Source organism: Mercenaria mercenaria, chromosome 5 (assembly GCF_021730395.1).
Source record: "Mercenaria mercenaria strain notata chromosome 5, MADL_Memer_1, whole genome shotgun sequence".
Classification (NCBI taxonomy): Eukaryota; Metazoa; Mollusca; class Bivalvia; order Venerida; family Veneridae; genus Mercenaria; species Mercenaria mercenaria.
In genome coordinates, this window is record NC_069365.1 from 20,248,094 (window position 1) to 20,320,182 (window position 72,089).

Here is a 72,089-nt window from a genome sequence, read left to right on the forward strand (position 1 = left end):
AGGCCTGTAGTTTTAGAGAAACCTACTTACATGCAAACTTTTGTGATGCTGATGCTGACACCAACAAACTAAAGTTCTACTATTTGAAAAAATTCAAACAGTCCAGTCAAATGCACCCAAGTTCTAAGTAAAAATGGGCACAATTCATGAAATATTGGTGCAAGAGTAATGGTCCTTGTGTCATATGATTTGGATGATAATGAAGAATAACTATTGTTTGAAGCAAATCCATCAAGTAATTACAGAGATAAAGTGAAAGTGCCAACAGTAGGATAGCTCTTCATATATATTTCGTAAAGTTGAGCTAAAAACAGTATTGTTGTGCTACAAGGTTTGCTATGCAGCTCTTACCCAAGCAGAGCTTGAACCAAGCACCTTCTAGTTTTGTGGTCAACATCGTAAACTTTCAAACAAGAAATTTTATAATATATGGACATGCTATCAATAAATTAACATCAAATATCACAAAATGAGTCATTTCCATCTATATAAAAATATATAATGGTCACTTTTTTTCGAAAGCAGACCAGCCAACATGACTTTTCAGGAACATCAAGCATACTGTTTGGCTTTAAGTAAGAAGAGAAATACAAACAAAAAAAGATTCATTATATAAATTAAATTTATTGGAAATTTTCTTTTGATAATCTAAATATTGTATAATCAACATGACAAAAACAAACACAAATATCACAACTTCTTTTACACATATGCTAGACAACACACAATGTATACCATCCCTGGTATCCCTGGTATACATATATGTGTGTTGATTACTGCAAACGCGTACTTCAGCAGTATATTGTAAAATATGATCAAGTGTAGCTGCAAAATATCTTATGATACTCACAAACATCGTATAGGAAAACAAAAAAGCACAAAAAATGCAATTCTTATTCAAATAATTAGAAGAAAACGTTTTTAGAAATTTATTTCAACAATATGTGACACATCATATCCTTTCTCAATTTGTTAGAAGTAAAATTTGAAAGTAAAGTATGGTTGACAATTCAATGATAAGGTTTCCATATTGGTTTCATATTTAAAACCTAGTTAAAGCATGAGACTGCCATCATATTTTTAAGGAATACTGGGAAAAAGTTTTGAAAAGGTAGCAAATTTTTCTGTACAGATATAAACAACATAAACAACGAAGTTCAGAGAATAACAACAACTTTAATTGTTAGGATGAAAGTATATATCACAGGATTTATTCCATAATATATGTCCTACAGCACTGTGATTGGTGTTGTAACATTACACAATAAAACAGGAATTATAAATAAAATGGCTACATTCTTACAACTACACTATACAGATATAACCCACCCACTCATTCAAACATTGTATCTGAACTATTGCTTTATAAATGTATTCATAAAATACTGTTGTCCTTATTTTAAATTTGGCATGTATTTTCAAAGAAGTAGAAATTCAATACAAATCTAGACTGAAACACAGTAAGAAGTAGTTGTCCTATATTACGCTAAATTCAGGAACTTTCTGTCAGATTAAAATTATTATATATATATTCATGTTAAATTATTTTAGTCTCGATTTTTGGAATCTACTGAAGAAAAAGCTCTAAAACAATGGGGAAAAAACCCCATCTTCCTGTACGAGTGACCAAATTCAGTATAGATTGAAAGAATAAACTGACTTGCAGAAATACTGTGCATGTAATTCACACATGCATGAATATGACATAGGGTAGATGAAGGAATAAATGCTGTGTGTGTTGTGGTTGTGATGCTTGGATATATGAATGAATATCACTGAATGTTGTGACCATGTATATAACCGATGAAATATGAATATGTATGGAATAAAGGAAGAATAAGTATTGAATAAAGCAAAGTACATTATAAATTTCAATAGGAAATATTCAGCAAATTTAAAAGTTTAAATAACAGCAGTGGCACGACCAGCAAGTTGTACAAATGTACAGGGATTATCTCCCTTGATGTTTTTCCTATTTTCAGCAGTAGCAACAGTTTCAGCAGTATAATGTAATATAAAACATAACGATTTACTCTTGTGCTATTTTTCTCAACATTTCAGGCATTATAAAATAAGGATGCCAGTATTTTAACAAAAAAAAGTGTATAAATAGAATACTTCAAATGATACTGATATTATCATATTACTTGTATCAGAATGGTGGATATATATATATATATATATATATAATATGTGTATAAATTTTTCAAATAATTCCATATTAAGCAAGTTTAAATCAGATCCTTATGATTACAATAAGTATCAATTGTAACTGTTTTCAACAAATAAATGTACATAATATTCTGTCCTCCTTAATTTTCTCTGTAAGGCACAGCTGTGGCAGTAACTTCAAGTAGAACAGTGCATGGCTATGAGCTGAATATTAAAGATTTATAAGAACAAAAAATCTGCAAGTGAAGATGTAAGACACCTATGGGACTGTCAAAATATTTGATAAATGTTTGCAACTGTGCATTAGAGTATTTATAAACAATAAAAATAATACAAATTCTGCAAATCTATAAACTGCCTCATATTTCTTTCTTGGGTCAATGTCACTTATTTTCTCTGTATGTGCTTGTTATGACAAACAGTTAAAGAAGCAGTTTAGACTCTATTTTTTAAGCATCCAATAATGAACAAAATCACTGGTATATGAAATGCTGTCAGTATCAAAGTGTCTTTCTAATAAAATCAATCTTGTGCAGTGGTATCAGTTTCTGTGTCAGCCATAGAAGTCTCAGTTTGCTCCCTTGGTGCTGCTTCCTCCTGCTGTTCAGAGGTGGCGCTAACATCAGTTTTCTCTTCCCGTACAGGAGCGGGTGGGGTAGCAGGTTTAGGGCTTTCTGCCTCTGTAAATAGAAATCATATACACTGTTTGCATGACTTAAATTCAAGTAAATAATTTCAAAAGTACTTGAAGGTTCTGCCTTCAAACAGCTTACAGTGTCAGTTTGTCTAGTCTGTACAGCATATGTTCTCTCCCTCATACATGGACATCTTTCAGTTTGAGGTTTAATGTAGTTTCTGCCAATAAATTGTAAACTGTACTAATAAACTAATAAATTCATTATCATTATTATCAAATCTTTTAATCAGAAAACATCAATCATACCACAAGGTATATTTCATTTTTTTTGTCATATTCAACATTTTGTTTCATTCTACATCAAAATGAAAGTAAGATTTTAAAAACCTTCAAAACATTGTAACTACGCATGTACATATGCAAACAATCCTTAAGTAACCATGTATAACTGTTTATTATTTTTCACTGAAATCACAATATCTCTCTTCTTTGGAAGAAAATAATAAGACTGAGAGAGAAGTACTAGTATATGTAATGGTATTTGAAGCTTTTTTCTCATCAAATTATAATACTGTTTCTGAACTAAACACACCACTGATGACACTAAAAAGTTTAATGAAGAATGTCTCATAATGTTTTAAAAGAAATGTTATAAAAAGTAGGAACCATTTCATCATATTACTTACTTGGTTCTGGGAATGGTTTGTCAAAATCATCTACTCTAGAACTTTTCCATTCAATAAGTCTTTCAAGTGCTGGAAGATGGTTGGCTACAATGTGACCTCCGATCCCTTGTAACATTTTGTGTGCCATGGCTACACCAAACTGTACACGATTAACATTGATTGATGCTACTTCTCCCATTGAACGTGACAAGTTATATGCCTTGTCAAAATATTTTGTTGCTTCATCATATTTTCCCTGAAAATATACAAATCTTATTCTATATCTATCAATTTAGAACTAGAAATTGCTTTTGTAAAAAAGCACATGTCTCCTCCAATGCAAAGTCCTATAGGCAAGAAATCAATAGGGGTCAGGAGCGAAAGTCAAAGAGACACTGATGGTTGGCTGCAATAGGGATCATCTACTTGGCATGTCCAGTCATCTTGCTAAATTTCAACACTACTGGCCTAGCAGTTCTCAAGTCAATGTTCAAGCTCCTGTGACCTTGACCTTTGATCAAGTGACCTCAAAATAAACAGGGGTCATCTACTCTACATGTCCAATCATCCTATTAAGTTTCAACATTCCAGGTCAAGTGGTTCTCAAGTTATTCTCCAGAAATGATTTTACATGACCAGGCCCCTGTGACCTTGACCTTTAATAGACTGACCCCAAAATCAATAGGGATCATCTACTCTGCATGTTCAATCATCCTGTGTTTCAACATTCTGGGTCAAGTGGTTCTCAAGTCATTGATCGGAAATTGTTTTCCATGTTCAGGCTCCTGTGACCTTGACCTTTAACAGAGTGACCCCAAAATCGATAGGGGTCATCTATTCTTCATGACCAATCATCCTATGAAGTTTCAACATTCTGGATCAAGAGGTTCTGAAGTTATTGATCGAAATGGTTAGCAATGTTCAGGCTCCTGTGACCTTGACCTTTAATGGAGTGACCCCAAAAACAATAGGGGTCATTTATTCTGCATGAACAATCCTCATATTAAGTTTCAACATTCTGGGTTGAGTGGTTCTCAAGTTACTGACCGGAAATGGTTTTCAATGTTCAGGCCCCTGTGACCTTGACCTTTAACGGAGTGACTCCAAAATCTATAGGGGTCATCTACTTTGCATGTACAATCATCCTATGAAGTTTCAACATTCTGAGTCAAGTGGTACTCAAGTTATTGATCAGAAATGGTTTTCAATGTTCAGGCTCCTGTGACCTTGACCTTTGACGGAGTAACCACAAAAACAATAGGGGTCATCTGCTCTTCATGACCAATCATCCTATGAAGTTTCAACATTCTGAGTCAAGTGGTTCTCTAGTTATTGATCGGAAATGGTTTTCATTGTTCAGGCCCCTGTGACCTTGACCTTTGATGGAGTGACCCCAAAAACAATAGGGGTCATCTACTGTTCATGAACAATCGTCCTATGAAGTTTCAACATTCTGGGTCAAGTGGTTCTCTAGTTATTGATCGGAAATGGTTTTCAATGTTCAGGCCCCTGTGACCTTGACCTTTGATGGAGTGACCCCAAAAACAAAAGGGGTCATCTAGTCTTCATGACCAATCATTCTATGAAGTTTCAACATTCTGAGTCAAGTGGTTCTCTAGTTATTGATCGGAAATGGTTTTCAATGTTCAGGCCCCTGTGACCTTGACCTTTGACGGAGTGACCCCAAAATCAATAGGGGTCATCTACTCTTCATGATCAATCATCCTATTAAGTTTCAACATTCTGGGTCAAGTGGTTCTCTAGTTATTGATCGGAAATGGTTTTCAATGTTCAGGCCCCTGTGACCTTGACCTTTGACGGAGTGACCCCAAAAACAATAGGGGTCGTCTACTCCAGCAGCCCTACAATCCTATGAAGTTTGAAGGTTCTAGGTCAAATGGTTCTCCAGTTATTGCTCGGAAATGAAGTGTGATGTATGGACGGACGGACACGGCAAAAACAATATGTCTCCCCCAGAGGGGGGGGGGAAGACATAATTATATCTCTTTTTTTTAAGGTGTATAGTAAGAAACTAGATGTGTGTCCATAGAACACAGTTGCCCCCTCCCCCACCACTCCTGTCACTGTACATGGTTTTATGACACAAGGTGAAACATTTTTGGTTGCGGGTTTATCCCGCTACCAAAGTTACAAGTGTATTTCTGACAATCATATAGCATCTTTATTTGATTCCAAATCACATCCAAAGGATGTTCATGTGCTACACAAAGTAATCCCATTCATGAATAATGCGGATGAATTATCAGCAGTTCTTCTTCAACCTCTATCCATTCACACTGACCATTTAGATTATGCAAGATCTATCAATGGTAAGGTATTCTAGCCGATGGTTACATCACTGACTTCCAGCTGGCAATTTGCATAAGTTCATGTAAGGTCAGGCAGAGTTAATCTTATATATGAGGCACCTTTGTATTTGTTTCTTATACATGTATATTTATAGACTGGCTTTTAAACAGAAAATAAATCTAGCAAAACCCGCAACCATCAGACATCTCAAGATTTTGATTTAAGATGTTTGCAACACAAACTTTTAAGAACTTTATGTGCATTTTTCACTAAGTGAAGGACGATAACTCTGGCCTAGCTGATTAAAATCCCAAAGAGAACACCTGGTGCAAAACTTCATAGGCTATAAAACAATCCTCTACTGTTTTATGAATCTAGGTCAAGTACATTTTGTTTGACATACATGCGGCACAAACTTTTATTTTTTGACTAAGTCAAGGGCCATAACTCTGGTCTTGCAAAGTGAAAAAAAAACACAAAAAAAACAAAAACTCAGGTGCACAAATTAACATGCTGGATAATATTCCTAAATGGTTTCATGACCCTAGGTCATATACTTTTTGAGATACGTGCGACACAAATTGTATGCCTTTTCATGCCTGTTTTTTTACTAAGGCAAGGGCCATATCTCTGGTTTGACAGAGTGATATCTCTAACAAAACCCCAGATGCACAACTTCACATGCTGAATACATATTCCTGTAATGATTCATAAAACTGGGTTCAATACTTTTTGAGATACAAGCGACACAGACTTAGGCCCTTTTTATGCATATTTTTAACTAAGTCAAGGGCCATAACTCTGGTCTGACTGTGTGAGATCCAAATTAAAACCCCTGGTGCACAGCTTCCCTTGCTGAATAACAATCCTGTGAGGTTTGATGAATCTGGGTCACATACTGAAGGACACAAATTCTGATAGACAGACGGAAGGCTGGACAGACAGACGTTCCTACAAATGGGTATTTATGTGGCTACTCTTATGTTCTCCCTATTGTTCTTTTAGCCATGTAAAAGAAAAATAGCCACATAAAAGCTTACGGAATGAATGACATCAAAGAACAAGAGTTGTCACAGGAGACAGCGTGTTCTACTACTTTGATGCTGGATAGTGAAACTGGGCACATCTGAGGAAGCTGGAGCTGTCACTGAAGTGTTTAATTACTTCAATGTGGATGAAGATATTGGACAATAGCTTAAGTCTGTGTCAAACGTATTTAGTAACAACCGAGATAGAGAAGGGTATCAAAAAACATTAAATAAGTATAAAAGGGACCTTTCCCAGGTTATGATATGTTAACTTACAAATGTATCTTAGATATTTCCCATATTATGACAAGCTAACTGACCACTGTATTATGAAGATTCCCAAGGTAATGACAAGACAACCTACCGCTGTATTACAGATGTTTCCTATCTAAAGACAAGCTAATACACCAGAGTATTATAGAAAATTTACAGGTCTCACCAGTGTATTACAGCTATTTTCTATGTAATGACAAGCTAACTTACCAGTGTATTACAGACATTTCAAGCTAAAATGACAAGCTAACTCACCAGAGTATTATAGATATTTCCCAGGTTATGACAAGCCTTGCTGTAAGCATGTTCCTGACCGCTCTTCTCTGCTACAGTTACAAACTGCTTCAAATACTCTATGCTCTCCTCAACTCTCCCTTGTCTGTAAATGGAAAGAACATTCAAATAATGACCATATGTCACAAGAATTGTGTTATTTTATAGCACTCAGGCAGGGATATAAACTAGCTATTTTTATTTAGGGGCCCAGACTGTCAAAAATAAATGTTTAACATTAGGTATATGGGCATTTTCTCCAACAATTTATGCGCCCAGCCCAAAATCTAAGGGCCATGGGCTACTGGGCCCCTGCCAATTTATATCCCTGCGTGACTGTGTTATAAAATTTAACACAGATTTACAGGGATACCTTTACAATTTTTAAACTGACATATCAGAATACCTCTAGAGAAATAGTACATCACTGAAGTAAAAAAGAACAAGTCCAGCAAAAGTATCTATATATCAGTAGGTATCTATTCTAAGTCTTATATGAGCCGCGCCAAGAGAAAACCAACATAATGGCTTTGCGACCAGCATGGATCCAGACCAGCCTGCGCATCCGCGCAGTCTGGTCAGGATCCATGCTGTTCGCTAACAGTTTCTCCAATTCCAATAGGCTTTAAAAGCGAACAGTATGGAGCCTGACCAGACTGCGCAGATGCGCAGGCTGGACTGGATCCATGCTGGTCGCAAACACACTATGTTGGTTTTCTCATGGCATGGCTCATATTTTCTACTGTCAATTCCACCTGTTATCACAATGCTGGCAATTACTGATGTGAACTTTTTGTTATATCCTTTTTAAAACCATGAGCCTTCTTGAAAATTTTAAAAGTAATACATAAACAGTTTTATATTTTAGAAATCATTTCTTTATCTATAAAATGAAAATGAACAGCAAATTTTGATTATTTTATCTTAAACATCTTTTTTAAGAGGACATTCTGTCTTTAAACTGAAGAATATTAATAATCAATTAGAACTCAATTAAATATTTTTGTTTCACAACAAAAAGTAGAAAACATGCTTCAGTTGATAAAATTAAGATTCTGCTATAAATTTCACTTTTTTCTTGTGTCAGTGAACACAGTTTCATGCAAGGTGCAGACAAAAAAACTTAGTTTAGCACATTTTTACATAATGTTGCTTTAAAATACTGGAATTACATACAATCACAAATTCTCATATATTCAAAAGCATATATAAGGTGCTTTAAAAAAAAGCAATCTGGTTTTGCACTGTAGTGGTATATACTGAAAAAATAGTCCGAGCTAAAAACTCTAAAACATAAACTGGCACCCTTTAGCATTAGATCAAGACCTGAAATTTTTTGTAAATGTATATTAACCAGAAGATAAATTCTTGCAGCAGTAATAAAAAGACACAATATTATAAGAAGAACTTTATCCTGATGAGTAAACAACTGAAATTAATAAATAATTAAATATGTAACAAACTTTCTGAGATGTTTCTTATATAGTAAGCTGCTAGCTCAGAAAATTTCAATTTTCCATGTGTTTTTTTTTAAATATAGTGAACATCCAAGTGTGTATTTCACTATTTACAAAATCTAGATAAAGTAAGTGATCACTGCTAAACATAACATTTCTTTCAAAACATTTCCACAATATACAACAGACTACCTACCAAACAGTCTTTGAAAATATAATTTATAGATGAATATACAGACAAGTAAAGATGACAAAAGAAAATGAAAGCCTATAGTAATATATGTTTTTTTTAGAACATTATGACTGCGAGTAAAACTGCCTTATTGTAACTACAAACAAGAAAGCAGTAAGATATATGAATTCACTGATTAAAGAGTAAAAGAATAAGCTGAAGACATAATTCATAAGATGATTTTTGATTATTGTTTCAATTTAAAGATAAATCAACTTTAACCTTTAGCCTGCTGATGGCAAGTGATTCTGCCTTTGCGACCAGTGCAGACCAAGATCAGCCTGCACATCCGTGCAGTCTGATCATGGTCTGCACTGTTCGCTATTCAGTCAATAAATTTTCAGTGAACACCCCTTTGAATAATAAGTGGTACTGCCTAAACTGAATGATGGACTAGTCCATTTAAGAAATTTAGCAGGGTAAAGGTTTAAAAGAACAAATACAAAGGTTTTATGACTCATCACAGGAAGTATAACATGATTAGTATGAATAATTAAGCTATACAGTATATATATGTGTATAAGAAAGAGAAAAGTTTCAAGTTTTACCTGGCAAATGTTTTCGCTATTGCATCACAAGCTTTTCCGATGCCTTCCTTATCATCAGTGGATCGGCAAATATCCAAGTATGTGTTCAAATGCTGAAAAAATGTCAAAATTATTTATAAACACATTCTGGAGAAAAATAATCATATATTAAAATTTCATTTAGAACTTATCATCATGATTCAATATATATTTTTCTTTTGCTGTTGATCTTGTTCACTTTACCTTTCATCTTTATTTTTGTCGTTCTTATTTTTCAGAGGTTTGGTTAAGGTCGCTGACTTCAAATCACTTGCCCCTCATCAATGTGGGTTCGAGCCTCACTCGGGGCATTGAATTCTTCATGTGAGGAAGCCAAACAGCTGGCTTACGGAAGGTCGGTGGTTCTACCCAGGTACCGGTTCGGGATGAAATAATGCATGGAGGGGCACCTGGGGTCTTCCTCCACCATCAAAGCTGGAAAGTCGCCATATGACCTATAATTGTGTCAATGCGACGTTAAACCCAACAAAATAAAATAAAAATAAATTCAGAGGTTTGGCAAAGTTCTGAAAGCCAAGGATGTGAGAATAGGTTTTTTGTGTTTATTATGAAATGCCACTGTGTAACATAAATTATGTACCAGTTTCAGGTTTCTTGGGACATATAAAAAGTTGCCTTTAATCTATTTAATCTAAGCAGCAATGCCAATTAAATGAACCCTTTCAATGAAAGCTTTAAATAAATATAAAAGACTTAAGCAAAAAACCTGCAAAAACAGCTTTTTTTTCCAAATGTATTAGACTTACAACAAGTGCTGTATCACTGTCAGCAGCTGTGTCTGCTGCTAGACCCAGTCTGTATGCTGCCTCCCCTTCCAGCTTCTGCTGCTGACCTGTGGTCATAAATCATTTTCCGGTATGTGTTATGAAATTACACTAGATTTCACAGAATTCAGTGACTGCTTACAAAAAGAAAGACTATTTCAAAGATATTTATTCTGTACAACACCCTGAAATTCAATTGCATTATATTTGTGGACATGATATTTTTACATTTATAAATATGTTGTCTTTACTTTTGTTACTGGGGGATCGTAGTAAACTTCCAGTCATTAATGATGCCATGAGGAACTGGTAACAAAATCCCTCCAGGACTAAATCTCAGGCATGCCTTGAAGAATCAGACAAAAGTTATCCCGCTTAAAATTCATATCAAACAAAAACCGTCTCATGATTTTGTACAGGTAGATCAAACCACTCCTAACTATGGATGATAATAATTCCATAGGACAACAATTTTTTGTCCACCTTGAACTGTGAAAACACTAGCATTTTTTTTTCCAGTGGGAGGGGTTTTGCCATATACTCTGACGCCACCAGTCATACACCTCTAACAATGTGTATATGTAATTGAATATACAATGTAACTTACTTTCTTTTGTGGAGTTGTAAGCCTTTGTGAGGTATTCTAGCATTAATTCTACATCCTCTTGCTCTACACGTTCTCCTATAGTAGTATATATGCGAGCCAGGTGTATACATGCATCTGTGTGGAATGTTATACCATCGGCTGTTGTCCAGTCCTTATTTTGAGAAGCAAGACCATAGTATGCCTCAAAATTTTCTGCTGCATTGTAATAATCAGCTAAAACAAAGAAACTATCCATATTTATTATGAGTACTTTGCATTGCTAAATCACTGTATCTTTCTTTGCATCTCTCTTTCAGTTCTATGTATCTTCAGTAGTGCTAGGTATGTTTTTGCTATATCTGCAATAATTTGTAGCCATACTGCATTTTAGCGTCAATTTATAATGCAGTGCTTCAAAATGAGTTGGTTATAAGAATTGCTTTATACTTTACATCAACTTATTCAAACATTTTTTCTAACATACAGATAAAAAGACAACAACAAAATTCTATAAGGAAAGTTTCTTAAGAAGAAATAAAACACTGTCTTGATGATTCTATAGGTTTTACATTAACAGCATTTAGTGGCACTGAGTTTTAAAGTTTAGATATTCCAAATATTTGTAACACGTGTAAGGAAGTACACAAAACATGTAATTCTTATGCTTTTATTGATAAAATCTACTGACAAAACCTGTTTAAAACATGCAGTCTTAAGGTACTTCTGCACGTTTGATAAACCGGAAGTGATGGCATAATGTCATTTATCTGGAAAACGTATAACAAAGCCTGGATCAGGCGTACGGAAATGAAAATCATTTTATGAATTCACGGCAACCTGTGTGAAAAATTTATTACAATGGCACTGTTACTTTTTTTCTAAAGTGAATATAATGATATTAAAACATCTGACATGTTAAATAATTCAAAAATATGTCTTAAAATTGACTTTAAATGTGCGGTTCACTTTAATCTTGGTCAAATATCTCAAAAATAAGCACACGGACCTATACATTTTATTATACCACATTATAGGTCATAATTATGTTTATTTATGACTGTGAGAAGTTTCATTAAATTTTCTTTGTAGAAAAATTTCTATTTGCGAAAATGTTATGAAAGTTGTGATTTTCCCATAGACTCCCATTATGAAAAAACATGAGGTCCAAATTTTTCAAATCAGTCTAGCAAAAAATCAAGCACACGGCACTATCATTTTTATTTGCTGAATTTACCAAGTATATTCTGAAGTTTAAAAAAAATAGGGTTTACTCAAATTCTACATTGTGGAAAAAATTTCAACCCAAATGTGCAGAACTACCTTAAGATAATTTTTAACATAGTTTTGTAGACTAATCAACATTAATGTCAAAACATAACAGTTTTCCTAAAAATCTGTAAGGAAATGAACAATTAGGGGAAGTAAAATAATATTAAACTATTTTTAGGTGAAACATTTATTGCAACATTTGCAACTGATAACAAAATAACTGAACAGTTCAACTGTAAACCTTGAATATAAAAGCCGGTAATTTGGTAAGTTCTCTTTGATTCAACTTCTGCCTTGTGAGCTGAAAGGGCATCTTGGTGATTTATATAATAAACACATTTGTTCTAAGTTATCTACCCTGTGCCTGTCAAAGGTAACCCAAAAATTTGGGGTCAAACTTTGGACAATTCATTAAAATGTGGTAATAATTTGTAATTTAATGAATGTATAATAAGGTGTAATACAGATCTGTTGATAATGAAAGTAGCAAGCATTTGTTACCAATGTAAAAGAAAAGAAGAAAGTAAGTATTTTACATAACAAATTTACCCACTGTGTAGTATCTAAATTATTGGTTTCAGCAATAAAATGCTGGAAATTTGAAACTTGTAGTTCTTCCATTAGTCAATCAAAAGTGATGATATGGACTTTACCATTTTCTTCCTGTGCCAGTGCCACATTACAATAGCCCTCGGCTTGCATTTTTCCACCGTCATTGTCGACCATGTTACTCGTATCAAGACATGTCTCAAAGAAATGATCTGACAACCATTTATCATTGCAAGACTGGAAATAACGTGCAAGTTCATATCTTGCTCTGTACACTTCTTGATAGTCACCTTAATATTTCAAGAAAAAAACAATTTTAAATTAGATAACACATAAATTTTATAGAATCTGTTATTCAAAATTCATGAAGAATCAAAGCTGTAATTAACATTGTTTTAAAATCAAACCAACTATGAACGTATTTCATTAAACTCAAGACAAACAAGAAGCTGCATTCAATAAACGCTTGATGCCCCCAGTGGCATCCTTGTCGATAGATTTTGCACCTAAGTCCAGAACGAGGTCAAGGTCAAACTGAGGTCAGGTGATGTTTGAAGATGAAGAATGGTCACAGTTAACATCTGTATTAGTATCAATTCATTCTTGTAAGCGGTACTGATGCTAGATGAAACGGTCCCATTTGGTTAACCAAGAGATGGCCCATATAAAGCAACCTAAGTACAAAATGAGGTCAAGGTCAAACTGAAGTCAGGTGATGTCTGAAGATGAGGAATGGTCACAGGTTACATCTGCATAAGTATCAAGTCATTCTAGTAAGGGATATTGATGCTAGACGGAACGGTCCCATTTGGTTAACCTCGTACGGATGGATGAACGAATGAACAAACGGACGGATGGACAGGACAATCACTATATGCCCCGCATCAGTAGATGCTGGGGGCATAAAAAAGAATAATCAGTTAAGTACTTAGTTTTTTTTTCCCCATTAAGAGGCTTAGGTAAATGAACCCATGAAGAAAATCTTGTTTCCTTATTCACAGATGAACAATTACCCAAACAGAAAAATTATCATAGCCATCTGTGTGCAGCACTGCATGACCATGGTCATCATGCCAAGTGTCTAGTCACATCAAATGCAAAAAGTAAAGGCCTCAACTTAGCATCTTTATCAAAAACAAGTACAATATGAATATATGAGCCGCGCCATGAGAAAACCAACATAGTGGCTTTGCGACCAGCATGGATCCAGACCAGCCTGTGCATCCGCGCAGTCTGGTCAGGATCCATGCTGTTCGCTAACAGTTTCTCCAATTTCAATAGGCTTTAAAAGCGAACAGCATGGAGACTGACCAGACTGCGCGGATGCGCAGGCTGGTCTGGATCCATGCTGGTCGCAAAGCCACTATGTTGGTTTTCCCATGGCACGGCTCATATGACTTTCAACTGAAAACTTAGTATACTGAAAATATGCATATGCTATGTAACCTATACAAAATCAGAGAAACAGCAAATTACCTTTTCTTTGAGCTGTTTCTGCTCTAGTTAAATGAAGTTTTAGCATATCCAATTTATCATGTTGATCCTCAAGTAATATCATATTCCACAGAAGTGATTCTGGTCCTGCTTGCACTCTTGTATCTTCTTGTCTTTTAATTAGTGCAAAAAGTTCACAGAATGATAAATGAAAACCATTTTGTAACATGTCCACACACAAATTATGTTTATATGTATTCCGATATCTGAAAAACAAAACCAGACAGACTTAAGTAAATAATCTAAACACTGAAAGCATGAATAAAATTTTAGTAAAAGTAAGAACAGATTTTATTACAGTGGAATATTTCTTATCTGAATATGCTCAGACCCAAAAACAAAAAAATTGGATTAGAGGGGTTTTCAGATTAGAAAGGTTTCTATTTTAGACAGAAAAAATATGTTATTTATTAAACATGATGTGTATATCCATCTACAGTCGACATCGTACTTGCGACCACCTCTATTAAGCGATTTTTGTATTAAACGACCGGTCAAAATCCCTCCCGAACGTTTTCAGTACATAAATTCATTCCATTAAACGACTTTTTCATTAAACGACTAGCGACCACATTAATGTAGTCCCGACAGGTAAAATATTCGAAAAAAGTATCTATTAAGCGACCAGGTACCAAAATTCTACCGGGCATTTCTTCATCTGTGTAATTAGTGGGTACGTTTTGCACATGACTGAATGCAACTAACCTTTGTATGAATTGTATCAGTCGAACTTACAAACAATCTAGCCATAATTTTCACGGTTTGTGTACTTGGAAAAGTGTTCACGATGTAAAAACAGATTTTTGAACCATACATGTATGTTCGTAATTAATACTGTTACATTAACAGTTAAAAATAACTTTTCTTTTCATCTGACTGAAATTCATTAAGAGACCATTCCATTAAGAGACCACTTCTTAGCAGTCCCTTGGGTGGTCTCTTAATACAATGTCGACTGTACTAATGAACAGATCAATAAAATATAGTTAAGAGTTAGGTCCATGTTTTGGAGATCACCAAATCATAGAAAGAAAGCATTGTTTTACATGAAAATTAAACAGCATATAAAACATGTATATTATTCTACAAAACCATTGTCAATTTACTCATATATTTATTGAATTCCGGAAAGGGACTGCATGAAGGGGCCACACTTCTGGACAGTTCAGCGCCTTTAAAAACTCACCATTTTTAAAAAGCTGTTACATGTCTTCGTTTTGATGCATTTGCAACAATGTACCAGTGTTTAAACTTAACATAACTATGTAAAACATCGTTTTTGACAATTGTTTACATTTATTTCTTTACAAATGGCATTCTTTTTTAAAGGGGGACAACTCCTTTAGAATATTTTAAATATCCATTTCTATGGGACAGAACAGTAAAACATGTATTGAACAGATAAGTTGTTTGTAAAGATGTTGTTCGTTTACTAAAAATTTCTGTTGTTTTGTGATATACTGCTAAACCTTAAACAATAAGCAACATGTAGATTGGTTTAGTGTGATGTCAATTTTCTTGTTAATTTAACATTTCAATATTAATTATAAACATTGATTTCGCCTGTGCTTATTGCATGCATCTACAAAGCAAACATCTGACATGTCTTATGACATGTGTTAGGGGGCCGATTGTTTGCTGACACCTTTCTTAAAGAGCAATAATTAAAGTTGTATACATTATAACTCAAAGAAGTATAAATACATAATTTATTTTTATAGGCATTAGCTCTTTGATATATTCAAGTTCAGAAATGAGCAAGAATAAAATCAGAATCATTTATAATCATGAATTATGATGACCATGGTTCAGATTAGAGAAGTAGATTTTTAAGTATGTGTATTATAAATCTGGTATCTCAAAAGTTTGTGCCTTTTCAGAGTAGACAGGTTTCAGATTACAAATAGAGAAGGAATAAAAATATTGGTACCAAATCATTTGTAAAGTTAAGAGAGGTTTCAGATTAGAGGGATTCGGATGAAGGAGGTTCAAGTGTATATCAAAATTTCAAGTGAGTACTAGTCAGCTGCAGATACAACCTGATTTTTAAATAGTCTGGAACTTCAAAAAAAAAAAACCACCATAATTTAGATATAAATAAGAAATTCAATCAAATAATGACCAACAATTCTTACGCTGTCGTCTGCCTTTTTGTTAGCATAGGCTGAGAAAATGCTTGATCTGTTTCCAGTAGTTTTTTCTTTTTCTGTATAGGCTTTAACCTTCCACTTGGAGGTCCCTTTGGTGGTGCTGGTGCAAAGTGTACTGGTTGACTATGTTTCATGGAGCCAATCATTCCTGTATTACCCCCACTCTTGGCTCCGTGAATTGGGGGTAAAGTATGTGCAGCCGCCATCTTGGCCTCTGCTAAAAGAAAACATGCTAACATATTACTCTAAAACATATTGCATGTCAAAAGACCAGATCTGACCAGAATATGTAAACACAAAGAAGAAGCTGAGTTTTACTTGTTCTAAGATGCAAAAGGTATGACAAAATTGTAATAATCTAGAAAATATGATGAACAATATCTGAGAATGGACTAACATAGCATCATAAGTCTACAGGCAGCAGTTAAATTTACAGAATTCAACTTTAAATCAAATTCTTTAGAGCAAGGACACAGGAAATTGACACAAACAAATGAAATAAAATTTTAGGTCAATAATATTCTGGCCAATTCTGCATCCAATTATTCTATTTGTTCCCCAAACTGTGAAAAGAGCCAGGCCAATGTGATTACTCCAATAGGAATGCAGGGTTCAAATTTAGACAAGCATACAAGCTAAATGCTAGTGGAATTTTGAAAAGCTAGTGGGTTTGAAATGTACTAGCTAATTTCAGCTAGTCAATAATATATGATATTTTCTTGTTCAACAAAAAATGACACAAGCTATTTTAAGCTAATAGAAAACATTTTTGTTTTTGACTGGCTACTAACAGAGATCAATCAGTAAGTTTTGGCCAGTAAAATATTAATAGAGTAATTAAATATTATTAACTTTAGCCGGTAGCTTTTCATTTTAGCTAGTGATCAAAAAGGGCACTAGCTAATTTCAGCTAGTACAAACTATTGTTAAATTTGACCCCTGGGAATGCAAACAAGAGCTGTCTGTAAGACAGCGCGCTCGACTTTTCTCAGTGCTTGACTCTGAATTAGAGCTTTGCCAGTAAAAAAAATCCAAGTTAAAAAGGGACATAATTCTGTCAAAATTAAAATCAGAGTTATGGGAATTGTGTTTCCTGGTGTAGACTTTGACAGAAAATAACTCTTTTGAGTTTCAAGTCAAAAGCTTTAATAGTAACAGAGATATTTTACTTTATCAAAAAAAAATTTTTTAATTCTAAGTTAAAAAGGGGCATAATTCTGTCAAAATTCAAATCAGAGTTATGGGAATTTTGTCTCCTGGTGTAGACTTTGATAGTCAAAAACTGTTTGAGTTTCAAGTCAAAAGCTTTGATAATAACAGAGATATTTGACTTTATCAAAAACTTTAACCAAAAATTCTAAGTTAAAAAGGGGCATAATTCTGTCAAAATTCAAATCAGAGTTATGGGGATTGTTTCTCCTGGTGTAGACTTTGATAGTAAATATCTATTTTAAGTTTCAAGTCAATAGCTTTGATAGTAACAGAGATATTTGACTTTATCAAAAACTTTAACCAATGGCGACGCCGACGCCGGGGCGAGTGCAATAGCTCTACATTTTCTTCGAAAAGTCGAGCTAAAAATTATACTCTCACATCGATGCTTAAAAGTTCCAAAACAATATCTGCTCTCTGGAATCTTGGGAAAAGACTGGGCTATGAATATTAATAAATGTGAGGTAATGAGTATTACCCGAAGAAAAATCCAAATTTCCTTATATCCATTGTAGTATAGAACTAAAACAATTGAAAACAACTGCAAAATATCTTGGTATTAGAATCGTTAAAGTTCTAAATTGGATCCAACATACAAACAATGTAACGGTGGAGCCAAATAACTCTTTAAGGTTTATATACAAACAATAAATAAGTCAGACAAGCAGCTAATGACACATTTATAAGAACACAGAATCAAATCACGAGTACAGTCTAACCTGTCTTAAGCAGCCAGCCAGGGGAAGCAGACAACTTGGCCGCTTAAGCCAGGTGACCGCTGATCGGAGGGGCAGCCAGTATATATATATTTCAGACTAATTCTGACCAGTGTTCAATCATGACTTTAGCCTTTAGGCCCATTTCTTTTTTGTTTAACTATTATTATTTTACCAGGATACATTTACGTGCATTTGCCTTTGCAATGTTCACGAATGGTCTTCTTAGCAATCAACAACTCCGGCGTGTTTTTTTACAACAAAAATGGTCATAGACGATTTTCCAACTTCAAAACAAGTTTGATTACGATTTTCGCCATTTTGGTAAAGGGAAGCTACTCTCCGCGCTTACTGTCTACGCTAAAATCTAAGATTGCCGTAACGTTCCGTAAAAGATCGAGTGGTTTATATTTCTTTCAAACAAAATCAATTTCATATTATATAAATTCAATAATATTTTGATGAAAGAAATACAAAAAAAAATCACAAATATTATGATACTACACGTAATTAAAGATCGAGTATTATCTTTAACCGAGATCAAACTGCGAACAACAAAATTGACACGAGGTGACACGCAAATTGCTGATAATTACTGGCCATTTGATCGCAACAAAGAGCATCACACCTTTGGTTATCAGTTTGAATTGAGAAGCTCATGTCATTTTGTCGTTTTTGTGGTGACGTCACGCGACACTTAGCAATCACGTGTTTCTCAAAATGTCACCATTGCACATCAAATATACAACTTCTATTGTCTACCAGCCGTTCGATTATCTTCGGCGTCACGTGTCTGTCATCGGTGGTTGATTTCTTGTCTGCTTCTATGGACACAGCTTGCAATTTAGCAACCTGTTAAATCCAATTTTAAACATGGCCGCATGACTGACCGCTGACCGTCTAATGCAGGCCGTTTTTATGCTTTGGGAGGCAATCTGAGTGGCTGCTGGCCGCGGACAGCAGGTGCCCGCTGAATCAAAGTATAAAATAGAGGGAATTTCATCGGGGGCGTCTCAAACTGACCGTAATGTCAGGTGACCGCTGATTCAAGGTGACCGTTAAGGCAGATTAGACTGTATACTCTTCTTGAATGGGGCAATTAATGAAGAAGATGATGGTGATAAGAATACTGCTTGCCTGGCACCCTTGCAAAATCACCTTTGCAGTAAAATTTAGTGTCCAGAGCACTGCTATAAGATATGTCTGTAATAATTATGGTTTTACTAGCAGTGTCAAAATAAGACATCCTAGCAAATTTACCAGTGGACCATCTATCGTAACAAAACAGGTCAACCAAGAAAGCTAACCAAACCCTAGGGTTTCTACGAAGAAACATTAAGGTCAAATCCCAACCCATTAAGACCATTGCTTTCCAGACTCTAGTCCGACCCCAGCTCGAATATGCCTCCGAGGTATGGTCGCCCCACACCCAAACTCAAATTGACGGAATTGAAAGCGTCCAAAAGAGAGCCGCCCGTTGGCTCAAGACCGACTACGGCCGTACTTCCAGTGTAACAGATATGCTACACTCCCTAAACCTTCGTCGACTGGATTTAAGGCGTATAGATTCTAAGTTATCACTCTTCTATAAGATTCATCATGATCTGGTTGCTATCCCAATCGATTACCTGACCCCAATGACCCACTATGTTCGCTATGGCCATTCCCTAAGTTATAGGTTAATTAAATAATCACTGACTATTACAAGTTTTCTTATTTTCCGAGAACAGTGTACCATTGGAACCAACTTCCCCCAGTGTCGCCCATCTCCCTACCCTAGAGCAGTTAAGTGCTGCAGTTTGCAGCCTAGAACATGTCTCACCCTAGTTATCCTGCAAACTCAAGTTTTAATCTTTTTATATCACCAAATTTATTTTTAGTTTCTTCACTCTAAATTTTTTATCACTATATTCTTTCTCTTCTTGATTTTGACGCGCAAAACGTCTACGTTCCCGCAAGGGGTTGACGTCAACAGCAAATAGATAGATCTATCTTCCATTATGTCTAGATTCTAACCCTTTACAGTGATGTAGACAATGGCATTATTGTCTGAGACATTTGCACCAATTTAGTATCTTGATTGACTGAAGACAAACATGCCTATTATGCCATGGGCATGACATGACATGCGATGCTATATATTTGGCAATAAGGTAGGCAACACCTATTTTCATATAATGACAACCCAACAAACATGACTGGCCAGAAACTAGGAGATTCTCCTAACGACCTAAGCCTGCTGAATTGATAAAACAAATTTCATACGTTTTGTGGTATTGTTAATTCGAAAAAGTCCATATTTATAACAAAAACTGCTATGTATCTATCAAAAATAACACTAATGTCTACCTTTGTTATCGTTTTTTAAACTACATGAAAAACTGTCTTATTTGGCAGCCATTGAGCTTCCTGTTGTCATGACAAATATGGTCAGAGGTGAATTTTGCAACCATTTAAATTAACAAAGCATATTGAATACATTTATGAATAACTTTTGAAAGTTATTTTTTATTATTACAGTAATATGAGTTATTTTATCACACTTAAATAATTTTTAATATTAATGGTTGTTTAACGGACCGACGAGCACCTGTTCCACCGGTGAAACAAGCGTCTGTGCGGACCAATTAATTTTTCATCTTATTGCTAAAATACAAAGAATCTGTTTACTAACATTGACATCGAAAGCCTGACACAGATTCCAAATTATGGTTATTTAAGCTATAAGCCTATACCAAGCACAGTTAATTGTTTGTTTTATTCACAACTACATTTTAATTCTCTCAAGTTCATCCTAATCAATGGACGCTTATTGCATTTGTAGTGTAAAAAACAATATCTATTGATCAGTTGACACTGGAAACGAACCCACTGGAAATTATGACTTTTTATGACGTTTATCATTAGAAAGCAAGATGACTAGTCATTGGGGTGAGATTCCTGTAGTACAAGATAATGATCCAGCAACTGCAGCTATTGAACGTGAGCAGATGACAAAACTGCGACCAATGGAGATAGAGGGACCAAGACTTCATCAGCCATCCAGCAGGCATTACCCACCTACTAATGAGTAAGATATAAATAATTCATATGATAACTATTTATAAATATATACTCGCTATATAATTGTTTAGTTAAAATAAATAAATTCAACCTGAATACAATTGCAACTCGAGCAGCTGGCTTCCAATATTTTAGCTGTGATGGTCACTTACGCATAGCCTGCACGTTTAAAAGCCGATCTCTACAAACGAAAAGTTTCAGTTAGCCCCAACAATATCAGCTTGCTAAACAAAGTGATAAAACCAGGGACACGTCTGCTAATGGGAATAGATAATTGAAACATTTCATCCGTAGAGACTTATTCTGTGTATACTATTTCAAAGTAATTAATGGGGTCAGTCTAGTATTTGGGGAAACCTTTAAATGTTTCGAAAGTGCGATCATGCAGGATATATGATTTATAATGTGACCGAATGTTTGGTCATTAATTTCTTTTTCATTTGATTAACGTATAAACGGTACATTTGTGTGAAAAAATGGGATTTTTAAAAAAAGACATTACACTAGACCAGCTAGTGCCTGTGGTGCAATCCACATTCATTGTCTATGATCTTCATGTATTGATTTGACCCAATATATAAACTTTAATTACCAGAGTACTTTGATGAATGACTAGGTCAAGTTGCTAATTATGATTTAAAGTGGGTTATACTAAAATTGTTTTGAAAAAAGGCCATCCAGCCTTTAAATAATATAACTATTGCCTTTATTTTTTAAAACATTAAGAACGTACATCATGGCAAAAAAATTATTTTGCAATCCCCATGCCGATGACCCTCATGCTGTTATTAACAAGGAACAATTTGTACATTGATTATACATACATGTGATACGTCCCGGATTGTCCCGGAAATTACATACTTGTCCCGGTGTCCCGGACAGTCTTGAAATGTCCTGGAAAAATAAAAATACAGGAACAAATAAAAATAATCCCCCAAAAAACTTGTTTTTTTGTCTATAAGTTGTTGAATTTTACACAATAAAAAGTTTCCGGTGTCACATTGTTTATTGATTTCCTAATCAGTTTCATGCCCTCGAGCGGGACACGTGTTGATTAAGTCCGCTTTGATCATGCGACAATCTTTTGATGACACTGATTAAGTTACAGTCAGTTATTATGATGACCCTGATTAAGAACTGACAGGATTATGCAATTAATAACTGTTTTATGGTACTTAAATTAGGAACAATAGTCGTAAATCTCTTTGTTTTAAGCACGTTGGCGGTAAAGCTACATGTAGCCTTTATGGAAAAGATTATTGAAAACGGTCAATTAAACGATAATTATTTCAAAAGGTTGTAATAATTTAAGATCAAGATCGATTGTTACACATATTCTAAATTAAAATATTGAATGCCTTTGCCGACCGACCCATGGAAATTGACCCAACTCCAAATATTTTATATTGGTGATTTTATTTACAAGATATATTTTATTCCTTTAAGGATTCAATTTAATTATTAGATAAATGTTTAAGCTTTAGAATGATACGAAATTAGCTAGAATCTAAATCACGATGACCGGGTTGATTCTTCGTATATAGTAAGTCTCCTAATTCTGTTCACCTCAGGAATGCAATAAATTCACGTGCCGAACTATAGATGTGTATTACCCGTACATGTATTTACCTCCCTTGGAAAGCTAGACGACATTTGCAGCAAATTAAAACATTGTAAGAGAGTGAACAATGTTTATCTCGCAAAACTACATGTAATATTACGATATTTTTGCATGAAACAGACGAATACCAATGTCACGATGTATGTCCCGGACAAAAGGTAAAATCCCGGAAATTTTAACTCAGAATCCCGGAAACGTTCTGAAAAATTATGGCATGTATGGATTATAATATTATATTGTTTGTGTGAACTTCGATAAAAATCAATACCTTGATACTAATGTAATACTAATTTTTGGGATACAGATACAAAATGGTGACATATGGTGCATTTTTTGGTCTAAATTTTGGGGTATGGGAGGGGGATCCCCACTCCTATTAGTGGGGTCAGGAGACTATTCTCCTGGAAAATTTTGAAATATCGGTATGAAATAGTGGCTTCTTAGGAGGCGTTTTTGGGTTTAAATTTGATAATAGATAATCTAATAATAAATAATTGGATGCAACTTTGATGAGTATAGGTCAATTCTCAGCCAACTTGGGAGGGGGAGAGGGGGCACTCAGCCCTGGATCCGGGCCTGGTGGCAAGGCTATCAATATGACTGCTAGGATTTCTGTCTCACCTTGCCTCAATGATGTCATGAGGCAAATGATATTCTGACATATTCCTAATGATATAAATATACTTTTTAACTTTTATAACTGAATTTTTCATCAGTGTGATATGCCTACTTTTCACTTTTTTCTGGCTTCTCAAATTTTAACCGAGGCACTGGTACTACATGATAATATTACATGTATATTGATTACCGGACCCAGAAATATTTGACTGGTGTGGTGGGGGACACCAGTCTAGAACAAAGAATTTTTTTGAATACAGGTATGAAATGGTGGCCTCTGGTGCATTTACTGGTGGGGCACTCCCCTAATTATAGGAGGGTCAGGGGGCTCTCCCCCTGGAAATTTTTGAAATACAGGCATGAAATGGTGGCCTCTGGTGCATTTTGAGGTAATGGAGGGGTTACTCCCCTCATTATAGGGAGGTCAAGGGTCTCCCCTGGAAATTTTTTAAACACAGGTATGAAATTGTGGCCTCTGATGCATTTACTGGTGGGGCACTTCCCTCATTATCGGGGGGGTCACAGGCCCGGATCCAGAAATATTTGACTGGGGGGGGGGGGGGCACCAGTCTAGAAGGAAGATGCCACTGCCGAGGCGCATAGCGCCGAGAGCGGGTAGGTACGGGAGCGGGGACTTCTGCACATGTTAGGGGGTCAGGGATGTCTCCCCCTGGAAATTTTTGAAATACAGGTATGAAATGGTGGCCTCAGGGGCATTTACTGAGTACTCCCTTCATTTTAGCGGGGTCAGGGGTCTCTCCCCTTGGAAATTTTTGAAATACAGGTATGAAATGGTGAGCTCTGGTTCATTTTTAGTTCTAAATGTTTAGGTAATGTAGGAGTAACTCCCCTCTTGATGGGAGTGGGGGTCAGGGGGCCCTGGAAAATTTTGAAATATAGGTATGAAATGGTGGCCTCTGCTGCATTTCTGGATCTAAATTTTGAGAGAATATTATTCCTTTGCCAAAATAGTTGGGTGCATCTTTGATAAGTATAGGTCACTTCTCAGCCAACTTTGGGGGGGGGGGGGGGGGGGGGGGGGGGGCACGAGCCCCCTCGGCCCAGCCCTGAATCCGAGCCTGGGTCAGGGGGCTCTCCCCCACCCCACTGGAAATTTTTGAAATACAGGCATGAAATGGTGGCCTCTGGTGCATTTTGAGGTAATGGAGGGGTTACTCCCCTCATTTATGATAGGGGGGTCAGGGGTCTCTCCCCTGGACATTTTTAGCTCGACTATTCGAAGAATAGTCTAGCTATTCTACTCACCCTGGCGTCGGCGTCGGCGTCACACCTTGGTTAAGTTTTTGCATGCAAGTTCATACAGCCATCAATTAAAGGCATATAGCTTTGAAACTTATTTTTTCTTTTTCTAGGTCAATTACCAACCTCACTGGGTCAAGTCCCATAACTCTGACATGTATTTTGAGCAAATTATGCCCCCTTTTGGACTTAGAAAATTCTGGTTAAAGTTTTACATGCAAGTTACTATCTCCAAAACTAATGCAGATATTGAATTGAAACTTCACATGTGCCTTAGGGGTTATAAAACTAGTTGATAGCAGCAAATCCCATAACTCTGACCTTCATTTTGGCCAAATTATGCCCCCTGTTGGACTTAGAAAATTCTGGTTAAAGTTTTGTGTGCAAGTACATTCAGCTATTTCTAAAAGGCATATAGATTTGAAACTTATTTTTTCTTTTTCTAGATCAATTACCAACCTACCTGGGTCAAATCCCATAACTCTGACATGTATTTTGAGCAAATTATGCCCCCTTTTGGACTTAGAAAATTCTGGTTAAAGTTTTACATGCAAGTTACCATCTCCAAAACTAATGCAGATATTGAATTGAAACTTCACATGTGCCTTCGGGGTTATTTGGGTAATATTTTCCTGCTTCTGGGACAATATTTCGAATAGTCGAGCTTGGCTGTCTTATGGACAGCTCTTGTTTAAGTACAGGTATGAAATTGTGACCTGTGGTGCGTTTCTGGGTCTAAATTTTTAGAAAATATTATTCCTTTGCCAAAATAGTAGGGTGCATCTTTGATGAGTATAGGCCACTTCTCAGCCAACTGGGGGGGGGGGGGGGGGGGCATGTGCCCCTTTGGCCCGGCCCTGGAGTCTAGAGGTCCGCTTACCGGACCCCTAGCCTTCCTTCTTAAAATCAAATTTAGGGGGTGGGGAACTCTTAGAGGGATAAGAATCTAATAATCTATTTAGTTCTGCCTAACCCGTGAAAGAACTCTAATCTGAAGAAAAACCATCATTTGACATGTTCACTAGGTTAGTATGTATGAAATAGGGCCTGAACTCGTAACATAGCGAAAATACATGACAAAATATAAAACCATAAGACATAAATTGGTATCGGGCCTAAGAATATAAAAGAAGGAAAATAGTCTGTCTGCAATTCTGCCATTTTTGTTTCTTTAAAGAATCGGATCGCTGCCCTTACAGAAGAAAAAGGCCTGCTGCGTACTCTTGCTGTGTACATACAGCGTATATGATGCGTACATGATGTGTACTGAAATCAAGGGCTTTAAATAGTACACAGGATATACACCGCACATACACCGATAGTACGTTTGTAGTACACTTTTGACATGCAAATGAGCTCTGCCGCGTACTACTTGCTGCGTACATGCTGTGGACTATATAGTACACAGGATGTACGCTGGAGGAATTTAGTATGCGGGAAATAGTATGCAGCATGTACGCGGCACATACACTTTTCACATGCAAATGAGCCTGCGGTGTACTACCCCTGCGGCGTACATGCTGTGTACTCCTGCGGCGTACATGCTGTGTACTCCTGTGGCGTACATGCTGTGTACTCCTGGCCCGAGTCCTGCGGCGTACATGCTGTGTACTCCTGCTGCATACATGCTGTGTACTCTTGTGGCGAAACTGCTGTGATAATGTAAATTCCTTACCCCACCAACTTTCGTATGCAAATGCTGATCATTTGGACAGAAAAAAACAGAAAAAAGATAAGTGACATGCATCAATAAGTATTTACCCTTACCAAAATAATGTAGATTGATGTTATCAAATAAATTAGTATGCTTTTCTTCATCAACTTTTCAATGAAATAAATCAATTTTTGTAGCATGTAATTTGGTAAACATTTGAAGAAAATGGCGTAACTGCATCAAGGGGAAACAACTTTAATGCAACTAAATATAAGTGTTATGATTTATTATAGACGATGTGTGCGTAGTATGTATTTATTTTGATTAAAATCCATTTGAGAACAATCAAGGACTGGAATTATATAAGCATTTATACACTTTTACATCCGTAAAAAGTATCGCACAAAAAAATTTTGTATTGATTTTTTCCAATGGGGCGAGCACAATTAGCCAAAAACGTTCTGAAAATACAAATCCGGCAAATCCGATGAACAACTTTTTAATTTGGTGAGGCCTTAATGAGTTAACATAATGAGCATTAAAGCCTTTATAAAACATAATTATTTCATATATTACAAAATGTAATGCAACGAAGTTCAAATAAGGCTTTTCAATTATCCAAGTTAGAAAGCTCCAGGATTAATTCAAAATGAAAAAGAATATATTTTTACACTGCATGAAAGGTGCAGCTCAGAAATCATGTACAAATCCTTCCTGCATGAAGTGTACTTCAGACTTTTACCTAAAAAAATTCAAAGTATAAACACCAAAAGAAAATGAACAAGTCCCTCCCGCATATATGAAGTTTACTTCAGACTTTAACTTATAAAAAAAAACTAAGTATAAATGCCAAAAGAAATTGTTCAAGTCTTTCCCGCGTATATGAAGTGTACTGCACAAATTTCAAAGTATCTGCGGTGTACATGCAGTGTACTATTTTCTTGTACAAGTCTCTCCTGCGTACATGCAGTGTACTCCTTAAATTTTCAGAGTCTTTGCTGCGTACTTGAAGTGTACTAGTGACCTCCTGCGTACATGCTGTGTACTCGTCATAATAGTACGCGGCATGCGGTGTATATAAAATGTACTCCTCTGGAGTACTACTGTGTTTGCGGCATATACACAGCAAATACGCAGCATGTACGCCACAGAGGCTTGCTTCTGTAAGGGTGTCGTCTTTCATGCGATCGTAGTTGTCTCCCCTATCATTTCAGCGATGTCAAATTTCCACCCCCTGGAATCTAAAAGTCGGCCAAAGTCTATTTCTCCGGACTCGGCACCATTCTGTCTGTCAAATTCCCACCTGTCGGGAAAAGCCTTCAGTCTTAAGTCCTGTGTATGCTTGCGCCCTCCCCTCCTCCCCCCTCACCCGGGGGAAAACATTGATAGGTGCATTATTGTTACTGATGTTTGTGATGATGAAAGTGTAATTGAAACATTTGTTATGAAGTGATACTTCAACTAAATGTAATATCTGTATATTAGGTTTTATTTTTTAAATCGTCATCATCACTTACATCAGCATCAGAAAAATCCTCATGATCTTTTAAGCAGTATTGAACTGGAAAGCTCATGATTGGAACTTTTTAATTTTTCTAATTATTTAATATCAGATATAAATTTCTCAACCTAAAAAGACCCATCTTGCCAATTTGGAGGCGTGAAAACATTAACCTTGTTTAAATTATACATGGAACACACTGGGCTTATCAGTGCAAGTCATGACATTATTCCACTGCTTCATGCTATGGTACTCATCACTGATCTAATTACCATGTCTTCTGATCAGGAAAAATAGCAATAATAAATAAAATTTGCTCTTGCTGTGGAAAAAGGACCATTAGAAGGTTTTAAGGTCAGTTGTTTGTCATTTCCCGCATATTTTGTTGTTACACCTGCAAATTATTTCTTTAGTGTGTGCCTTAAAACTTTGTTCATTGTGTAATCCTTCATTGAAGTGTCACAGAAACTTGAATAACATTATTTTAATTAAAATCATCATCATCATCATCATTATCATCATCACCACTATCATCAAAACCATCACAACAATCGTCATCATCTACAACTTTATCACCACCACCACTACTATCATCATCATCACTACTATCATCACAACCATAATGACAATTATCATCATATTACAAACGCTATCATCACCACCATCATCATGAACATTATCATCTTCACCACCGGCACCAACATATTCATCACAAACAACAACAACACCACATAATCATTGTTATCATTACCATCATAATCATCATTAACATCATCATCAAATTCACCACTGTCATCATCATCATAATCATAATCATCTGTTATTACATTATTACTATCATCGTTAGTTTTACTGATGTTTTGCTGATGAACAAGATGAAAACAGTTTTGGTCGGAAGATACTGGTTTGTTGCTGTTATTGTTGTTGATGATGACTATAGTGATGGAGGTTTTTGTATTGTTGTTAATGATAATGGTGATGATTGAAATTTAGATAAATCTTTTTCTTAATAGTGTTCGATGATTTTGTTTGTCAAAGGTGATATATTGGTTTTCAGGATATCAATGATGACGATAATGATGATGGTAACGTAATTGTTAATATACATTTACATCCTAAAGACACAAACAACAGTCAATATTTTTTTTTGTAAACATAATTATATAAAATAAATCATCATCTTTCCCATAATCAAAAGTATAACTACCAGTCTCGCGTTTTAAACTTGATTCTTCATACCAACAATCACCATTCTTATTATTGTTTGCAACAGCAATAGCAACATACATTAATCATTATTGCATTTCATGTTGTGAAATTTCACCAATAATACCACTGCTTTTAATCTTAATAACTTTTCAAACTTTGAATGAAAAACCATATTTAATTTGACTCCAAAATCTCACTCCAAAATTAGACTCCAAGATCTCACTCCAAGATCTAACTCCAGACTCCACTCCAAGACTCCACTCCATATTTTCCATCCAGCTGAGCTCCAGGGGTAACTGTTTTGACAGTAACTTGACAGAACTGTGTTACTGTCAAAACAGTTATCCTCAACACAGATATTTCCATCTGCATCTACAACCATTGAATGACAGAGTATTATGTACTAAAAATCTTTGTAGAGAGATGCTCTTATTTATTTAAACAACAGAATGATACTTGCGAAAAGAATTAAAATTGGTAAGAGTCTTGACAAAAAATGTTTGTTGCAGAACATTTGTTTTTAACACTAAGCTGGTAATTATAATCCCAGAAACAAAGTAAATAGGAGCAATTTTCATGATTCTGGAGCCATGTGTGTCGGTCTGTCCAAATGTAATTCCTTTCTGGAGGCAGATTTCTGAAACTGTTCAATGATTTTCAAATAAGTACTTGTTAATGTCACACCATCATAATATGACAAGAATCACTTCTGACCCAGGACGGAGGTCAAGGTCAGGTACACTTGGAGGTCAAAAAATTAAATAACTTAAATTTTACATCCTTTCCAGATCTTCTTAACTGATTTTCATAAAACTAGCATTACTTGTTGTCTAAGTAAGATGACATGCAGAACATACAACCTAGGTCACTAGGTCTAATGTCAAAGTCACACTTGAACGTCATAAAGGTTATGGTCACAATACTTTACTTTCCTTGCATTAAAGTGGCATCTAGGGTATTATGTCTCCTCCTCCCCCTTCTCCATAGAGGGAGACATATTGTTTTTGCCCTGTCCGTCTGTCTGTGTTTATAAATAGAAGTGGCTATGAATATGTATTTTGGGTATTAATGTGGCTAAAATCTCTTAGGTGGCTAGCCACGTAAGAGCCATATACAAACTGTATAAGTGGTATGGGGGTGAGGGGTGTAACACCTGCACATTAAGAATTAAGCCACATAAGATATGGCGTTAATGTTTCCATCTGGATGGACATCCAAAGTGTCCATAAAGATCATTATGTGGCTATCTGTCCAAATATTCTGAGGCTTAGCTGGCCTCAGAAGGTTGGACAGACAGCCACATAATGAAAGTGACAATAGCAAGACAGCATTTCATTGAGTGCAAACCTGCATTATCTACTAACCTTTACCTTAGCTACATTTGAACAGCCACATAAAATATCTTCTTTGATGGACTTTTGGGCTACTTAAGAGATATGGACAGTGGGAGCCACTGATACATGGTGGGTTTAGCCACCTAAAAATTGTAGCCACATAATTATTTTTATGTGCATAATGTTTAGCCACCTAAGTACCTATTTGTTAGTCCGTCCGTCCGTCACACTTCATTTCCGAACCATTAGACTTAGAACCTTTAAACTTCATAGGATGGCAGGGCTTATGGAGTGCACGACCCCTATTATTTTTGGGGTCACTCCATCGAAGGTCAAGGTCACAGGTGCCTGAACATGGAAAACCATTTCCGATCAATAACTTGAGAACCACTTGACCCATAATGTTGAAACTTCATAGGATGATTGGACATGCAGAATAGATGACCCCTATTGATTTTGGGTTCACTCTGTTAAAGGTCAAGGTCACAGGGGCCTGAACATGGAAAACCATTTCCGAACCACTTGACCCAGAATGTTGAAACTTCATAGGATGATTGGACATGGAGAGTAGTTGACCTGTTACTATATTAAAGGTCTAGGTCACAGCAGGCAGAACATGGAAATCCATTTCAACATTCAAACTTCATAAGATGGCAGGGTATATGGAGTAGATGACCCCTATTGATTTTGGGGTCACTCTGTTAAAGGTCAAGGTCACAGGGGCCTGGACATTGAAAACCATTTCCGATCAATAACTTGAGAACCACTTGACCCAGAATGTTGAAACTTCATAGGATGATTGGACAGGCAGAGTAGATGACCCCTATTGATTTTGGGATTACTCTATTGAAGGTTAAGGTCACAGGGGCCAGAACATGGAACTCCATTTCCAGTTAGTAACTTGAGAACCATTTGACCTAGAACCTTCAAATTTCATAGGATGATAAGACTTACAGAGTAGATGACACCTATTGTTTTTGGGGTCACTCCATCAAAGGTCAAGGTCACAGGGGTCATCCGTCCGTCACACTTTATTTTTGAGCAATAACTGGAGAACCATATGACCTACAGACTTCAAACTTTATAGGGTGATATGGCTTACAGAGAAGATGACCCCTAATATTTTTGTGGTTACTAGATCAAAGGTCAAGGTCACAGGGGCCTGAAAATGAAAACTGCTTCTGATCAATAACTTCAGAACCACTTTACCCAGAATGTTGAAGCTTCATAGGATGATTAAACATGTAGTGTAGGTGACCCTTATTGCTTTTTGGGTCACTTGATCAAAAGTCCAGGTCACTGGGACCAGAACATGGAAAACGGTTTCCGATCAATAACTTGAGAACCATTTGACCCAGAACCTTCAAACTTCATTGGATGATAGGACTTAAAGAGTAGATGACCCTCATCGTTTTTGGGGTCTCTTGAGCTAAGGTCAAGGTCACAGGGGCCTTAACATAGAAAACACTTTCTAATCAATAACTTGAGAACCACTTGACCCAGAATGTTGAAACTTAATAGGATGATTGCACATGCAGAGTAGATGACCCCTACTGATTTTGGGGTCATTCAATCAAAGGTCAAGGTCACAGGGGCCTGAACATGGAAAAACGTTTCCAATTCAAAACCTGAGAATCACTGGGCCCAGAATGTTGAAACTTAGTGGGATGATTGGACATGTCAAGTAGATGATCCCTGTTGCAGCCAACCATCAGTGACTCTGACTTTCGCTCCTGTCCCCTATTGACTTCTTGCCTATACGACTATGCATTGGGGGAGACATGCGCTTTTCTACAAAAGCATCTTCTAGTTAATCATTTACTTTCATCATTAGCTGTAGTTTTGACTGATGTTTCTTTATTTCAGACCATTACAGGCAGAAAAGTTTCAGATAGATCCGATTGTTCTACATACAATACAGTTGTTACAGCATGCTAGACGCTTACGTTCTCTAAAAAACAATCTGTTGCAACATCAGCAACAACTACAGCAAGATGTAAGTTCTGTTTTGTCAACAGTTTCATTACTGGAGAGAAATGAGTTTATCATCAATTTTGCTTGAAGTAGTTGTTAGATCAGTACCAGATATTTAGAATAATAAAACCTACCTTGCTAGGTATTTTTCACTCCAAGCATGTCAAAACAGTATACTTAACCCTTAGCCCGCTGGCGGCAAGTGATTCTGCCTTTGCGACCAGTGCAGTGCAGACCAAGATCAGCCTGCACATCCATGCAGTCTGACCATGGTCTGCACTGTTCGCTATTCAGTCAGTAGTTTTTCAGAAAACACCCCTTTGAATAATAAATAGTATTGCCCAAATTGAACGATAGAACAGTCCGTTTTAGAAATTTAGCAGGGTAAGGGTTACTGAATAGATTACAGATATAAGTCAAAAAGATTTAACTTTCTATGCCCCCGAAGGGAGGCATATTAGTTTTCAACTGTCCATTCGTTCATTCGTTGGTCACAACGTTAACTTTTTGCATGAAGGCACTTTACTCGCGAACCACTGCACCCAGGACCTTCAAACTTCACATGCTGATAGTACTCATTGAGTACACATCCCCTACTGACTTTGGGGTCACCAGGTCAAAGGTCAAGGTCACAGGGGCCAACGTTAACTTTTTGCATGAAGGCACTTTACTCACAAACCACTGCACCCAGGACCTTCAAACTTCACTTGCTGATAGTACTCATTGAGTACACATCCCCTACTGACTTTGGGGTCAGCAGGTCAAAGGTCAAGGTCATAGGTGCCAACGTTAACTTTTTGCATGAAGGCACTTTACTCACAAACCACTGCACCCAGGACCTTCAAACTTCATGTGCTGATAGTACTCATTAAATACACGACCCCTACTGACTTTGGGGTCACCAGGTCAAAGGTCAAGGTCACAGGGGCCAACGTTAAATTTTTGCATGAAGGCACTTTACTCGTGAACCACTGCACCCAGTACCTTCAAACTTCACATGCTGATAGTTCTTATTGAGTGCATGACCCCTACTAACTTTGGGGTCACCAGGTCAAAGGTCAAGGTCACAGGGGCCAATGTTAACTTTTTGCATGAAGGCACTTTACTCGCGAACCACTGCACCCAGGACCTTCAAACTTCATAAGCTAATAGTACTTATTGAGTACACGACCGCTATTGACCTTGGGGTCACCATGTCAATGGTCAAGTTCACCAGGTCAAAGGTCAAGGCGCTGCGGGGGCATTTGTCACCATTAGTGACAGCTCTTGTTGATTTCCAGTTATAGCAATTATTTTTCCAGTTATGCACATATGTTTTTGAAATTTTCACTTTATGTACGGCTAATTTTATAGAAGATAATAGACTTTGACACAACCTATCCTGATGCTCCACCAATACCAGAGTACAATGGTCCTCCAACAGTGAAACAAAAATTAGAGCATCCAGTTCCATTTATGTACAAAGATATGGAAAGGTATTCTGTTTATTCTAATGAACTGTGGTTGTTCAAATAAAACTTTTCTCATGAGCGGACTCAATCAAACTGAGTCTGCTGTTGTGTTGCTTGGTTGCGTTCTATGCTTCCAAAGGATGTTTTGACAGATTTTATTGCTTAATAATTGTCACTTTTGTTACACTTTAGTATTTGAGCCGTGCCATGGGAAAATAAACATAGTAGCTTTGCGACCAGCATGGATCCAGACTAGCCTGCGCATCCGCGCAGTCTGGTCAGGATCCATGCTGTTCGCTAACAGTTTCACCAATTCCAATAGGCTTTAAAAGTGAACAGCATGGATCCTGACCAGACTGCGTGGATGCGCAGGCTGGTCTGGATCCATGCTGGTCGCAAAGCCATTATGTTGGTTTTCTCATGGAGCGGTTCATTTGTCAAAATATGTTTGGTAGATTCAGAATATAATTAAACATGTAATAACAATGGATCACAATATAGACAGACATTTTATATAATATGGCAGTAACATGTGAGTATTTAGTGCAATAATGTATCAGGAATGGCATATCAGTTTATAAGACATTGTATGTTATTTGTTACATGGATTTTAAGAAAAATGTATTGCTTCTCAAGGGTTACACTAGATATTGTAATTTTGACTATTCGCTAAATATAGATACATATTTTTATAATATTGACTATTGGCTAAATATAAGCATTAGATGTTCAAAAAGTCATATATGATATATGTACTTAATGATAGTTATCTTTATTTGTTCCAGTTGTGTTACTGGTATTTATATGTAGAAAAAGTATACACAGTTATTTTGAATGGAAAAGTTTTGACAAGTGTTATCTATTTCAGTGACTTTGTCCTTGGAAAGAGTGAGCCATTACCTCAAATAGATGATGTAGCATGCAGACATTTACTGCGGCGATCTGTAGCAGCCATTTTAGCTCATTCTGGATTTGACAGTACATTATTTATTTTTCATGGTCATGTTTAAGACTTAACAAGAGTGCCAGAATGTCACAATATACGCCCGTCACAGCAAATTTCTTTACTCTAGCACCTCTGTTTGCAAATGGAATTTTAATTTTGTGGTTGTTTAGTAATTATTTTGTTTTTCTAAATCCAGGTAGAGATACCTTAAAATACACCTAAAATTTGAAAGTAACATCTATGTTGTACCACAGAAAAGTGGTCTTGGTTTTTCCCTACGGTCAGTTATAAAAAAGTTACAATATAAGTTATTTATAGTAACAACTAAGGAAGTCCACACAAAAATCCTTACCAGGTAGAGATTGGTCAAAATACATCTCAAAATTGGATGTAACATGCATGTTGTACTACAGAAGAGTGGTCTCGATTTTTCCCATACGACTAGTAATGAAAAAGTTACAATCTAAGCTGTTTATAGTAATAACAAAGGGAAGTAATTCTAAAGCAGGGACCTGCGCATGACACTTCGTCTCATGATGGTGTACAATTGTGCCAAGTTACATCAAAATCCCTCCATGCATGAAGAAGAAATGCTTCGGACAAAGTCATTCTTGTATCTGACCTTTGGCATTTAAGTGTGACCTTGACCTTAGACCTAGGGACCTGGTTCTTGCGCATGACACTCCGTCTCATGGTGGTGAACATTTGTGCCAAGTTATATCAAAATCCCTCCATGCATGAAGAAGAAATGCTCTGGACAAAGTTTTCATTCTTGCATCCTTTGACCTCTAAGTGTGCCCTTGACCTTAGACCTAGGGACCTGGTTCTTGCGCTTGACACTCCGTCTCATAATGGTGAACAACTGTGCCAAGTTTCATCAAAATCCCTCCATGAATGAAGAAGATTATGCTCCGAACAAAGTCTGTGGACGCTGCCCACCCGCCCGCCAGGGGCATTCCCATAATACGTCCCGTTTTTCAAACAGGTGTATAAAAAGTTTGAATGTTGCAGTAAAGTTTCCGCAAGCAGTATTAGCCACTTTGTAACTATTTACTACACATTTCAGTATGTTCACTGTATCTAAACTACTGAGTAAGATTGCCTAATGACAGAGTCAGTCAAAAACATATTTTTCAATCTATTAATTGATAAGAAAGGTATATGTGCATGCTGCCAGTCTGAATCAATCATGTAGATATATCTGGCTGTTATTTTGTTACTAACCTAGGTAAAAACTTGCAGGTTGTGCTGAATCAATACTGGAGACGATGACGGACCTTACAGGAGAGTATTTCATGCAGTTTACTCGACATCTCCGTGCAGCAGCAGACAATCTTGCCGGGCATGAACCAACAGGATTCCCGGTAAAATCTTCTATTGCTTTACAGTATACAACATACTGAAAACACAAATAATGATTAAGAAACATTATATATTTAAAGTCAGCTCAGAGATGTGTTTGTATCATGTCTCACAGATCGTGGATAAACTTAACACAAGCATCAAGAGGTGATGCACATATATATACCCTGTATGTAGCAACTGTTTTAGTATGCCCTCAAGTGTGGCACATAGATGTCACAGTATATGTCTGTCAGTGTTACTCTTAGTTTGTTCAGCATTTCGTGTCTAGTCAGTAACTCTGATTTTCCCTCAAGTGATTTTGAAATAACTTATTATGAATGTTCATGAGACATGATGCTATTTAATACACAAGATCCAGGTCCCTAGCTCCAAGATCACACTCTGGGATCAAATGCTGATGCATTGATTGATTTAATACAACTTATCACTATAGTCAGACACAACAGCAACCATATCATGATCATATCTGTTACTAATGTGCCAGTGTGAATCAAACTTGGGCCTAATACTTTTTTTGTCAAGGTAAATCCTACCCCTGTCAATTACTTATTTCTTATGTGATGCAGTTGTCATGATTTTATGGTAAGTTATAAAAGTTTTTGAGGTTAGTAAAAAAAAGTAATGTAAAATTTGCTAAATGCTTAATTGTTCAACCTACAAGGAAAATTTAGAACTATGTAGATTCTTATTAATGAGCCGCGCCATGGGAAAACCAACATAGTGGGTTTGTGACCAGCATGGATCCAGACCAGCCTGTGCATCCGCGCAGTCTGGTCAGGATCCATGCTGTTCGCTGTTAGTTTCTCTAATTCCATTAGGCTTTGAAAGCGAACAGCATGGATCCTGACCAGACTGCGCAGATGCGCAGGCTGGTCTGGATCCATGCTGGTCGCAAAGCCACTATGTTGGTTTTTTCATGGCACGGCTCATGTATACTTTTAAAGGGATTAAGATGAAACTTCATACAGTAAATTAAGGGTTACTTGAGGCACTGCAGAGTTGTGTGCCCATGTACAAAATTTCTACTTACCTCTGACAAGGTGGTATTCAGGAGTATTAATCATATTTAGTGATAGCTTTAGAATAAGCACAGTAGTGACAATGACTAGTTTCTTTATAGTTATAAATACTGCATTAAAAGAATAATGCGTACATTATTTAAATTTAATTAACAAATAATCAAGGCCTTCGCGTTGTTTATCGTCTAATTTACCACGGTTCAGAGTTCAGATGAGTAGGAATTGAACCACGAGGGCGTTAGCCTGAGTGGTTAAATACTGAAGCATCTGAACGATGAACCGTGGTAAATTAGACGATAAATCACAAGAAGGCCTTGATTGTTTTCATTCTGACATGCACGTTGATATATTTCAATAAATATTATGGTGGAATTCATTTACGCGAGGAGTAATGTATCGGACGTCAGGCGGCTACATGACGTCAAAATTGACGTCATAATGCTCTCTTACCGGTCCGTGCGTCAACTGTTGTTTATCTCGGGATATATTGCGTTTGATTTTCTTCTTTGTTTAACTGGAAATCAATTTGAGGCATGTTAGAATACAAAATCGCATTGATTGCTCTATTTGAAGTGAGAACAGGTAAAAATTTACCTTAAATAATGAATGCAAACCAATATAAGAGATAAGTACTGCTTTCATTGATACAGAAAAAATAATTTTTAATAGTTGTAACTTTAATTATTGTTGCAACATATTATTTCAGGATATAGTAGAACAAGTATTTCAGGAGATGAAGGTTGGTAGTGTAACATGTCTTCATGATTTCTATCACAAACGTGTGATTAACTACCACAAAAATATGGAGGAGCAATGTCAGCAGCTCGATGCAGAATATGAGAAACTGAAAGAGCCAATCTTACAACAGAAACCTCCAGATACACTCTCAGTTATCAGGTAAAGAGCCAGTCTTACAACAGAAACCTCCTGATACACTCTCAGTTATCAGGTAAAAATCCAGTCTTACAACAGAAACCTCCAGGTACCCTCTCAGTTATCAGGTTACTCTTCCCTTCTTTTACAATTAAATACAGTCAGACCTGAATTATGCAGCCAGTCAAGGGCATGACACAATGTGGCTGCTTAAAGTAGGTGACTGCTTAAGTATTAGAATAAAAAGTCAGTTTGGGAATTAAGTTGACTAGCTGCTTAATGTAAGTTGCTGCTTAATACAGGTATGCATGTTCTACTGTGTGATCTTTTTATTGACATGTGGTTGCAAGATGTGCTGACTTTTAACAGGAACATCAAAAACTCTTCATGCATTGGAGAATTTGGTCAGCCATTATGGCTATTCGGATATGATGTTATCAATAATATCTGCAGTGTTGAGGTTTACAGGCCTTAATGGTTAAGGAATTCCAGTTCTTGTCAGTGTAATTGATTCTAACCTAGGCTTAGTCTATGATTTTTAATTAGCTGTTTCCCTGACAGTCCATTCACAAAGTCACAAGCAATGGTAAACAGAATTGGCTTAATCGAGGTACTTCAATCTTCCAGACGTGTTAGCTGGAGCAATGATATTTCTATCTTCTACCCAGGTGATAGTTAACACATTGATGATTTAATTGTGGAAAGAAAATCATTCAAGATTGTAAATATTTACTTGTACATGGATTTGTGCAAAACTTGATATGACACATCATGAGCATTTCAGAGTACCCAAAGAAAGTCACCCACTAACCAATATCATCAATTTTGTTTTTCGCCAGTGGAGACGTCACATCCTAATTACATCACTGTAGGTGCATTTCATTCAGCATGGCATGCAAGTGCTGGAGAGCAGTTATTGGAATGCTTATTGTCTTAGGCAAATTCTTAGTGCATTTGGGCAATTAGATTTGTATTCTATAAGGAACTACCATACTATTTACTGACAAATTCTGAATACACAAAACATTTCCGTTAAGAGATATATATCTTTTCATTTATGAACATCCCGGATAAACTTCTATGGACAAATCGACTACAACTTCACACTGTGATAAATGCTGTAAGTTCATGCATATAATTAATAGCTTTATTTCTACAGATTTTATGGAGAATAAGTTAAAAGCACATCTGTGCACAAGAAAAATATATTACTGGTACCTACAGGAAATTACAAGGTTTTACTTGTTTCTTTTTAGCTTACAAATTATGTTCGACTGGGAATCACAAATGATTACACCAGTTTTCAGACCTGGCTGCTTTGGACGTAATACAGTAATATCAGTTGGACTAATTCTAACCCTGTTACCTGTAGGTGTGAAATTTGGAAAATGCGGTAAAGAAACAACTACAAAGCATTGTTTACATACAGTCTAAAGTTAGATTAGAATCCTTGCCTGTGTATTAAAATTGAAAGTTTTTTTTCTCCAGAATTAAAGAAGAACCGTCAGAGATACACTTTCCAGAACTAGATGAAATAGATGAAGTGAATAACGCAGAGCAACTCCTCAACTTAAATGGTATGTAACTGTCTGCAGATTGTTACTTTTCCTGATTTAAGACTAGATTTTAAAATCACTTATAGTATATTTACCAGCTTTCTCATACTTTACTTACTGGTTTTCCAACAGCACAGTTATTCTGTAATGTCTGATCGAGTGGAAAGAGTCTATTATCGCTTTTAAGCTACAGTGTAGCAACACTCGAGTGAGCATCAATAGCTCAAGCACCCGGACCCACTGAAACAGTTTATATGGTCCAGACCAGCAGGTGTCCTGATATTTTCAATGTCTGGATCACTTGAAATCCTTGGTAACTCGAGCTGTTTCCTCATGCCATTATTACCTTTCCATATGAAGAATGAATGAATTGTGCTTGTCACTAGTTACATGAAAGATATGAAATAATGTCTGTCATTAGACAGCTGTATCTGTAGTGTGTTCATTTGTTAGTGTTTGGTTTAACACCATTTTCAGTGTTCCTGGATTCGGTAAACCTGTTCTCTGCAGGTAACTGCCAACTTTCCCACATGAATCAGAGGTGGAGGACTAATGATTTCAGACACAATGTTTTTTATCAAATGGTCACTTTGCTTAGGATCAAACTCACAACCACTTGATCAGTAGATCTGTGCTCTCCCTATTGAGCTAAACAGGAGGGCTGTAGTGTGTTCCATCTGTCTTTTGAAATTGGCATATGTGGCATATGGAACCAGCTGCAATACAAATGTACATGTTTCAGATCTTGGAGGGTTTGAGATTACAGTGGAACACGAGTCTGCTAGTGGTCTGACAACAGAGGTGGAGTCCAAATGGTCACATGTTAAAGCGGAACACGGAGATCCAAAGTAAGATAATATTGAAATGCTGATACCTTCCACATAATATTATTATATTTACACATTATATTTTAGCACAGAGACTTTGAGTAGACATGTTAATGCCAGTTGTCTTACTTTGGAAATAGATTTAACTTTTGCATGCTTTGTTGGCAAATAAAATACAGTTTTGCGTTCAGATGCGTAGTAATCTTATCACGAAGACCAAGGCCTGATTTGGCCGCATCAGAACGAAAAAAACATGTTAACATTCTAACATGTTTTAATCACACCAGGAAGGGATACTTATCTGGAATCCTGTTTTAGGTGTAAATGGACAGAGTAAACTGGAATAGCCAAAAGTAGGTCATTTTGCAAAACATGTTTTTTTTTAATCGACAAGACAATACACGGTAAAATCCTTCTTTGGTTATATAAAAGAAAATCTTAAAAGTGTTAGAATTATTCATAACTCAGAGGGTAGCAGGCTTTAATCCTTGTAATTGAGAGAAGTTCTGATGTTTCATCAGTCCTTTTAATCACGGTCTGTACAGAAAATCTTTGTGTAATGTATGTTTCAGTCAAAAGTAAAATAGATGGATGCAAGTGGCCTGGGTGTTGGTTATATTTTTGATCCAACGCTTTTATTTTAGAATTTCATAAACACTAGCTTCCATTTCAGAGTGGTAAACTTGGATAATTTTGACGAGAGTGGTACAGCCATCAAGGATGAACCTCACTCTGTATCATCGAGTGATGCAGACGACAGTATACATGATCCTCCATCTATAACAGTTGCAGATATTATGTCACCAACTTCACTTCCTAGTAAAGCTAAGAAAAAGTAGGTTCTAAAACTATATCATGCTATTACTTAAACCTCTAGATTCTTTAAGGAGTAATTTTTAACTTGTCAGATTTTTAGCTAACCTGAGCACAAAGTGCTCAAGGTGAGCTTTTGTGATTGCCCTGTGTCTCTGTCGTCGTCTGTCCGTCCGTCATCAACAGTTTGACTGTTGACACTTGAGGTCACAATTTTGGCCCAATCTTAATGAAATTTGATCAGAATGTTACTCTCAATAAAATCTTGGATGAGTTCGATATTGGGTCAAAAACTAGGTCATCAGGTCAAATCAAAGGAAAAGCTTGTTAACACTCTAGAGGTCACAATTTTGGTCCAATCTTAATTAAACTTGGTCAGAATGTTACGCTCAATAAAATCTTGGATGAGTTCCGTATTGGGTCATCTGGGATCAAAAACTAGGTCACCAGGTCAAATCTAAGGAAAGCTTGTTAACACTCTAGAGGCAACATTTATGACTGTATCTTCATGAAACTTAGTCACAATGTTAATTTCTACGATCTTTAGGTCAAGTTCGAACCTGGGTCTTGTGGGGTCAAAAACAAGGTCTCCAGCTCAAATCAAAGAAAAAGCTTGTTAACACTCTTGAGGCCACATTCATGGCCTTATGTTAATGAGACTTGGTCAGAATGTTAATCTTGATGATCTTTAGGTCAAGTTTAAATCTGAGTCAGGTGGTGTCAAAAACTAGGTCACCAGGTCAAATCAAATGTAAAGCTTGTCAACATTCTAGAGGCCACATTTATGATAATATCTCTATGAAACTTGGTCAGAATGTTAATCTTGATGATCTTTAGGTCAGATTCAAATCTAGGTCAAGTGGAGTCAGAAACTAGGTCACCAGTTCAAATCAAAGGTAAAGCTTGTTAACACTCTAGAGACCACATTTATGACTATATCTTCATGAAACTTGGTCAGAATGTTAACCTTGATGATCTTTAGGTAAATCTGGGTCATGTTGGGTCAAAAACTAGGTCACCAGGTCAAATCAAAGGAAAAGCTAGTTAACACTCTAGAGGCCACATTTATGACTATATCTTAATGAAACTTGGTCAGAATGTTAATCTTGATGATCTTTAGGTCAAGTTAAAATCTGGGTCAGGTGGGTCAAAAACTAGGTCACCAGGTCAAATCAAAGGTAGAGCTTGTTAATAACACTCTAGAGACCTAATTTTTCTCATGGGAATTGATCAGAATGTTTGTCTTGATGACCTCTAGATCAGGTTCGAATCTGGGTCATGTGGGGTCAAAAACTAGGTCACCAGGTCAAATCAAAGCATGTTTACAATCTAGAGGTCAAATTTATGACTTTATCTTCATGAAACTTGGTGAGAATGTTAATCTTGATGATCTTTAGGCCATATTGGAATCTGGGTCATGTGGGGTCAAAAACTAGGTCACCAGGTCAAGTCAAAGGAAAAGCTAGTGAACACTCTAGAGACCACATTTATGACCATATCTTTATGAAATTGGTCAGAATGTTAATCTTAAGGTTAAGTTCCAATCTGGGTGAGGTGGGTTCAAAAACTAGTTTACCAGGTCAAATCAAAAGTAAAGCTTGTTAACAATCTAGAAGCCACATTTATGACTGTATCTTCATGAAACTCGGTCAGAATGTTAATCTTGATGATCTTTAGATCAAGTTCGAATCAGGGTCATGTGGGGTCAAAAACTAGGACACTAGGTCAAATTAAAGAAAAAGCTAGTAAACACTCTAGAGGCCACATTTATGACCATATCTTAATGAAACTTGGTCGGAATGTTAATCTTGATGATCTTTAGGTCAGTATGTCAGGGGAGTGATACAGGACCTTCATGGCCCTCTTGATTCAACTAATGATGATGCACAAGTGTGCAAAGTGTCAAAGATGCAGCTCACATAGTTTTGAGAAAATGTGGTCATAAACAAACATTTTAACCAACGCCAACGAGCAAGTGACGACAATACCTTGTAGATTTTTAGCTCACCTGAGCCAAAGGCTCATGGTGAGCTTTTGTGACCGCTCAGTGTCCGGCGTGTGGCATCTGTCGTCTGTCTGTCAACATTTCCTAAAAAAATCTTCTTGAAAACCACTGGGCAGAATTACACCAAACTTCACAGGAATGATCCTTGGGTGGCCCCCTTTCAAAATTGTTCAAAGAATTTAATTCCATGCAGAACTCTGGTTGCCATGGCAACCGAAAGGAAAAACTTTAAAAATCTTCTTGTCCAAAACCACAGGGCCTAGGACATTGAAATCTGGTGTGTAGCATCATCTAATGATCCTCTACCAAAATTATTCAAATTATCCCTGTAGGGTCAAATATGGCCCCACCCGGGGGGTCACATGGTTTAAAAAATTTAAAGGGGAAAACTTTGAAATCTTTTATACAAAACCACAGGGCCCGGGGGTTTGATATTGGATTTAGCACATTAGTGGCTTTCCAAGAATGTTCAAATTATCCCCTAGGGCAAATATGGCCCCCCCCCGGGGGATCACAGGGTTTATTAAATTTATGGGGAAACTTTGAAAATCTTTTTGAAAAAACCACAGGCCTGGGGTTTTTTTGTGGTATTTGCATATTAGTGGTCCTCTACCAATATTTTTTCAAATAACCTCTAGATAAAATATGGCCCCCCCCGGGGGGATCAAAGTTTTCAAAAATTCTTGGGAAAAAGAATTTTAAAAAACCCTCTTGTCTGAAACCAAAAACACTTGATCTTTGATTTTTGGTTTGTAGTTTGTTTTAGGGTCCTTAAACCCAAAAATTGTTCAAATTTTCCCCATGGGTGAAAAGCCCTGCCCTGGGGGTCCCAAGTTTTATATAACTTACACAAAAAATTTAAAAATCTTTTGTCAAAAAACCATATGACCTGGCTTTTACATTGGTTGAGCTTGTCTAGTAGCCTCTACCAAAATTGTTCAAATATCCCCCTGGGTTAAAAGGGGCCCCGCGGGGGGGTCACTTAGTTTTTATGTAAGTATTTTAAAGGAAAAAAACTTAAAAAATCATCTGACCTTTTTCCAAACTATTTTTTTATTTTCCCGGACCCCAAAGTAAAATGTCATTGATGTGCCTTGACTACGGGCCAACTTTTTGTTTTCAGCTCACTGGCCAAAGTGCTCAAATGTGAGTTTTTTGTGATCGCCCTGGTCCGTCCTCATGGGCGACGGCGGCATCAACAATTTGACTGTCGGCGGCGGCGTCAACAATTTGACTGTATCTTAGAAACTTAGTCGAATTTATCTTAAATTTTTAGGTCAGTTCAAAAACAGGGTCATGTCAGGTCAAAAAAAGGTCACGGTCAAATTTAAAAGGTAAAGCTTGTTAACATGTAGGGGCCCTTTTATACTATCTTATGAAACTTGGTCAAAAGGGAAATTTGATATTTTAAAGGCCCAGTTTAAATCTAGGTCTGTAGGAAAAAAAATGGTCCCCGGGTAAAATAAAAGGAAAAGCAGTTTAACTGTAGGGCACATTTTGAATATTTTAATGAAATTTGTCAAAAGTTAATCTTGTGATCTTGGGTCAGATTAAAGCTGGGTCGGGGGTGGGTCCAAAAACTAGGTCACAAATAAAAGGAAAAAAGCTTGTTAACACTCAGAGGCCACTTTAGACGTTTTATAAAATTTGTCAGAATGGGGAATCTTGAGATTCAAGGCCCGGGTTTAAATCGGGGTCAAAAATAGGTCATAGGTAAAATTTAAAAGAAAAGCTAGTTTACACTTTAGGGGCCACTTTAAAACCTATCTTAATGAAATTGGGTAGAATGGAATCTTGAGATTTAAGGGCCCGTTAAAATCGGGGGTCAAAAAAGGTCACAGGTAAAATTAAAAAAAAAAGTATTTACATTTAGAGGCCACATTTTACCATATCTTAATAAAATTTGGGGACAGAATGTTAATTTTGAGGTTTTTTGGGCCATAGGTCGGGTGAGCGATACAGGGCCTTCATGGCCCTTTTTTTAAAATACACCCTTAAAATTTTTAGATGCTACACATTTTGCCACAAATCGTAAAAACTAAATTTCTTTGACCATAAAGGACTATGACTTTTTAATTTTTTATCATCAGTTTGACATTTGAAACATGAGCTCAGGTGAGGATCCAGGTCTCGCCCCTCTTTTTTTTTAAACAGTTTTCGGGGACAGCGTGCTTGACTATTCTCATGCTTTATATATAAGCTATGAAAAAACTTAACATTACAGCAAGTCGAAAGGGGGCATAATTCAGTCAAAATGTTTAAATAGAGTTGCCCCCCCCCTTTTTACAGACTGGGTCAAGATGGTTAACAAGTATGCAAAATATGAAAAAAAATCTCAATGGACTTTGAAATATTTGGGGTGGTATGCAAATTTAAACATTTATTCTAAGTCAAAAAGGGGGCAAAATTCAGTAAAAAATACTTGATAGAGTTGCTCCCCTTTTACGACGGGGTCATGATGGTAAAAAAGAAAGCAAAATATCAAAGCAAATTCTCAAGGACTTTAAAAATTTTTTGGGGGTGGTAGAAAACTTTAACATTTATTTAATTAAAAAGGGGGCCATAATTCCGTCAAAAATTGATAAGTTGCTCCCCTTTTTTACAGAGGGGGTCTGATGGTAAAAAAGAGCAAAATACAAAGCAATTTTCCAGGGACTTTGAATTTTTGGGGTGGTATGAAAACTTAACATTTATTCTAAGTAAAGGGGGGCCATTTTCGTCAAATATTTGATAGAGTTGCCTCCCCCTTTTTACAAAAGGGGGTATGTGGTAAAAAAAGTATGCAAAATTCAAAGCATATCTCATGGTTTTGAAAATTTGGGGGGATGAAAGCTTGAACATTTGTGTAAAGTCACCTAACGCCGTGCGGGGGCGAGTGGGGATACCCCCCCTTTTCCTTTGAATATCGAGCAAAAATAAATTTATTTTTGCAGAATTAGGCCCTTTTTTGTTCTTTAAAATTTTGGGTTTTTTTTGGGTTAAATTTTTTTTTTGGTCCCCCTTTTCCAAAAAATGAGTAATCTTTGAAACTTTGCAATTTGTTGTCATCTTTAGTTGATTTTGTGGGCCCAAAAAAATCATAATCCTGTTTTGCTTTTTTTGAGAACTTTGCCCCTTTTTTGGTTAAATTTTTTGGGTTGGGCCCACCTTTCTCAAACTCTAAAAAAGAGCAAACAGTTTTAAAAACTTTGCAATTTTTTATCACATTAGTTGACTGGTAGCCAGAACTCAACCTGATTTTTTCAGAATATGACCCTTTTTTTACTTTAAAAAATTTTGAAATTAACTCTTTTTTACATACGACCCGACTGGGAGCCCCAGGCGGGCCTTGTCTTAATTTTATTCTTGCTTAAAGTAGTTCTGCACATTTGATTTTTCTGAATGCTCCTTAATAAAAAGAAAACCAGAAAAATTTGTAGTGTTTCCGGATAACAAAATGTTGCATATTTCTGAATAAGTGTTTAGAATCTTTCTTCAGGTTAATTTTTGACAATAATAGGTTTTGGTTTAAAAAATCAAAAAAATAACAAAAACGAAAATTAGGATCCAAGATATTTGGAGATTGTGAAACACCCAAATACAAAGACCTATACATGTATTTAACCATTTGATTGAAAATAAGAGATTATACCCCCGAAAAGTGAACAAGTTTGAGCCAGTGAGATCTGATCAGCCCGCACGATGTGCAGTCGACATGATTGCACGTTAATATATTCAAAAATGCGAGGCCTTTAAAAAACTTCTGAAACTGAAACTTAAGTCAGGGACCTAGTAATTTGACGTAAATTTATTATTTTAAAATCGGAGATACAAAGATTAAGGGGTAATTGGGTCACATTAATCAGGCATCTGAACTTGTTGAAAAAAAACTTTTGTTCATTACCAGATTCTCTTTAAATTTCCAATTTTTTTTTCCAGCATATTTAGCCTCAGTTGACACAACAGTTTTTTTTTATTTGCTATTTAATGTCTTTAATTAAAAAGGTACTTATAATTATTTTCTGCTCTTGGAGCTTGGGGTCGTTTTAAAAGTGCTAGGAACGAGATTCCCTAAGTACTGATGCCTGGTGAGTTTATAGTTCTGCATTTGTCTTTTGTCACATGATCACTCTCAATACATTTTTTTTCCGGTTTTTTTTTTTTAACCATTTGTTTCCATTTTTTTTTAAAAAAAATTTTTTTCCTTTCAGAAAAAAATGTTGGGGAAGAAACAAGTAAGTCTGGGAAAAAAAACTGAGATTGCTATCTTTGGGTGGATTTACATGTTAAAAAAACGGAAACGATTACTGACAGGATTGGAAGTTAAAATCAGGGAAAAGATTTCTGGCAGGATTGGGGTATGTAAAAAATACAGGAAAAAGATTAGTGCAGGAGGGTATGTTTTTGAATGCACAACTTTTCAATGACTTTTTTTCCTGGTGTTGACCCGTGTGCCAAGAATATAAAAAAACTATTTGGGTCAGTTTGTATTATATGGGGAAATAGGGGGATAAAGGATGTCAGGAGATAGTAGATTTATTTATATCAAAAATTCCCTTTGGAAAAACACAGTAACACCCAAAAGGAAAAATGTACTTTAAAATCATTAAAGTTAGCCAATGATATATACATGTGATGAAAAATTAAACACTAAAAGTTTGAGGATCCTCTGGTGAGTTATACCACTTAGTAAAAGTTACCTTGTAATTCATGATTCAGTGAATAAGAAATTTTTTTTTTGTACTGTTTATTTAACAAAGAAACAAAAAGTATTTAAATTTATGATTTTTTTCTCAAAAGCTCTGATGATGAAGTTATTCAATCCACAATTTAAATTCAGGTAAATTTCTGCTTTTTATTTATAACCAAAATTGTCAATTATTTTTTTCTGGCTTTATGCTATGCTGTTGTTTAGAGGCAATAAAGTTATAAATCCCTCTGAACTTGACAAAAATTTGTTCTAATGATGCATATATCCCCGTAAAAGCCGTAAAAAAAAGATACTTAATGTTATAATTTAAATTTTTTTACACTTTTACTGTTAAGAGTTAACAATTAAGAAAAGTTTCCATATTTTCTATCCAGGAAAAATTCCAAAAAAATTTTTACTATGTTTTTAGTATTAATACATAGTTTTATATTAGAGTTAAAACAGGTTTTCTATTTTTTTGTGAATGATCTTGTGAAACAGTAAGAGTGCTGTTCCTGGGCCTATGATCCTTAATGAAGAAAATGATATTACATCTAATTCCAAACAAAACAACACATGTTATCTCAACTTTTCCTTGTAAAGATCGAATTTACAGTTTCTTACTCTAGTCTTTATAGTAAACTTTGTAAACAGAGTTATAGCTCTTCTGTAGCGATTACAGCTGCCTCCTAACGTCATAGATCCACTAAGTTTGAACAGCAGGTCCCAAACTCCAGTCTCCTTCCAAAACCATATTCTCGCTATATCACAGTGCTTCAGATAGTTCCCATTGTTCATGTGCATAAAGATATCTAGGTCAAATGGCAGGCATATACCTGAAATACGGATAAGGATAAAACGTTATTTGTAATACAGTACACATTTAAAATATGCAACACAAATGAATCAGTGGAGATAAAACACATTTCCATATTCTAGTAAGAAAAGTAGCTGCCAAAGTATTGAATAAAATGATAATATGGAAAGAGTAAAACATTTAGTGATCGTGGACTATAGAATATGGGACATATCCTGGACCTGAACTGAACTTGCACGTTAAATTCACCATATACTACCCTCATGAAAATTTCCTATTTGACATCTGAACAATGCCGATCCGATTTTAATCTAGTAAGATCAGAAGGCTATCATAGTTCCTTAATTAGTGTCGGGGGAATATGTCAGACTAGTGGCATTCCAGAGATCTACCATGGTTGATGAACCTCTGATGGATGAGAATGAAGGCTAATTGCGGAAAAGATAGAAGATAAAGAACATTTCAGTTTGTTGTGTATATGTTCATTTTAAAAACAAAACGTGACAAACGAAGAGAGAAGTCTGTTTGTATATATGGTTATTTATAGTCGCCACCGGTAACCTATATGGGCGACTCCTCCAGAAGACTGTTGGTAATCTTAGTGGGAGGATAGTGCAAGATACAGAAGACGCTCCAATATATTTAAGAAGCTTTCCCGGTTCCTTAGCGTGGCTGGTGTAAAGCACCCATACACGGGACTCTTACCCTAATGTTAGTTATTTTTAGTTTTTCTTATTTAAATATTAATCAATTCTATCGCATTTTTAGTTAAAACTAAGTAGTCTCATTATTTGTTTATAGCACAAAACACTGTTTCGATAGGGAGAAAGTCATCTATGATATATTGGCCTCTGCAATGTTTATATTAGACTCTTCCTGGTTGCCCGAGGTTGTTTTCATGAACATGTTTTGCCTTAAGAATCCTAAAGTCGAGCAATATTTCCGCTGCAGAACTCCTGCATATTTCTCGATACAAATCTAATAACATATAATTATCAACTGGTTGTGACTAGAACTGGTGTGATCCCAGACATGTCTGCAGGAATTTCTTCCATTGAAGTTACTACGAAAAAAGGATCACTTTTACAATAAACCAACAAAAACTGTGGTCACTTGAGTATTTTGTTTTTCAATAAAAGCGAGTGATTTTCAAATGATCATTTAACATTAATATTAAATCCAAATATGCATGCAATTGTGAAACATCGGGTATTTCCGTATTTTCCATATAATAGCATAAAGGACGGTGATCAGATTGAATATGCGTGGATTACCATTACCAATAACGAGAGAAATTAAAGTCTTGAACATAAAATTTATCAGCTATCTTGATAATATCTTCTCTTAAAGAACTGAATTCAATAATTAGTAACGAGAAATTTCGAAGGACCGCAAAACTCCACTACAAGTATTCAAAGGTTGTTAGCAAGTATAAATGGTGCAACAATTTTGCCTTAAAGGTAAGCAAGAGGTATAGAAGTTCTGCCTCTTACAACGAAGCATTACTTTGTAAAAATGCAAAAATAGACTTCTGGAACCTGCGAATTAAATGTCGGATCATCATAGTGAATAAGTGTATTAAGTTTTAGTCCATTCCCATGAGGATGGTTCTACACCGTCCGTGTCTGAAATAATGCTCTGCCTCCACATTAAAAAATAATGACTTATTATTTTCTTGGTGTGACGATAAACCCCGCAAAACCTGTCGGACACACTAATACTGGTACTAATAAACTTTGATAATGTGGCAGTTGAGTCCAATAAGTCCAGGGGTGTTCAAAGATAATCGGTCATAGATCTATTGTAAAGCAAATATACCTGTATTGGAAAATAAACAGTGTCGATTGTATTGAGGTCAACTGCCACATTATCAAAGTTTATAAGTATCTTAACATCAGTGTTACTAAATATCTTGTATATATTTACCAAAAAAAAAACAACAAAAAAAAACACTGCGCTTTGCTAATTTCTAATGATGTGATGTGTCGGGTATCGGAGCTTTTATAAAAAGAAAGAACTGCGTGTACATATATGTATTAGATAGTACTTTTGTATGTAGTTAAAAGGTTGAAAATGAGCGTAATTATGCGGCGCCGCACAGTTTTTGTTTTTGGTAAAACTCTAGATCTAAATCTTTTTTACATTTCTGTAGAACTTTTGAAATGGTTTTAAGTATTGAAATATTTCCTACATATATAATAGATTCACAGAAACCATTCCGATTACTGTTTTAAAAGCATGCGGTATTAAGATGTTTATATCTCGGCAATATATACGAGTGTTCAGTGTTCAAGAAACAATAGTCGCAAATCTTTATTTTATATTTGCTATGAATAGCTAGGCGGCATATACGGTTTTATATCTGCTGCATGTTAACCAATGAAATCCGAAAAATCTATTTGCAGCATCATATTATAATTTATTTACGTTGCTTTTATTAAGCCAGCTGGATGTTTTCCTTATTTGAATGATTTATACCACTGGTACCAGAACAGAAAGAAAATGCCTCTGTACATGTTATACTAGCCTGGCTCCCTGGCTGCATGGTTATTTTTATATAAATACTGGAAATATTTTGTAAGAAAATTTTAGCCTCTAAAATAGCACAATTTTATCTGATGGCTGAACCATACCTATGTTCGGAGCCAGGGGCAATAAAAAATCTCAATGTAGAAACAACCTTCTGGAGTTACTTCCCTCTTAATGAAGAAAACTGATATATGTAAATAAGAACAAACATTGGGACGGGAGCCAGTCTAATGTTATACCTTACCCCTAGGTATTCTATAAGAACCAAGGTCATGAAGGCGAAAATATACTAACCCATTTCAATTGCGCATTTCACACCTAAAACACACAGTACTATGGGTAATTTATCTTCCATTGTGTACCGGTCACATTTCTTCAATACTTCTTATCTTACAAAAACAACGCGTAGTTTATAGTTTTTTCAACGTTACACAAAAAACTTGCTTGACCTTCCCTGGTGAAGTTCCGTTCTAGATTACAAAACTATTCTGATTGGCTGTTTTGAAAATGCATGTCAATCGTCATTTTACTACACGTGTTCGCTAATATGTGAAAATGCAGCATAAATGAATAAAATAAACAGAACAGATGTAGACCAATGTATGATTTCAAATTAAAAATCATATACAAGATGAATTTTATTCATCATTTCGAGTTTTAGTGTAGAATTGTATTTTTTTTTAATTCTGTTTTTGTTTGTTTTACGTTTCGCCTAACATGTGCACACTGCCGTGACCACTAGACCGGATGTTCATTAGGGAAGGCCACGCAAATTTTTTCTGTAACGTTGACGAAAGCATAAAATATGTTGATAATCTCAGCAATATGGAATATTGAGACAATGTGACTGGTGCATGTTGGAAGATAAATTATCACTTGTTCAATATACTAGGTACACTTTCACCGAACTGCGCGTTTAAGTTGAGAAATGTACGATTGAAACGGGTTAGTATATTTTCCCGTTCATGACCATGGTTCTTATAGAATAGCTAGGGGTATGGTATAACATGTACAGAGGAATTTTCTTTCTGGTCTGGCGCCAGTGATTTATACAACCCAAGATAAGTTTTGAACCCACAGCGGTGAAGGGAAAGCCAGCGAACACGGCCACGGAGGCTCTATAGTATGTAGTCATAGCCTCTATGCCGTCTAAACAGCTGATCGCATGTATTGGACATGCTGCCGTTTGACGTCATAGGCCACTCCTGTCAAAAAATGTCAATATAAGAAGGAGAATTTAGAATGTGCAATGCAACTCCATGCAAGGATTTCGGAAAATTTTGTATAGAAATAAATAAACATAAATTGTCCTTCTTTATATTGAATACCATTTGAATCAGTGTAGATGCTTCTAATTTGCAAGAAAAACGTTTTCTTCACCGCTGTGATTCTGTCATGTTTTCAAACAGCGGCCGCCATTTTAGGAATTTCTCTACATTGTAATGACGTCACAAATATGCAAATCACTGGGGTCAAACGTGCGGTTTCCCACGGGTTTCTTTGAAATTGTGGTGGGAAATGCCTGTCTGTTGTAGAACATAAAACCTTAACTTTATTTCTAAAGATAATCAGAAAATAGTGATGAATGTTTTTTTTAATCTGTTGTGTTACTATCAGGGTATGGTAAAAGTGGCTGCTCTTGATTCTTGATTGACCATAAATCAAAATGCCAGGGTCATAATTATGCGTGTAAAGAAAATGAGGCACTTAACGGGTTTATTGTTTACGATACGCATCTTACCAGTACCGTAAATTTATAAACAACTGAGGGAAGCATGTAATGATTATTTTTTCATAATATACTAAGGTGTTAGTTAAAACAAATTTATTTGAGCTCGATTGTGATAAAAGCTTCAAGTTTATTTGACCAACTCTCGAGTCCGCTTCCTGAAAAAGCAAGTCTACTAGTGTCATATATGAGAAGATGCGGTCGTGACCTCAGTGGGGCTTGAAACTATGAACTGCGACCGACACCTTAACCACTAGACCAGCGCTCCCTTTATGAAGATGTTGACATCAAGTTGTTTTCCATCAGGAGTTTGAGTAACATGATAAGGGCAGGAGCAAGCGCTGTGTGCTCAAACTTCATAACCATTGACTCTTCGAGATCGATGTCTACGGTTAGAAATATTATATAAATTATTTATAAAGTAAATATAGAAATTGACATAACTCACCCCTACCAATTTATATCAAAAACGTAAAACTTGTTTCACCATTCACTTGTCTTAATGACAGTCAGATACGGACTTGAGGCCCGGATCCAGCTCGTGCTCCCCCCTCCCCCAACCTCGTTGACTGAGAAGTGACCTATACTCATTATATTAACTCAAAATGCACCAAAGACCACCATTTCATGTCTGTAAAACTTCACAGGGGAAGAGCCCCCTGATCCCCCTATAATTAGGGGGATGTCTCACCAGTCTGTATTAAAACAAGAGATCACAGAGTGATCTTGGCGCCCACCAATGTGCCATTTTTGAGTGTTCCAAATTTCTAGACTTATTGACTAGCTCAAGGACAAATTTCATTTCCGTAAACAACACTGTGCATGTGGTCCAAATTCGAAAGCTGTAGCTTGAGAAATGTGAAAGAAGGTCACTAGGTCAATGTAAAGGTCAAAGTTTGTTTCGGTACACAATCCTATGCATGTGGTCTAAATTTGAAGCCTGTAGCTTGAGAAATGTAAAAGTAGGTCACTAGGTCAAAATCAAGGTCAAATTTTATTTTGGAATACAAAACTATGCATGTGGTCCAAATTTGAAGCCTGTACCTTCAAAAATGTGAAAGTAGGTCACTAGGTCAATGTAAAGGTCAAAGTTTGTTTCGGTACACAAAACTATGCATGTGGTCCAAATCTGAAGGCTGTAGCTTGAGAAATGTAAAAGTAGGTCACTAGGTCAAAATCAAGGTCAAATTTTATTTCGGAATACAAAACTATGCATGTGGTCCAAATTTGAAGCCTGTACCTTCAAAAGTGTGAAAGTAGGTCACTAGGTCAATGTGAAGGTCAAAGTTTTTTTCAGTATACAAAACTATGCACGTGGTCCAAATTTGAAAGCTGTAGCTCGAGAAATGTGAAAGTAGGTCACTTGGTCAAAATCAATGTCAAATTTAATTTTGAAACATGGGACTATGCATATGGTCCAAATTTGACGCCTGTACCTTCAAAAATGTGAAAGTAGGTCACTAGGTCAAAATCAAGGTCAAAGTTTTTTCCAGTGCACAAAACTATGCATGTGGTCCAAATTTGAAGGCTGTAGCTACAGAAATGTGAAAGTAGGTCACTAGGTCAAAATCAAGGTCAACTCATGTCAAGGTTCATCTGGCCACTCAAAAATATACATGTGGTCCAAATTTAAAGGATGTAGCTACAGAAATGTGAAAGTAGGTCACTAGGTCAAAATCAAGGTCAACTCATGTCAAGGTTCATCTTGCCACTTAAAAATATACATGCGGTCCAAATTTGAATGTTGTAGTTATTGACAAGAACATTTTAAAAGCTTTTCCCTATATAAGTATATATGAACCATGTGACCCCCGGGGCGGGGCCATTTTTGACCCTAGGGGCATAATTTGAACAAACTTGGTAGAGAACCACTAGATGATGCTACATTACAAGTATCAAAACCCTAGGCTTTGTGGTTTGGACAAGAAGATTTTCAAAGTTTTTCCCTATATAAGTCTATGTAAACCATATGACCCCCGGGGGGGGCATATTTGACCCTAGGGGTATAATTTGATCAATCTTAGTTGAAGACCACTAGATGATGTCACATACAAAATATCAAAGCCCTAGGCCCTGTGGTTTTGGACAAGAGGTTTTCAAAGTTTTTCCCTATATAAGTCTATATAAACCATGTGACCCCCAGGGCGGGGCCATATTTGACCCCAGAGAAATAATTTGAATAATTTTGGTAGAGGACCACTAGATGATGCTTCAAACCAAATATCAAAGCCCTAGGCTCTGTGGTTTTGGACAAGAAGGTTTTCAAAGTTTTTCCCTATATAAATCTATGTAAAATATAGAAATAAACAAAGGGCCATAACTCACTCATAAATTGCTGAACCAGTCTGATTTTCAGGGGGACACAACTAGGGTACCAATACATCATTCTGACAAAGTTTGGTCAAAATCCCCCCAGTAGTTTCAGAGGAGATGCGATAACGAGAAATTGTTAACGGAAGGACGGAAGGACGGACGGAAGGACCACGGACGCAGAGTGATTTGAATAGCCCACCATCTGATGACGGTGGGCTAAAAATATCCAGGCGAAAGACCCGCTAACCCCAAGCCCCTTATATGGGCAGAGGTCCCCTCCAATACCTACCGACTGTCAGCGCTATGCGCCTCGACGGTGACGTCTTCGTTATAGACTGGTGCGTAATTAACCTTTACCCTGCTAAATTTCTATAATGGACTGGTCCATGATTCAATTTGGGCAAAACCATTTATTATTTGAAGGAGTGTTCGATGAAAATTTACTGACTGAATAGTGCACAGTGCAGACCATGATCAGGCTGCACGTATGTGCAGGCTGATCTTGGTCTGCACTGGTCGCAAAGGCAGAATCATTTGCCGCCAGCAGGCTAAGGGTTAATTGTAAATTGTGTTTACGACACAGGAACGCTAATTTAAAGCATATTCGTCTGAGAGAAGCCGATTGTTTTTGAATACTTCATCCAATACCAGAATAAGAGTAAAATTAAAACACATGTTTCCGTGTGTTAACATCTGCAGAATCATCAATGTCTCATGGACTCGGACATAAACAATCCCTCGGGAAATTGCAAATAATATATATGTAATATGATTAGAATAAACTTGCACTATCTCTATGGAAATTTCCGTTCTCTTAAAGTCATACTTGTATACTAACATTTTCAAATTAGGACGGGAAAATCAGATAAATTTAAAATTAAATAAGCAGGCGGTCATTAACGAAGGGGTCGCATGGAAGACACGTACATATTTGTCGCCAAAATTTTGAGGTAACCAATAGCTAAAATGGTACTAAGAATTACATGTCTCTCCCCATTCTATGAGCAAGACCATGTTGATCGTCGCGGAAAACATACGCCTCACTCGGGACTCGAACTCCCGACCCCGAGATTCCTTGTCCCAAAGACGCAGAACTTTGAGGGAAAGTGAGCGTCCGGGCGTGTATATGTGTGTGGGGTGGGGAGGGGGAGGGGAGTAGTCGTTAATATCACTGACTTAAGTGACTTCTGTTGAACATGAAAATAAGTTCAGCTGTACAGTAATTATTTTTTTATAGTTTCATTCTTAATAACCAAGACATTTATTCAACGTCCTAGATCTACAAGAAATTAAACATCGATGTTTACTTGTCCCTAAATTTTCATATTTTCATTTTTTAAACATTACTGCTCATAATTTATTACACTATGCACATATGTGTAATATGTAATATTACGAGTCGAAAATTAAGTAAAGGCATGATAACGCATAAAAAATTGTTTCCGGTATCCCGACCTACCCTAAATTTTTGGTCCGACCCTAAATGTTTTTATGGCCTTGGAGAATGCACTTTTTATGCTTTAAACATGGTCAGTGATGTTAGAAATCAATATACTGATGCTGATACTCTAGCGGCATAACCCCATTATTTGTATTCATTTTTTGACCAAAAAAAAAAAAAAATTCCGAAAAATCTCCCTTAATAAAAAAAATCCAAAACAAAAATCCGACCTAGATCTACCTACTCTAATATTTTTAGCATGTTACCGGAAACAAATATTTTTCTTAAGGCAAAACTATAAAATACAATTTCTTTATCAAGATGGCAGACCCGTAGCTACACTGAGGCACAGGGAGGCCGGTACCTCCCTGTTTTTCTGCCAAAATTATGAGAAAAAAAGGATATGTTTTGAGTCACCATCTTAAAAGGCAAAACCGAACTTAGGCACTATTATTTCATTTTATTTTGTCAAACTATTTTCCGCTATTTTTTTTTAATATCACGAATAATTACACTATACATGGCCGTAGCGAGAGACTAAATTTTACCGAGGCAAACGAGTATGTGCGTTTGTTCGTGGTTATTCGGTAAATTTGAATGGTAAAGTCAAAGCCCCGACGGGCATTAATTTGGAAGGTTGTGTCCCAACCTCCTCCATATGGGATATATGATATGAAAAACACACTTTGTTGCCCTGTTTTTATATTAAAGAGAAAAATTACCCTTTCACTCCTCAATCTACCCCGGGTACTAATACCGATTTATGGTTTGTAATGTGTCGCTTTTGCGATGGAGGTCTCGGATGCAACACAGGACTTACTTTTTGGGAGATGTATGTCTATAATATTCTTCTTGATGGAGCCGCTGATTTATCTTATACGAGTAAAATTAAATGTAAAAATGTTGAAACAATTTTCTCTAAAATCAAAGTTCCGTCTAATGTTGCTCTCATGCTGAAAAGGTTTTCTATAAAAAAAGTTCTTCTTTCATACAATGACAAGGATGTTGCTACAAAGACTGGATATCCAGAGGTAAGAGAAAAATGCGTTTTAACAAATTGTTTGAAGGGTGAAATTAAAATAAAACTTCATAAGGTTGAAAAGAACATTCAAATCCATACCAGTTAATGATTATAGCATAAATGGAGTTTCATCAATTGATCACAATACCCCATGTTCTACCTATCGTCTGCTTCAACAAGAATTTCGCGCTTAATATTCTTCAAAATAAATGAAATTCTAACACGACCAGCGAAAAACCTACTTACATGTAGAGAAAAATCTATCTCGGGTTATTCATCAATAAACCACCCTTGAACTGTGCTGCACGCGCTTCGTGTTTTGGCTATTCCAGCTATACACTGAGTGTTAAGTTTTATGAATGAATCTGCAACTTTTAAGTTTTGTGGGAGGAAATTTCAACAGCCAAATCCAGGTGCGTAGCACGAAGTGTAGTTCAGAGCGTAAAAAAATAGTTTCCATTTTTTCTAACACTGTTGTTTCAAGTATGTCGTGTTAGAATCGAAATGACAAGCTCCAGTGTGTGATTTATCGTAGAATAACCCGTGTTTTTCGTTCTTATGCGGCCTTCGTGATATATTCTTACGCATAAGAACTCAAAACACGGGTTATTCTACGAAAAATCCACACTTTGGAACTTGATATAAGTCTGATAATTCTTCAAACATGTATGAGTAGGAGACCGAAAAAGATGCAATCTAAATAATTGCGCAAATGATTTATAACAGTTTTTATGAAGGGGAGGAGGTGGAGGAATGTGGTGTTTAAGACCAGAAAAATCAACCTGGCTACGGTCCTGTATTTCCGATACGGAAATACAAATCTACAAAAATACAGTTTACTGATATATGCGCAAACATTGACACAAGCCTCATACCTTCGCCTGATATGTTTTATTGTTTCTTTCGATATTTGATAGAATTAAGCTAGCTCTAGCTGAGAAAAGTCGAGCGTGCTGTCTTTGCTGTCTTACGGACAGCTCTTGTTTTTATCGAGCTTTAATGTAATTTTAGGTCGTAAGATATATCAGTTGATTAGCACCTTTTACACCATCTTGGTTTTAACACTGTAATTACATGTACATGTGAGAGGTAGACATAGTGTAGTATACAAAATTGTCTTATATTTCTAATGTATTTAATGACTGTGTACAGATGTTTAAATTAGGATTGGGACGATTACTCGGTTAATCGGATCCGGTTCGATTACTATGTGAAACAGGTTTCAATTTTGCAAAACCGCTAATCGCTATAGATAAATATCACGAATCGTACTTTATCTTTATATATTTCTTATTTCTTTGACCAGCACATTGACCCACAGTATATTTCCGCTAAAACACATCAATCAATATAATCATTAGTCTTGGATTTGCCCGCCGTAAAATATTCAAATTGAAATACACAAAATATGAATAATTTAAATTAATTATAAAACTGCTTGCAAACGATGAAGTCCGTAAGTTCCTAATGAAGTCAACTGCTGGAAGTACCTTGATACGGTCATCAGGAAATAAAGGAGCATTTTCAATATGGCGGCCGATTAACCGGTTCGATTCGATTTCATACAAATGATTAACTGGTTTCAAAATTTTGAAATCGTCCCGGCCCTAGTTTAAATATGCTAATTCTTTTATGTATCTGTAATGAGGCTACAATAAAGACTAAATATTCGATATTTTACCCTTTTTATTTTTAGGCTTTGTCACAATTTCAAAGCCATATGTAAAACAGTTTACACTACATATGAACTGGTACGGAAAACTTAACCAAGATTTTACGTTAAAGGGGCCATAATTCGGTCAAAATCCTTGACAGAGTTGTGTACTCTAGCCTAAAACTTGACATGGTGAAGGTACACAAGTGTTGAAAGTTTCAAAGCTATATGACAAAAGGATTTGTCAAAATGTGAATTGATACGAAAAACTTAACCAAGGTGTGACGACGACACCGTTGAGAGTAGGATAGCTCTCCTTATTCTTTGAATAGGCGAGCTAAAATGAAGATTAAGGGAGGCATTTTGCACACATTTGATAAAAATATAATCTATTAAACTGTAATAGAGGTATAGAGTAAATCCTGCCTTCGCGATCAACTGTATTAAGTAGCTAATCAACAGCAGGACTTAAGCAGCCGTCTTTCTTAAGCCGAGTCACGCTGAGTCGCTCCCTTTGATGGCTGTTTAAGATAGGTTTGCTATTGTCCCATTCGACTTTGTTTGCTAAAAGAGTAAGAACGCAGAAACTATTGTTTTGAATGGAAAGTACTTCAACATTGTTTTGATATATGGGCAACACCATGAGCCCTCATCCTTGGCCCTGATACTACAATTTGGGAGCTTATTTGAAAATGAAAGGGGAAGATCCAAGTTTGAATTTGGTATCTGCAATGAATTACTTAATTTGTTTGACACAAATATTATGGATATATTTAAAGCTATGAAAACTAAAAGTGCAATAGTTTGAGGCTGCTATCTGTTTCTATTATTCGAACGGAGTTATCAGGTGCTTTTTATTCCTATTTTATTTCACAAATTCAATGACACTGCAACTTATGCCCATATCACCAAGTAATGAGATCCAACCAACAACTAAAACGGCATAAAAACTTACTTTGCGGCATTCATTACGTTTCATACATTTTAAGATCATTTTTTCCACGGTATTGTATATATTGTTTCATTTAGCGTGTTTATATTACGATGCAAATGTAACTTAATATGTAACATCCTTAACTCCAAAACTTGATTTAGTATTACCGGCTATATTTGGTAAATTGTTTGAAGATTATTTAAATTTCTTTTCTTTACTTGCGTGTCTGACTCATGAAATGATATCTTAAAATGTCAACCTGACATCAGTTTATTGTTGTTGTTGAAAAATCATTGGTTGAAAATCTTTCACTGTATAAATTAAACTTCAGTAAAGAATGTGAGTGGGATAGTTTTTCTTGTTTTTATATATGATATATGATATGGTTCGAATAACATTATACCAAGCAAGCAAACATGACCATATGCCTTTAAATTGGCGTTTTAGAGTGACAATAATCGCAAATAGGTTGGCTGTTTCAAAAAGTAACAAAAATATGTTTGAAATGCAGAAACACGCACGAAATGGCATCCTAAAAAAAATCCCAAGGGAGCATGCCCCTGGACCCCCTACCAAATGCCTCCCTATTTTTTTACCTCTGGCTACGGGCCTGGATGGACTGCTTCTTCAAAACGGAACTCGCCTCCTCTATTAAAAAGTGAGTTGTAATATATTTCTAGACAACTACGTAATATGTCTATGTTACAAATAAACTGTCCGGAGAAAGAGCACTAACAAATTGACAATCTATTGTAGAAGTTCAGTATACTGAGTACAGTATACCCGAATGCGCCTAATGTAAATTTGCATGAAGCTCTCGGCCTTCTTAGATCTACGTCATTTGTCTCATACGTCACCCGTTTCGAAGTCAGATTTATGTGTTTCGAGGAGACAGACAATTAAAATGAAATTGTTGTGATTGTAATTTGGAGGATCACAACTTTGGAGATTAACAGTGAGTCAGTTTACCTATAAGTTCAATTTTTTAAAACTTGTTACTGTCTGATATAAACGACAAAATGAGGTTTACCTGACTTTTATTGCATTGTATAAGGCGTACAAAATAAGCTTAACATTTGCGAAACTTTACATATTCAAATTTATATTAGTAAGCAAACTCATACAAAGTGAGGTCCTGAAAGGTTGTAAAATGGGGCTTAGAATGTGACTGATGACAATTCGACGCTTTGACATTTACAAATTTTCCTCATAGTATATATTGAACTCCAAAGGCAACAGTCATTCCTGATCAAGTAATGAAAGTTACCAAATCAGGCTTCAGTTTGACAGTGAGCTGGCAAAACCACCCTCTCCGTAATTTGGACAAATATTTTTTTACAATAAAGTAAGTCATTATTTATACAGATATTTACCATTTTGTTTGTTTAACCAGTTGGGTTGAAGTGAAAACTTTAGTGGGTGTTCATTTTAAAAACGATTCATCGAATATTTCCAAGGGTCGACTTATCATCTGTCGGTTTATCACATACATATTCGAACAGACAATTCGCAACTATCAAAATAGTTTCGAGCCGCTCGTGAGACGTGAATTTGATTCATTTCCCGTAATTATCCCGCGACAATGCAATAATTACTTAACATTTTCATTGACCTACCTAATTTGCATATTTCCCATGATGCCTTGTGGTCAAATTCAACATGGCGTCCCGCATCGATTTGGATGCGCGATTGATACGGAAAAACACAACTAAAAGTAATCATCCGAACATTGCGGAAAGAGTCGACTTCATAGAAATGTAGAAAAAGTGGCAATCAGTTAGCGAAGTAAACAATTTTTTGGCAAAATGCGTATATAGAACATACATTAGCTGAAACCTTATATTGCATATTTTTGAATGGAAGGGAATAGAGCTCTGACTGAGGCCCGATATGGGTAGCCGAATTCAGAGCTCTATGTATAGATCTATATAGTATGTTGACATTCCTATCATGTATGTTGACATAGTTGCACTATAGATGTATATATTTCAAATTTTGGGTTGTTTAGGTGAAAAGCTAATTTGTGAATAAAACTGTTGCATTTAAATTCGGTCTAAAGTTAACTATAGATCCAGATTTTGGCATTATTCATACAGTTCCGAGACCAATGATTTCTGTGGTCTTTTCTTGTTTTCACTTCATGTTTCCAATAAGGTCTAAAACATTTCCATCCATAGTCTTTTCTAGCTGTTGTTTTTCTGTCTCTTGTTATGTACAGTTATGGTTATTGTCACACATTTAAAACTACATATCACTTATTATTCCATACTGGTTTTTATTGTCCGTTAAGTTACAAAGGAACCGGAAACTTTTTCCATACTGACGTTCAAATTTCATATCGTGTGCGTGACGTCATTTGTGGCGTCAGTTTCATGCATGTCGTTGCTTTTAAAATTAAATATCAGGCTAAAGAACAAATTGATATCATTTATATAATAATTATAAGTGTAGTCTGTGTATGTAATAAAAAGATTATTAGATTTGCATCCGGAAATATGCATTCGTTCTTTCGCGGAAAGATATTGCGCTCCTAAAGTCGCGCAATATTACCGCTGCAGAAATCGTGCATAAATTTCGACACAAATCTAATAACATATAGATATTGACGTCTGAAATTCGTATCGGGTGCTTGGTGTCATTTTAATGTGTGCCGATGTGTTGATATTTTTTATTCACGTCTTTTTTGTCACTTTTATTCAGGCAATTGAACAAATTGGTAATTTCATCTTTGTATATACGTATCTAATAAATAATTTTATTATCTTGCGTTCTTTAGCGGAATAATATTGCTCTCTTTCCATTGCAGAACTCGTGCATATTTCTCGTTGTCGTCATATTTGACTAACCCTATTTATTTATTTTTAGCCTTACTCATTCGCTTATCTGATATTTTTCAGTACAGCAACCAGTCAAAAAGTAAAACGCTACCCCAAACGTACTATTAATTGAACTACATTTATTAGACAACAATTTTAAGACATTACACTGCATTGTCACCGTGTACAATCGTTACTGGAGAAATCTGACAACGACATAAAGCGCGATGTGGTCACGCCGTGTCAAAATACTACTTGCTATCAATTGTCGTGTTTTATTTATCTTTATTTTATATTTGCTATGAATAGCTAGGCGGGATATACGGTTTTATATATGGTGCATGTGTACCAATGAAAATCCGAGAAATCTATTTGCAGCATCATAATTATTATAATTTATTTACGTTGCTTTTATTAAGCCGCCGTGTCAAAATACTCCTTGCTATCAATTGTCGTGTACGTCGGATAACTATGCAAAATTAGAGTTAAACAAACCCAGTGGCACCGTAAAAATATTTCCAGTACGCTTTCCGGAAAGATCTAATATTATATAATTATCACTTGATGAATTCCTGAAGATGTTTATGTCATAACTAATATATTCATTTGTTGGTGGACCGATAAGACCAGTAGACTAGCTCCTAGACTATGATATATCTTTTTACATTTTTATGATTGAATGTAGTGAACTGAGCCAGTCTATATTAACATCATTCCTCAGTGAAAATATCTCTAAATTAGACTGGCTTTTGTCTTTATGAAATTGAATTCGAAAAAAAGGGGAAAATGTAGAAATAATTTTATTACCAGTCTAGTGGCTAGTCTATAAGATCAGAGACTGCGTTTTTATCCGTTTCCAAGGAAAATATTGCGGTATTTACTAAATTTTTCAGTCAGAAGCAGTGGTGTCACCTACAGTTAATTTTAGCCTAAATACCACGCATGTTTTTTGCTTATTTTAAGAAAAATATGTTCCTTTATCCTGCTGATACTCGTGTGTAAACTGGTTCAAAGTCAGGAATTCGTAGACACAGGCATTCACATAACGGTTGCTTTTGATCTTTGAGTGTGTTTTTTTTTTCTCCCATGAGTAAAATATATTTCTAATATGGCTAACAATGCTTTAATCATCACAACGATGTTATGTTGACGTCACGTCAACGTGATATTTAGCGCCATGTACGCATCAAGAAATAGCGCTTTCAATTTCATGAAATATTTTACTTAATAACATCTTTTAAATGGAATGTCACATTGCACAAATGTTTTGATTAATTTATACACATACTGAATTAGGTATTCGATTTGCTGAGTAATTCGTAATAATTTTCGCTCGAACTGAATTCTGCCGCAAGACGTAGGTAACAAGGTACAGTTACCTGCCCTTCGGAAGTGTATCCGAGAGAAAAGAGGTCCCTCATTTCATGATGGATTTGATTGTAAATAGATATTCTGAGCTTCTGAAAGTAGCCGAATTTTATAGATCTGATGTAAATGAAGAGAAAGGGATAAAAAAATCTGGAAAATCATAGTTTCTTGTGCAAATGACTGTCTGCGGATTTGTACAAAAAGTAGGCTGGACCGCTTCACGTTGTAAAAATTCAATACAGTATTCATTCTGACAGATGTGAGGAGAAAAGTAGCAGGTCAACAGGTCACTTCAAAGTGATTTTTGTGTTTCTCTTGGAATCATTTCTAAAGAGAAAGTATTTGCATTTGTCTTCAGAACATTGTGTCAAAGCCTTGCATTGATATATTTGTATGTAACCCTATGGGAAATTAATTGTACTTTGGGGCCTGATATTACCATTTCCGGTCCTGGCGTGTTTTTAACAAATACCTACTATTGGCGCCATGCTTGCGCGAAGAAACAGTTCCATCATATCTGATATAAATTTTACAATAAAGAACATATTAGAATCGAAATAACTTATAGGAAAACAGTGCTTTATAATTATTTATACACTCGGGCGGTTATACGTCGTCCGAAATAATTTCACTCGGGCTGCGTATAACCGCCCATCGTGTATAAATAGTGATAAAGCACTGTTTTGCTATAAATTATAAGTAATGCAGGAGGCACATAGACACTGTTATTTGTATGTCTTTTGTTTCTACTTAAAAACAAACTGAAGTTCAATTTATATTTGAAAATTAAGTAACATTTTTACAGAATATTATCAGTGGCATCGGCCATGGATTTTTATTGAAAACAGTTAAGTGAGTGAATTGGGTTTTACGGCGAATCGGAAAAAAAAAACAAAAAAAAGCAGTTAGTATAAATTAGTATAAATTCTGGTCGAAAGACTTAAATTCTTGCTCCAAATAAAGTTGGAATTATAGGTACATTGTAATTGTTATATTGTATGGCCTCCACAATTCCAAAGACCCAGAAATAATAACAATTTTTATGCAGATAACTCAACATTATATCAACCTGACTACTAGAAAACAACATTCTGATTAGTCTTTGTAATTTCAACAAATGGTTACACAATAAAAGATATGTCTTTGCATTATACAAAAGGAAAAATGCATGAGCAAATCATTAATAAGTGAGTCAAACCTTATACAGAAAACAGAGTTTATGTTTGCACTACAAAACGGAAAAAAATCTGACGCTCATACGTAGGTTACTATTTACTAATCATATGAGTGGTCTCCACGGTCAACTGGTTCAAGTCACTGACTTGAAATCACGTATGTCTCACTGATGTGGGCTTGAAACCTCGGATCCGAGGAATGTAGAATTCTTCATATGAAGAAACCATTCAGCTGGCTAACAAAATGGATAAAAAAAATCAGGACTATCGATGATGCTCTGAAAGTGATTACATTGCTCTCCGTCGTGTGTAATCAAGAAAAATGCTTTGACTTACAGGAAAATATATAGCAAACAGTATTTCGGTATGATGGGAGCACATCTTCTGCTGTAGGCCTATGTCATCCTTGGAAATAATTTTTAAACGTTGGGGAAAAAAGGAATTATCTTAACCCAAATCGTCAAATCACTCTATTTAAACCCAGATCCGATTTCTCAAACGATTGAACGCCGTGAAATTTAAACACTGCTGAAAGCTTCAGAATCATAACTTTTCGCTGGGAATTTCATCTTGATGTGCAATTAAAATTAGAAGTCTGTGATCTTAGTAAAGAGCGTTTGCAGTACACTGAATAAAGTTGTCTACTTACTTTTGCTAATTCCGACGTCAAGGATCGAGTTTAAATGTTCTCCTCTCCTTTTTCTTCTTGAAAGCAGTACAAAGATTGTTCTTACAACATGAATTATATCTAGACAAACTACTAATGCGACAGATGTCAACAAAATCACGATATAGAATGGAAACATTTTGATCGTGCACACCGAGACGCAATACTTGTTTTCAGGCCGAAAACCACTAAATCCGGCTGTTCTTTATTTTATATAAAATCCACTCATTTTAAAACGGTTTTTGAACATTTTCTGGCATATCAGATTTTCAGAGACTTATATTCCCATTAAGATCTATATCGCTACTTTAGAAAAACAAAAAGAAAAGGGGGTGTTAACTTTTATATAAGAAAACTACAGTTCGTGAAATACAACCCGCTGAATGTACTCCTTGTCGCTTCTTTCAATTCTCTTTTCAAAACATTAGATTCTTACGCCGCCATTTTTAAATAGCATGCGATAGGAACATGCCGATTTCGATATAATGCTAAGTGATACATGCTGAAGAGCGGTAGAGTAAAAGAAACCCGATGCTATTGAGAAAGAGCGCGATGAAAGGGAGAAAGATTAGCACTGTTTATATTTGGATTACTTGTGACCAGCGGATGCTTACATTTGATTTGGTAGTGATCTGCCTTCATGGAGCAACGGACACTAAAATCTCATATTCGGCTTAACGGGATAGGTTTATTTTATTGTCTCACGCTATATTATAGTTTTCAGCACTCTACTGGACAGTGCCAGTCAAAAGCTATCACGCTGTCCCTAAAGTCCTATTATTTAAACTCATTTTAGTCGCTAAAACTTTTAAATGTTTGTATCTTTTATATTATTTCTAGAAAATATATACATGTAATCTGTTTTTAGAAAGGTATTTTAAACCCGCCCGTCGGACATACAACACATATATTCTACATAATATGAACAGATCTATACAGAACACTAAACATATAAAAGAAGAGAAAAAAAGATCGTAGACCTTATGACTATGGCCGGAAAACGGTATCTTTCCCTTTAGGGAATGAAATGTCTTTCCCAGCATCAAATTTTGCACGAGGGTTGTTTTCAATATATTTTATTTCATATTCTTCTCATAGCGTGAATACAATATACAATTATCTGGTTGATTGCACAATAAGCTATATAAGCTTAAGATTGCCACAATGCACATACATAGTTCATGGCACAATACTTCAAATGAATAGGGTGGGGAACCCACGTGACTTGTAGGTACAGTCGACGGCTAAATATTACTAAATTTAGTAACTGGGTCACTCGAGTCAGGTTGGTTTTTCACTTATAACTTTGTTAATACTGGGTACTAAATTCTTTTCAAATTACGCACATAAACCCCGGAAAAGAAAGCACTTTCCTCGACTATGAGTCTCTAAATCAGAAATCGTATTGTTTTTCAGAAATCTTTGCCCAACTGATTCTGCCGGAGGAAATCAATTGCAGTAAAGCGCACGGCCTTTTACTATTTATGCCCGTCACACGAAACTTGCATTAAACATCAGCTGAAAAATACAAAAGGTCCATGTACAGTTTATTTCCTTGGAATCCGAAGGGATCTTTTGCATTTTGGTGTTGGATTTACTGACTTTTTGACGAATTAGAAATTTTGATAAAGTGCACGGCAATTTTTATTACGATAAAATGCACGGCTAAATATTTCTCCAATTATTTCTTGAGTATAATTTGAGCCATTGATTGAGTCTACAATTGTTATACACTGGTAATCCATAACAGGGGTTTTAGAAAGCGTTTCTATATTAATTTCCCTTTGTGTGTAAAAAAAGATTATGGGATCTTCCCTTATTATTTTCAGGAAGTGTTGTTCCAATATATAACGTCTGTAATGTATATTATATGTATTTGAAGAATTGCAGTCTCAGTGCAGTGACAATCACTTGTATTGCACGCCTGTTCTGTATAAAAATTGTTTGAGTAAAAACTGAAGACTTTCAGATATGAAACAAGGCATTGGACCCGTAATGGCGCTCGGTAGTTTCAGTGCGATTACGTTATCTCTGTATCCTTCTTCGATATTCTTTGGGAGGTAATGTAGCTCAAACAAGCCAGCCACGAAGATCCGAAAGGATATGGAAAATACGAAATCAAACGGAAATTTCCAATGGTCATTAGGGATCAACTACCTTAATATCCACTTGACCACAGTATCTTATTGACTATCTCGATTCATTTGAACAAATTCTGTAATTGCGAAAAACTGCTTAATACTCCAATGATATTATATTGATACAGTTATGGCAAAATTAACTGCTTCAAAAACGTACTACTAAAATGAAACAATCACATTGTTCTCTGGACATCACGTCCTTTGTTTCACTGTTACTTTGTATATTTTCAATAAAATATCAGTGTATAAACTATTTATCCTATACATTTGTATTTGGATAAATATGGTAGGTCTAAATAAAGAGTGGTAATATGTTTGTTGCAGGTGAAGTCATCACTGGGATGCAAAAACATATCATAATGTATAAAAACATTCAATATACCATGTGCCTAGGAGAGAGAAGGTAACCCTATAGAATGTCTGCTATGAATGTGACTACAAAACCCAGGGCATCAGAAGTGTACGGGACCACATGGCAAAACAAACAGACGATTAAACATACATAAACCCAGGATCAAACGCGGCCTGTTTATAAAGACAAAGACTTTCATAACATACAGAGAGAACATAATTTGTATTGTACCAAAGGGGCTGTTCCAAAACGGACGCTGTGCTAAGCTTTCTGTTCATGTGCATTTCAGTATCTTTTATATGGAAATATTACAAGCATTTGCCCGCTTTGGTTTTTATTAGTTTTGCATAAATAAAATATAATTATTAATCTATGTTACATTATTGGAATTAGAGAATGGACTTTACATTGGTTAAAATAAAAGAGTAGTATAGGGGCCACTTTGTGTGTAAACAATCGGGCGCCATCTTGGATGACCTAGTTACTATAATTAGTAACTCATTTGCATATAAGAATTCATAATAAGTGCGCGTGTGCGGCGGCCATTTTGAATTCTAATGACGTATTTATGAAAATGAGAATGTCTTGTATACTTATCTAGGGCGTGTTCGCGCACATCGAGGGTCAGCCCTACAGGTCACAATAGCCTAAATAGTTTTCCCTATATATTCTATATAAAACTGACTTTTTTCAAAGAGCTACCAAACATAGCTAGACCCATTTCAGAGAACAAATCCTTACCTCATTTTAAAGAGTTATGATAAAACTGATATAAAATGAAGAGAAAAGTAGGTGTCATGTATCTTCAAGAGAGATTTCTCTGGTCACATTACTGTAAACTGACATCAAAATCACACTTCTGTGACCCGGAAGTACTACTCATACTAAAATTGAGCTTGACTTCACCGAATACAAGCTGCTTTCCCACGTTTCCTACCAAAATGTCAACAATACATCCACAGTGAAATTTAAACAAAAACTAGCCTCAATTTAGACCTCTGTTAAGCAAAAAATTAGTATTCAAATACCTGGCAGCCATTACGCGACTAGACCAGATGGCTCACACGCTGGTTCCTTTTAGTTTAGTTAGGCCGGGAGATAACACGAAAACAAAGCTATACGCATGCGTTATAAAGAACCTCTTGTAAAATCATTCGAAAGAAAATGTATAATATAATTACGTACTGCTGACCAGTCATTAAAACTATACGAGAATACCTATTTATAAAATGAAATTAAAAGACAAACTATTACGCACTCAACGGATGTTAACTCATCGATATCCCACGCTAAAATGAACCAACACTCTTTATCCGTTTAGAATACAGATTAATACCGTCGTTTCTAAACATAAAATAGCCAATCAGAAGGCAGGGAAACAAACCAATAAAACGTCTCCAATAAAGTCGTTTTGACCAATGAAAACGTCGAAATTTTAACCAATCGACGCTCGATATTATTAATGAATGACATCGCGAATTCAGAAAGCGAATCGTATATAAGAGAGTGCACAGCCGTCCATTGGAATTCATACGGGTGACATGGAAAACTTTACCGTTAACACTTTCACCGGCGCAGACGAATTTTGCGGGGATCAGGCGTTCTCTTCTGCAAACGATAACGGTAAGTCTGAATACTGATCTGAGAATAAACTATTTTGACAGGCTTAAATCCGTACTATAACGTACAAATACGATGATTTTACATAGCGCGATTTATGAGCGCATTAATATAATGATTACAATTTCTTTAATAAACCCGATACGAAATACAATAGAAATAACTAAATTATTCATACAACTTACCAGTCCGGATAAATTCGCCTAATGAATCAATGGTTGAATAGAAATATCGTTTCACTACCAACAGCCGATCGGAATGCATTATTTTGACAAGCGGTAACGTTTTTCCAATACAGGTTGAGACACGTATCGCTTTACGTCTACTCCACGCTACACATATATTGATTTTAAACAGCGCCGTTAACGCTTTATACATAATTATAGAAATGATTATAGCAAAATGTCATGAATTTACCCGATACGAAAATGAAACAGAAATACCTAATTTAATCGTTCATACAACTTACCTGTCCGGATAAATTCGCCTAATGAATCAAATCTTTAGATGGTTGAATAGAAATATCGTTTCACTACCAACAGCCAATCGGAATGCAATATTTTGACAAGCGGTAACGTTTTTCCAATACAGGTTGAGACACGTATCGCTTTACGTCTACTCCGCGCTATATATTTATCGATTTTAAACAGCGCGTTAACGCTTTATACATAATTATAGAAATGATTATAGCAAAATGTCTTTAATAAACCCGATACGAAAAATGAAATAGAAATACCTAATTTAATCGTTCATACAGCATAAACCGTGATGTGCGCTTTACTAGATCCTCTATTCGAATGATATTTACCTGTAGAACTCCAGTATATAACACATCACTACCAACAGCCAATCGGAATGCAGTATTTTGACAAGCGGTAACATTTTCCCAATACACCTGACAGGTTAAGACCCGTATCGCTTTACATCTACTCCACGCTATAGTGTAGATATATATTGATTTTAAACAGCGCGTTAACGCTTTATGCATAAGTATAGAAATGATTATAGCAAAATGTCATTAATTTACCAGATACGAAAATGAAACAGAAATACCTAATTTAATCGTTCATACAGCAACAACCGTTGTGTGCATTGTACCTGAGATCCTTTAATCGAATGATATTTACCTGTATATAACACTTTACTACCTGCAGCCAATCAGGAAGCAGAATTTTGACAAGCGATAGCACGGATCGACTTTGTTTTCCAATACTGAGATAAAACCGCAGGGAAAGTTTAATATTTGTCCTTTAAATAAGAATTATTGAAAATAAGTGTATTAGTGCCTCTTGTCTGGTTTTTACCGGTTTAATCCGGTATTACTATTTTAACTGACCGATCAGAATTGAGATAAATGACGTTCTTACTAAAAATACAAAC

The 72,089-nt window shown here is 35.9% G+C and overlaps 3 protein-coding genes across 5 annotated transcripts; 1 reads left to right on the top strand and 2 right to left on the bottom strand.

Annotated features, from left to right (window-relative positions):
• Nucleotides 1-604: 604 nt before the first annotated feature.
• Nucleotides 605-20,873, bottom strand: LOC123556583 (tetratricopeptide repeat protein 29-like). 3 transcript variants are annotated; one of them, XM_053542844.1, is made up of 11 exons: nt 20,724-20,873; nt 16,432-16,663; nt 14,279-14,502; nt 12,907-13,092; nt 12,495-12,554; nt 11,006-11,218; nt 10,381-10,466; nt 9,596-9,687; nt 7,341-7,464; nt 3,496-3,730; nt 605-2,852 (listed from the first exon to the last, which is right to left on the bottom strand). In XM_053542844.1, the coding sequence occupies exons 2-11, from the start codon at nt 16,650-16,652 to the stop codon at nt 2,695-2,697; spliced, it is 1,599 nt and encodes a 532-aa protein (XP_053398819.1). In that variant the 5' UTR covers nt 16,653-16,663; nt 20,724-20,873; the 3' UTR covers nt 605-2,694. The 3 variants fall into 3 exon arrangements, with proteins under 3 accessions (XP_053398819.1, XP_053398820.1, XP_045203343.2); XM_053542845.1 differs by having other exon boundaries at nt 16,432-16,660; nt 20,724-20,798; XM_045347408.2 differs by lacking the exon at nt 12,495-12,554.
• Nucleotides 20,874-20,960: 87 nt separating this feature from the next.
• LOC123556585 (STAGA complex 65 subunit gamma-like) lies at nt 20,961-41,520 on the top strand. The gene is made up of 9 exons (XM_045347412.2): nt 20,961-21,444; nt 32,501-32,630; nt 33,962-34,083; nt 34,928-35,037; nt 36,248-36,369; nt 38,096-38,286; nt 39,751-39,839; nt 40,561-40,666; nt 41,319-41,520. The coding sequence occupies exons 1-9, from the start codon at nt 21,290-21,292 to the stop codon at nt 41,482-41,484; spliced, it is 1,191 nt and encodes a 396-aa protein (XP_045203347.2). The 5' UTR covers nt 20,961-21,289; the 3' UTR covers nt 41,485-41,520.
• A 7,164-nt stretch (nt 41,521-48,684) lies between these two features.
• Nucleotides 48,685-66,788, bottom strand: LOC123556586 (protein THEM6-like). Its single transcript, XM_053542847.1, has 2 exons — nt 66,579-66,788; nt 48,685-48,968 (listed from the first exon to the last, which is right to left on the bottom strand). The coding sequence occupies exons 1-2, from the start codon at nt 66,733-66,735 to the stop codon at nt 48,712-48,714; spliced, it is 414 nt and encodes a 137-aa protein (XP_053398822.1). The 5' UTR covers nt 66,736-66,788; the 3' UTR covers nt 48,685-48,711.
• Nucleotides 66,789-72,089: the final 5,301 nt, after the last annotated feature.

Coding starts and splice junctions, on each gene's coding strand:
- LOC123556583 (XM_053542844.1), bottom strand. CDS start 16,652: ATGGCGGCTGCACATACTTTACCCCCAATTCACGGAGCCAAGAGTGGG. Junction 11,219..12,494: donor TACCGGCTTTTATATTCAAG/GTTTACAGTTGA, acceptor TCTTTGTTTTAG/CTGATTATTACAATGCAGCA. Junction 7,465..9,595: donor ATAGCGAAAACATTTGCCAG/GTAAAACTTGAA, acceptor TTCCATTTACAG/ACAAGGGAGAGTTGAGGAGA.
- LOC123556585 (XM_045347412.2), top strand. CDS start 21,290: ATGACTAGTCATTGGGGTGAGATTCCTGTAGTACAAGATAATGATCCA. Junction 32,631..33,961: donor AGCAACAACTACAGCAAGAT/GTAAGTTCTGTT, acceptor CTAATTTTATAG/AAGATAATAGACTTTGACAC. Junction 39,840..40,560: donor GCAACTCCTCAACTTAAATG/GTATGTAACTGT, acceptor TACATGTTTCAG/ATCTTGGAGGGTTTGAGATT.
- LOC123556586 (XM_053542847.1), bottom strand. CDS start 66,735: ATGTTTCCATTCTATATCGTGATTTTGTTGACATCTGTCGCATTAGTA. Junction 48,969..66,578: donor TGACGTCGGAATTAGCAAAA/GTAAGTAGACAA, acceptor TCCGTATTTCAG/GTATATGCCTGCCATTTGAC.